Source organism: Hydra vulgaris, chromosome 01 (genome assembly GCF_038396675.1).
Source record: "Hydra vulgaris chromosome 01, alternate assembly HydraT2T_AEP".
Lineage (NCBI taxonomy): Eukaryota > Metazoa > Cnidaria > Hydrozoa > Anthoathecata > Hydridae > Hydra > Hydra vulgaris.
Window position 1 is genome coordinate 38,927,914 of NC_088920.1, and position 72,089 is coordinate 39,000,002.

At 28.3% G+C, this 72,089-nt stretch overlaps 3 protein-coding genes and 1 long non-coding RNA gene across 4 annotated transcripts in view; all 4 read left to right on the forward strand.

Moving 5' to 3' along the window:
• Positions 1-503, forward strand: part of LOC136075329 (ARL14 effector protein-like) — a 2,700-nt gene extending 2,197 nt beyond the window's left edge. The window contains exon 2 of the mRNA XM_065788128.1: positions 1-503. This exon is cut by the window's left edge and continues 1,719 nt beyond it. The gene's annotated coding sequence lies outside the window, so the exon portion shown is untranslated.
• Positions 504-3,112: 2,609 nt separating this feature from the next.
• Positions 3,113-4,090, forward strand: LOC136075330 (uncharacterized). Its single transcript, XR_010635841.1, has 2 exons — positions 3,113-3,240; positions 3,390-4,090. It is a non-coding gene; the product is annotated as an uncharacterized LOC136075330 (long non-coding RNA).
• An 8,952-nt stretch (positions 4,091-13,042) lies between these two features.
• On the forward strand, positions 13,043-57,652 carry LOC100197675 (ras-related protein Rab6). Its single transcript, XM_065788129.1, has 7 exons — positions 13,043-13,142; positions 19,744-19,802; positions 25,865-25,918; positions 37,092-37,197; positions 37,271-37,382; positions 50,192-50,285; positions 57,077-57,652. The coding sequence occupies exons 1-7, from the start codon at positions 13,076-13,078 to the stop codon at positions 57,209-57,211; spliced, it is 627 nt and encodes a 208-aa protein (XP_065644201.1). The 5' UTR covers positions 13,043-13,075; the 3' UTR covers positions 57,212-57,652.
• Positions 57,653-68,743: 11,091 nt separating this feature from the next.
• LOC136074391 (uncharacterized) lies at positions 68,744-69,619 on the forward strand. Its single transcript, XM_065786705.1, has one exon. It carries the CDS (start codon positions 68,744-68,746, stop codon positions 69,617-69,619), a length of 876 nt encoding a protein of 291 aa, XP_065642777.1.
• The last annotated feature ends 2,470 nt before the right edge of the window (positions 69,620-72,089 follow it).

The following is a 72,089-nucleotide window of genomic DNA, read 5'->3' on the forward strand; positions in this document are numbered from 1 at the left end:
TGTTTGATAGAAGCAAGATTATTACAATCTGAACGATTTAAAAATGTAAAAACAATACCAGGAACAAGAGACTTACATGAATTTATTCCTGTATGTCAAAATGAAGTTAAGATGAAATACTGCAGTGATGACACTATACCTACCTTGACTTACAAGTTTAAAAGTTGTGAGATGCAAAGTGATGTGCAAAGTTGATGTGGGATTTAAATTTATGCACCAATATGGCCCTTGAATCTTAAAAAACATTTGCTTGCTTCCTTTTATCAATTATTTCTTAGAATTGACAGTTTGTGTATGTCTATTATATGTATATAACAATATTTTTGCATTTGTTAAAAAATATTACCTACATTTGTTTTGTTTTACAATCTCGATATTCTTTCAATCAAAAATAAAAATTTTTTAGATTAATAAGTCGAAAAACAACTCAGTTTGTTTTTTTTTATAGGTATTTATATATACTTTAAGAATATGAAGTTTGGAAATATATAGATCATAACCTTTTCTGTAATTCCTCTTATAGTAAGCCTGTTTACTTTTAAATTTTATTTAAAATGCCAATTTACTATTTTTGATTTATTAATAAATATAAAAAATTATTATTTCTTAGTATAATTTTATGGTTTAGCATCTAATAATATGTGGAAAATTTCAAATTATGAAATAATATAGTTAAGGTAACAACGTATGTATTGACATTTACTTGTTACTAAGGACGTTGCTAGGGGAGCATGATAAGTAAAAATGTTACAAAGTTTTGAATTTTAAACGAGCATAATTTCTAAAATATTCCGATTTGTTTAAAACAACTTTATGGAATTCTTTTTAGCCTAGTTAAGTATCTTTGTTGCAAAAATTAAGTCATTTAGAGGTAGTGGGTTATTTTTTTGAAATTTTGTTGTTGTTTTGACACGGAATTACCCATAGTTGATGTTTTAGCAAATATTGGTTTACAAAATTTTATTAACGGATTTAAAACAGAAAGATTTGATATTTTGTCAGTTTTAGCTGCGTCTAATGAGGAGCTAGACTTATCAAGTGTAGAGTTATCACACTTGGTGATAAAATCAGACTTAGAGATTCTTGTAGAAACAAGCAGCAACAACAAGCAAGAAAATGTACCTTGTCATTGACAGACGATGTAAATCAAAATGAAAATTTCACTTTTTCACCAGCATTAAATCTCGGAAGATTTCAAGTAAGGGTATCTGAAAGAGATCGTTTGTTCAAGGAGGAAAGAATGAGAGGGAGTAAAGGTAATTTTTAAGAATATTAAGTTAAAGCTATGTAGAATTTGTAACTAGTTACATATAGTTACTTTAATTAACTATAAATAAACAACAACAAAAAATTAGTTTAATAAAAGTTATTATTTAACAAATTCATTGAATTTTTAAATTGGCTAACACTGACAGTGTCTATTGCAATAGACACTGTTTACAATATTGTTAATAATAACATTAATGTATTGTTAATAATAACATTAATGTATTGTTAATAATAACATTAATGTATTGTTAATAATTTGAATAATCAAAAACAAGTAACATGTGACTTGTTTTTGATTTATAAAATTGTCCATTTTTCAAATTCTTTTGGTAAATTTACTTTTAATATTTGAAAATTTTGCAATTAATATTTTTTAATGTTAAATTTCGAAAATCTACAATAAGAATAATCTCTTAAAAAAAAAAAAGAAGAAACTTCAACTATAAAGTTTTATTATTAGAATTTAATATAAAAGCTACAAATATTGTATTTGACAAATATTGTATTTGACAAATTATTATAGATTCTTAGTTTTTTAATTGACATCTAATTGTCAAATATTTATTTTACACTTGTGTAAATGATTTTGAGATTACATTTTATATTTTTGATTTTAGCATTATACACAGTTAGTAGTAGAAACCTAAAAAAATATGTCTAATATATTTAGATGCTAGTCACAAAGCAGAAGAAGAGAGAAGAAGAACATGGACTGTTAAATATATGTGTATGGCAAATATGTATGCTACAAAAATTCCTACTACTGACCAAAAAATAGTTTTACAAAAAGCAGGCCTTGGGTATAGAAAAATTAAGCTTGAAATAAATGAAAAAGCTGTTTACAGTAAAATTGTTGAAAATTTTCCACAAGTTAAAGAATCTGGTGGAATTGAGTTAATGGCTTGTTTAGCAAATTCTTGAGATTTAGTATTATTAAACTGTAGTCTTGCTGCAAAAGAAATTAAATTAAGTATGGGCGGAGGCCAAGGAAAGTGTATATTAGACCAATACAAAAATCTTTGTCAACTAAATCAATAAATTAAGAACTTATAGTTACTTTAAAGAACAAGTGTTTAATTTGTGGGAAGGAATTTCTCTTAAATGAGTTAAAAAGTCACATACAAATTTGTTTTCTCCATTCAAAGACAATTGAAATCACAGACCTTGCTGTTTGTCCAGATGGAGAGACATCTTTTATTCTTGTTGATCGTTCAAATATATTGACAACTGCGTTCGAAGAGTTGCTGGATATTAAAAATAAATTGATTACCCTGGAAGTACAATTTTATAATGAGGTAACTCTTATAACATTAATTATATTATTAAAAATGATTTCATTTGTATAATAAAATTTGTTTTTGATGATTTTGATATAATAACTAGAAGAAGAATTTTTTAAACATAAAATGTTTTTGTTCATAAAATAAGGATGCTAAAGATTTTGGAGGTCCCAGGAAAGAGTTCTTTGAAATTATTTTACGAAAGATTAGGGAAAAATATTTCGAAAATGGAATACGCGAATCATTCCCTGAAGGTTATTATGCAGTTGGTTTAGTATTTGGTACGACTTAAATTATTCTAGCATTGTTTATTTGTTTATGTAAAAATTTATGTATAAACTATGCATGTATAACATGCATTTAAATTTTTTATAAAACTAAAAATAATATATTCATAAAAATATTTTTCTACAACTTTAGAATTAATTGGATGCATATAGACATTTGAATGAGTTATATAACAGTTATATAGTTTGAATTATTTAGATATATAATATTTATATATTTTGAATTGTTAAAAAAAGATGTTGTATAACTTTTTTGTATTATTTTTTCATCACAGGTTTTTCTATATTGCAGAATGGTAAACTTCCAAAATTGCAAAGTCAGATTAGATGAGATTTTTTATGCCAGTGCGCTGAAACCCTATAATGAAATGCAATCTGCCTTTAAAGAGTTTGGAATATACCAAGTAAGAAACAGGCTACATTGATTTGTTTTGCTATAGCAAAACAATCAGTAACATAGCTGTTTAATATTATGATGTTTTACATTTTATAATAAGATCCCATTTGTTTTTATTGCACTTAAATTTTTTTTTTATATATACATTTATTGTAGTTGTTTAAGTTGTTAGATTGCTCATTCTCTACCAGTCATCTTGCAGCTTTTTAATTCATGTGATGTAGAAAAACTGACATTCAAGCGATTGTCAACACTTTTAAAGCCATCATTTGCAGAAAAAGGATCAAATGATTATGTGTTTCAATATAAAATATATATGCTAAGTTTAACAAGTACCTTCGAGAAGCTGCTTGTGAGTATTTTAGTATATGTTGGTTATTATATTAATATCGATTAGTTTATGCTGGTAAGTATATTAGTATACATTTTTAATATCAGTTTTAAATAGTTTCTTAATTATGTAATTCATTGTTATATATTCATTGTGCAAATTACACTTCATTTATTTAAAAAAATTTTTAAAGCTGTTAGAAGAAATGGTGTTACTTTAGAAAGGATGTTACAATTTGTGACTGGGGCAGAAGCAGAACCTGGTTGGATTCCGACTTCAAATACATGTTCCAGTTTATTAAATCTACCAAGGCCTTCCATCGAAAATAAGATACCTTTAGAAGAAAAACTATTTAGACTTTATGACTATGCATTCAATAATGCCTTTTTTGGCATGTTGTAAACTTCTTACCAAAAATGTTTTAAGTGTTAATGTTTTTCTTTGTTGAGCTTTATAACTTTAAATTGTTTTGAAAAAATTAAAATTGTTATGTAGTTTTTCTAGCGAAATTAAATTTGAAAAATAATTCAATTTTGTTATGTTAATTTTCAAATTGTTCGGCTATCAAAAAGTGGGGTTAATAGTTCTCCACTTTTGGTAAAAATATTCACAATAAAATTAAAAAGTATTTGATTAGGTTTAACACAATTAATTATAAAATAGTTTAACTATATCTCTAGCTCTTATATACATAGTTATACCAGAATCAACGTCAAATAAAGATTTAGGGACTTTATCAAGTTCCAAGTATAACAGTGCTTGGCCTATATCGGGTGCTTCAAATATCGGACGTTGATCAGAATTGAAATATTCATGAAAAACTCCTTCCGTGCCGTAGTTTTCAAACTCGTTATTGTTAAGCTCAAGACTCATTGGATTATTGAGTTGTCTGTTCACCCAAAGTTTTAAGGGTGATGTCTCAATCGTCTGCATACGATGGTTTGCCCAAGCGAGTCTCCATATATCAAGTTTATCATTAATTTTTTCAAGAAAAACGTAGTGTAATGCGAACAAATCTTCTGCATTGGAAGGATCGAGTATGTAACTATCTTCCATGTAATAAAATAGCTCATAATAATAGCTTAATACACCAGAAAAAACGTCTCCCCACAATCTTTCTATTCTTTGATTATGAGTACTCTTACCCGTTAACATACTTCCTCTATATTTTCCACGATTTACAATCATGTAATCTGCAATAAGTACATTTTCCATACCTTTGTCTGATCTTACTCTACTCGGCAAGCCAAATTCATTAACACCTTTTAAAAAACAATTAAATACGGTGTCAGCGTTGTTGTTGATTGAACACGCCAGGGCAACTTGCAAACGACTAAAACCATCTATAATCCTGTTATTATAAAATATCAACGTACTAATTTATGATTCGTATCAACGTGCCATAGATGATTTGGCCATTTTAGATTGTAGATTCTGCGATGAAGACTGTTTTTCTTTCGCTCTTGGTTTCCAAAATTGTCTACTCTTAATATTGATTTTCGTCATACTGATCTTCGGACACTTATGCCTTGACCTTTTAATATTTGGTTAAACATTCTTTCTCCACATTTTGGAAACTCATTTCTTAATAAAGCTACTCACAAATCAAGATCATCATTTGTAATATTAGAAAAATTATACTTTTTGAGATATATAATGTAGGGCGCACATTATATAATGCATTAGCACATCATATAATGTAGTGAGCACATCATATAATGTAGTGAGCACATCATATAATGTAGTGAGCACATCATATAAAGTAGTGCGCACATTATATAATGTAGAAGTACATCATATAATGCATTAGCACATCGTATAATGTCGTGAGCACATCATACAATGTCGTGAGCACATTGTATAATGTAGTTAGCGCAGCGTATAATGTAGTTAGCGCAACACATAATGTAGTCAGCGCAGCGTATAATGCGATCACCATATTGTATAAGGAGCACATTATATAATGTAGTCACCACACTGTATAATGCAATAAGCACAGCAAATAATTCAGTGAGCACATCACATAATGAACTGAACGCACTTAAGGCAGCTTTGGTGTTCCATATAATATCCAATACAAAATACAATTACATTTTCTGTAGCTATACTTTGGTACCGGAAATGTAAGACCATGTAAGATATATGAGTCATTTTCTCATTCCGTCAACTCCGTTACTGAAATTTTGTCCTACAGCTATAAAAACGCAATTCTTGTACAAGTAACATAAAAAACAGCACCGTGGGTAGTAATACTTATCGTTAATATTAACTAGCATTTTATCGGATATTTCCAACTAAAATTTAAAATTTTGTGTGCACAATTGTTAATCAAAAATGTCCACTCCGTAGATGTCCTGCATCTAGGACTATATTGTTAAACTCAATAATTTTTTTTCTTTTGTATTAAGGCTAATCGGGGACATAATTTGGTGCTTTAGACATGCTAATATATGGTATTTTAATACATGCATTAATTTACACCTTATCCTGTCGTAGCTCTTGTCGTTACGTTTTTTTATTCCGTAAAACTACAAATTTTTATATGGCGTGTTTTAGTACTCTTTAAATCTTTTGGACAATATAGCAATAAAAGATTTTAAATATGATTTCCAATAAATAATAATGAGATATTACTGATTATGTATAATTATGTCTACTCCGTTACTGTCAACTCCGTGATTTCCTCTTAATGACGGAGTTGACAACAACATAACGGAGCTGACATCACGAAGATAAAAAAAATCAAAAGCTTTAAACTAAGCTATTTTCTGCATTAAATAAACACGTCAACCATTAGGGACTTACTGCAGCGATAAAATATGATTACCCTGCAGCGTTAAATATATTACCATACGTTCGCTGCGTTCTTTTGCTTTCAAGTTGTTGTAAGAGTAATTTGTAAGTATTTTAGTAACAGGATTTCATTTATTGTTTGGTTTTTATTTACATTTGACTCTAATACGTTTGGCTTTTAAAATAAATGTAAATCTTGAAATATATTTTAATAATAATAAATAAATAATAAATAAACTTTTGGTGTATTAACAATTACAGTTATTATACTATTTTTCCAAAAGAAATACAGCTAGGCGTATAACGTGAAAACTTCAAAGAAATCTCGTGCTGAAATTCAGAAAGCGTTTCAGGACAGACAATTAGAAAAAAATGCAGACATATTTCGTGAGAAAGAACGCAAACGTTGGCATATGCGGCGTGAGCAGAAGAAGGTTAAAGTGATATCAGAATTATCATAAAGAAAAAAACGAATTGTTCGTCGTTGTTGGCGCGTCCAGAAAGCAAAATTTAGAGCTGCAAAAAGAAAGATTGAAACATCGTTATCAGAGTCACCGGAATGCGAGTTGAGTAGGAATAACGAACGCAAACAAAGAGGTAGAGCAAAGGTTGCTTACCGAAAAACAAAGGCTTATAGAAAAATACAAACATTAACGGACGAGTTGGAAACGGCTAATTGTTCAGCCCAAAAATACAAAAAACGTTGGTTAAGGCTTAAAAGTTTACAAGCAAATTCACCTACAACCACTGATTGATCATCTACTTCTTCTGTAGAAAACAATTTTCTTACAAATGAAACAAGCAGGATGTCAAATTTATTAGCAGGTAATAAAACCCCAAACTCTTCTTTTTCATCAAAAAGTACAACTCCAAACAGCGAATGCCATCGTGGTAATGCATCGCTTGATGCTGAAACACAGGATTTGATTTTGCACAGACATGTATCTCGGCTAAAGATCGAGATACATGTCTGTACAAAAAATACAAAAATGCATGTTCAGAGAATGTAACATTTGTTTTAAGTCTCGTGTTCAATTTCAAGCAAAAGGATTGCTAAAAGATGAAAGTATTATAGTTTGGTTCCACTGGGAAAAAGAAAAACAGGAATACGAAAAGATGGGAGAAAAGAAAACAACAAATGTTATCAGGAAAAGTGTGAAGCGTGGAACACTTAAAGATCTTAAATTAAAATTCTGTGAATCAATTCGAAACGAGCTATGCAAGCATGTTTTTAAAATAAAACACCAGTTCAGAATGTACAAACAATTAAAAGAAACAGTAAATGTGAACGAAGCTGTTATACATATAGATTTTTCTGAGAACTATGTGTGCAACAATTTTGCTGCAATTCAATCTTTACATTTTGGAGCAAGTAACAAACAAGCTACATTGCATACAGGAGTAATTTATAAAATGGATGGACATCAATCATTTACAACTATATCCGACTCTTTGAGGCACGATCCTCCTTCTATATGGGCACATCTGGAACCAGTGCTAATTGAACTCAAGATAGATAACCCATAAATTACAGATCTTTATTTTTTTTCTGATGGACCAACCTCACAATATATGAATAAGCAAACTTCTTCTTATTCTCTACATTGATATACGAATTAAAATTTAATTTAGCCAGTTGGAGTTTTTTTGAAAGTGGGCATGGCAAGGGAGCACCAGATGCGATAGGCGGATCTGTGAAACGTCAGGCAGACCAATTGCTTAATATGGGTTGTGACCTTCCAGATGCAGAAAGTTTATATAATTTTCTTAACAATGGACATTCATTAATAAAGTTTTACTATATTGAGGGATCCAAAATGACTTCTTTTGCCTCAAAATGTTCCAAAACATTAAAGGCTATTACAGGCACTATGAAATTGCATCAGCTGCACACAGACAGAAAATTTAATGTTTTGTATCGAGATTTAAGTTGCTTCTGTAAGAGGGCTACAGTTTGCACATGCTACAGTTTAAAGCGATATATGTTTTCCAAAAACACTAGCACGGTAAAAAAATATTTGTGTATTTTATTATTTTGCTAATTTATTTGTTTCTATAATAATTAAATTTATTTTAAGTACTTCCGTGAATTTCTTTTTAATATTGCAGAATTTTAACAGTGATGAAAGTATTTCTTCGGCCAATGCAATGGATGTCAATGGTTACCAATTTCAACATTTAAGCAACAAAATCATTGATCTGGTTAATTTCGATGAAAATTTGAATATCTTGTTGATTGAAGCAAATGATGCTGTGAGCGACCACGACTTTCTTCACATTAATGATATATGGTAATAATCCAGTAACGGAGCGGACAGTATTTGTACATTTTACATCCGAAATAGATTTTGTCGAGTCAGTTTCTTTTTTTAAAGACGCTTTACCTTTTTTAAAAAGACTATGTACTGAATTTATTTGTATACTAAGACTTTCCCTTTAATTTAAAATGTAACTTACACTGTTTTGCTTTTAAATAATAAATAGTTAGCAAATGTCAGTAAAAGAGCAGACATAGTCACATAAATTAAATTTTTTATGTCATTAAATTTGGCTAATATACTTAACATGTAGGCTGTAGTTATAGCACCAAGTATTTTTCATTACAAAAAAAGAATTTGTTACAAAAATAATAACACAGGTCAACAAAAAAAAAAAAATTACTGGTGTCCAAAATATTTTAATGAATTTGGGGTATTTTTGGGGTGCTGATTCTGAATATGCTATCAGTTTTGCCAGATTGGCTCAAGTTTTTGATATTTTTGGTATCTTATTTATAGCACTTGTTGGTAAATGTGACGCATCATCTCATTAATTTCTTGGGATTAGTACTTGAACTGAGCAGTTCTCAATATAGTTTTTTGTTGATTAGTGTTCTAAAAGTTTGTTCATAGATTTTTGCACTAACTTTATGTTGTTGTCTGTTTTCCAGTGAAAAGCATGAACTCATCAAGAAGAAGTTGTCTTAACGATCCAGACTCATTCTGTTACATTTGTGGTGAATATACACTGCAAAAACATAGAAGAAACATAACAGACTTCATAAAAAAAGTGTATTTGGCCTATTTTGGGGTTATGCTTGGGGACCAAGACAATTCTTGGGCACCACACATAGTGTGCAAAGCATGTATCGAATTATTTCGAAAATGGAGCAAAGGACAAAGAAAAAGCTTCAAATTTGGTGTTCCAATGGTGTGGAGAGAGCAAAAAAATCATCATGATGACTGTTATTTCTGTGCAGTGCAAGTGCAAGGATTCAATAAGCATAAGAAACAAAAATGGGAGTATCCTAACATGGAATCTGCAAGAAGGCCTGTCCCTCATTGTGAAGATGTGCCTGTACTTGTGTTTGCCATGTTACCTGACCTTTCCCCACCTGATGATGATGAAATGCAGGGTATGGAGCTAAGCATTAGTTCTGGAAGTGAACCAGAATATGAAGGAAGTTTCAGAACACCTACACAGTTTACCCAAGGAGAGCTCAACGATCTAATAAGAGACCTCAACCTCTCAAAAAGTGCATCTGAACTTTTAGCTTCAAGGCTAAGTGAAAAAAATTGTCTGACGCCTGGAACTAAAATTACATCTTACAGGACCAGAGAAGAAGCACTTCTTCAATTTTTCTGCGAAGATGACCTACTTGTATATTGTAAGGATATTCCTGGCCTGATGCTGTAAATGGGTTTACAAGTATATCGTCCTGAAGACTGGAGGCTTTTCATAGATAGTTCTAAAAGGAGTTTGAAATGTGTTTTGTTGAACGATGGCAATCAGTGTGCATCTCTTCCAGTAGCTCACTCAACTAAACTTGCAGAACAAAACAAAAATGTCAAAATGGTCTTGGAGAAACTGTGCTACCATGAACATTCGTGGCTGATATGTGTTGATTTAAAAATGATCAATTTTTTACTTGGACAGCAAAGTGGATACACAAAGTATCCTTGCTTCATCTGCATGTGGGATAGTAGAGCAAAACATCAGCACTGGGAGAAACTGAATTGGCCTCCAAGGGACACCTTGACAGTAGGAGCATCAAACATAGTGAACGAACCTTTGGTGGACAGGGAAAAAATCATTCTACCACCACTTCACACAAAGTTAGGATTAATGAGGCAGTTCGTAAAGACATTAGACAAAGATGGTAATTGCTTCATGTACATCTGCAGATCTTTTCCTGGTCTTAGTAGCGAAAAATTGAAGGCAGGAATCTTTGATGGTCCTCAAACTCGGAAACTCATTAAAGATTCAAATTTTCCTAAGGAAATGAATGACATTGAAGCTGCTGCATGGTGTAGTTTTGTGTTGGTAGTGAAGAACTTCTTGGGAAATAAAAAGGCAGACAATTATGAAGAACTGGTACAAAACATGCTGTTGAGATTTAGAAATCTGGGTGTACACATGAGCATTAAATTACATTATCTTCACAGTCAATTGGACAGATTTCCAAAAAACCTTGGAGATTTTAGCGAAAAACAAGGGGAGAGATTTCATCAGGATATTATGGTGATGGAGGAAAGGTACCAAGGCAGATGGGACAGACATATGATGGCTGATTACTGCTGGAATCTACAGCGTGACTGCCCGAATAGCTCACATAGAAGAAAATCATATAAAAAGCACTTTTCCAGCGATTAAATGTCTCCTATCTTTCATGTCTTGTTCATTTTTGAAGATTACTTTCTAAAACTAGTTAAAATAAACTAAAATCAACATTTACTTTGTTAAATTTATTGTATTCATGACAATATCAATAAAGTTAATGCGCGTGTAGCAAATTACGTCTTTTTTTTACACATTTCACAAAAAATCTCAACAACTTGAGCCAATCTGGCAAAACTGATGACATATTCAGAATCAGCACCCCAAAGTTACCCTAAATTCGTTGAAATATCTTTGGCCCCAAAAATGCTGTTGACCTGTGTAATAATTCACAGATGTAGCTACATTTATGTTAATGTAACGGAGTGGAAAAAATTATTGGGCCTCATTACTTGATGATATCCAAAAACATTTAAAAAGCAGATTCGTGCAAAACCAAATCTATTTTGTACATCCCTAATAATGAAAATTAACATACTTGTTAAAATTTTATAGATAGTCAAAACTTAATTTTCATGCAACATTAGTTTCGACAAAACCGTCTTATAAGAAATTGACTATATATCACGGTTATAGTTTCTTGGTATCCTCTGTTTCCTGATCGCTGGACTTAATTATATTATTATCACTACTATAAAAAATTAATTTTAAAGCTCCGGCATAGAAAATATAAAGAAAACTTTGTAAAAAGTTTTCGTATAAAAAATTATCAGATCTGACTTATTTTTAATTAGTTTATACAGATTTTTTAATTATTAATGTTTCGATTTCATTTACGGACGTGGCATGTCGATAAAAATCACTAATAATAGTACGGGGAAATATCAAAATGCTCTAGAATTTGGAGTAGTGGATTTATGATAATATATATATATATATATATATATATATATATATATATATATATATAAATGTATATATATATATATATATATATATATTTATATATCTATAATATAATATAAAAATATATATATAAAATATATATATAAATGTATATATATATAATATATATTAATATATTAATATATATTACATATATAATATATATAATATATTTGTAATATATATATATATACATATATATATATATATATATATATATATATATATATATATATATATATATATATATATATATATATATATATATATAAAAATATAAAATGTTAGGCTAAATTGTTTCATCTTTTCGAACTCATCTAACTTCAATCTAACTTTATGGGACCAAATCTTAGCAATAAAACAAGAAAACTGATTTAAACCAATTTAAGAAAATTTTTGTATCAGATTTAAACCAATTTAAGAAGATTTTTGTATCATGTTTAAGTGCTCAAGCTACAAAGTTGTGGGCCATTATTACAAGATGCAGTTATCATATTGCAAACAAACATTTAAAAGAAAAGACGATATTTTGAATTTTACAATTTTTAAAGATTTTACATGTAAAACTTCTCTAAACTTAAATAGTAGTTGTGTTGTTTGTTATTAATAACAACAAATAAAATTATAATCATTTTAGCTTTAAAACTAGTTTTACTATTATTTTGTTTTTTACAATTATATAGTTGCCAATTTCTTAAATTCATTCAAATTTTACAATTATATAGTTGCCATTTCTTAAATTCATTTCTTAATTTGCATATCGCTGCAAATTCGATATCATGCAAATTGAACATCATGCAAATTTCTTAAATTCCACTCTTGCTATATAAATAAAATGGTAAAAAATAAATAGTAAAAAATAAAATAATTATAAAACTAGTAAAATAATTGTAAAGCTAAAAATATTTTTTGTTGTAACAACATATAATTTATGTTATATTATTTTATGTATACTTGACTTATTTAGTATAATTCTTATTAGTATATAATTTTTATATGATTTTATTGTCTTTATTTTTTATTTAAAATTTAAACTATATGTTTTTTTTTAAATTTAAACAAAAACAGCAGGATCAGGAATATTGAAGAAAGTCTAAAGAAAACAAAAAATCCCTATATTTTGCAAACATAAATGTGAAAGCTTATATAAAGTCGATTTTTTATATATAATATTTTTTTTTCAATAAACACTAAAGATTTTATGTTAATATCTTTTAGATTAAAAGAACATTTTATTATGACAACTTCAGACTTTGGAAACCCCCTTAGAAAATTTAAACTGGTATTTCTTGGAGAACAAAGTGGTAGGTATATTTTAAATTTATTTACTTTTTACCAAAAAGTCTTACACATGTCTTGGTTTGTTGTATGATCTGAGTGAAGTCAATCTGAACCTTTGTATCATTTGAACATTTGTATATGTTGTTAATAATTTGGTTTTACTAATTTTGTTTACAGGACTTTTTTTATTGCAAAACATTTATACAGACTTATAGGATCTAGACTTTATACAGACTTATAGGATCTAGATCTTTTTGAGTCGGTTGAAATTTTAATAAGTTATTAGATTCGTTTTGATAAAAGAAAAGTTGATTAAACTTTGGAACAATAATAATCTAATTTAGTTCAATACTTGCTGTCTGAACCTGTTAAACAGGGTAGGTCTATATAGATCTACCATGTTTTTATATATAAATGGTAAGTGTGCATAGCTATGTACACACTTACCATTTTTATATTTTTTCCTAATATAATCTATTTATTCCAATTTTAAAGAAATGGCTTTAAGTTTAATTTTAACTCTGAGCCCAGTTTTATTTATTTCAGTAAATTCCTTAATGTTATAAAAAATTTAACAAAATAGATTTGGTTTTGCACGAATCTGCTTTTTAAATGTTTTTGGATATCATCAAGTAATGAGGCCCAATAATTTTTTCCACTCCGTTACATTAACATAAATGTAGCTACATCTGTGAATTATTACACAGGTCAACAGCATTTTTGGGGCCAAAGATATTTCAACGAATTTAGGGTAACTTTGGGGTGCTGATTCTGAATATGTCATCAGTTTTGCCAGATTGGCTCAAGTTGTTGAGATTTTTTGTGAAATGTGTAAAAAAAAGACGTAATTTGCTACACGCGCATTAACTAAAATTCCAAGAGCTAGGTAAGAATGCTTGAATTATGAAATATTTTGACAGAATCCTGCCTCCATGATCTTTCTAAAAAAAGGTTTTTTAACAGATTAAATCTGTTAAAAAAGCTTTTTTTTAATGACAGAGTTTCATTGGAGGAATTACATCAAGAATAAGCTCAAGTTGCTTGTAGGGGTCAATTAATATAAAATGGACAATGTTTGAATCAGTCTTAGCCGCTTGAAGTTTTGCACCTGAAGAGACAAATCCAGCATAGCTGTTGCATAAAGAGTTAAATGTTCTTGATTGGCCAGAGTTTGTAAGTTGTCAGACTCGACATCACACCAGCAACATGGGTGTTTGCTAGAGTGAGACTGGATACCACATGGAATGTTGCTTACTTTTGTGTCACATGAAATTATATAAGACACATCTTCAATTTGTATGAGGCTTAATATTGTCCTACGATTTTCATATGTTTCAGAAGTACCTTCTGCTGCAGCAACAATCAGCTGTTTTTTTACACCACCATCAGACATGATAATCCTTGAATATAACATTGCTTGTAATATGTGTCAATTACGCTGAGGGTAATTTTCAAGAGTGAACCACCTCCATCAATTCCAAGTTTAACTAAATGATGTGATGTAAGTCCTCTTACTGAGAGAATATCAGGCCTTGTTACGAGATTTTGCTGCATATTGAAAACGCATAACGCATTTCTAAGTAACTCAACTCAGCAAATATATTTTGTATTATTAAAAGTTATATTGTGTCACTAGCGTCTTTTCAAGTACCGCATTGTAATTAAAGTTATTTTAATGCGTTAAAAATCATACAAACAGTTTTTTTTTCTCACTATAACAAAAGTTACAAATAAAACCTAAGTTTCTATTTGAAAAATCATTTTTATTATTTTTTTCAAATATGAACTAAATTTTATTTTGAAAAAAATATTTTTTCATAAAACGTAAAATAATATTTGTTTATTTTCTAATAATTTTACAGTTGGTTTTTGGTTATTTTATTAACTGTTATTAAATTTTTTCTTATTTATTTTGTGAACTCTTTTTAATAATGTTTTTTACAATAAACAGTTTTTTTTTACTATTTATTACCGGTTTTTTTTATTATTAGTTAGCGATAACATATTCGTGGTCATAATTTATTTTCATAAATTAAATGAACGTCAAAACTTTACGTTATTGAATTGACAATAATCAAAATATCTTATTAATAAAATATTTACATCAAAATAAATTGTGTATTTTTTAAACTATTATGACAAAAAATAATTTATATATTTAAAAGGAATTTATATATTTAATTCCTTAAGATAAAACTTAAAATACTTTATTTTCTTTAACTAATTTTTAACAACAACAAAAGAATTATTAAACAAACTGTTTCTTTAACAAAAAATCTATTAGTTTACAATTGTGGTTAAATGCTTTTACTCACGACTTTATTTCTTCTGAATAAACGTCATTCAAGTTCTTGCAGTGAACAACTTTTCAAACATGGTTTTTTATTTCTCTGTCAAGAATGACATTTGACATCATGAAAATATCTGCTAATTTTTTCCAGAGGCTGTCAAGTTTTTGCTTTGTGTTTGCCTCTAAAGCTTTTTTTTCCATTGAGTTGTTTAGAGCTGATGCAAGCCTTTTCACACCAACATTAGAAAGATTTGTACTGTTTTGAACTTAGACCAATATTTCAGCAATAAATAGCTGCTGCTTGTACTTTGCTAAATGTCCTGGCAGAACTTTTAAAGACTTACCTCCACTTGCTCAACTAAATTTGAAAGTACCTTCTGGAGAGGTATCTTTTTTAAATATTAAATCAGCTGGCAAGCACCAGAATATCTTGCAGATGGCTTAATGATAGTCAACTTGAGGTTGTGTAAGTCTGGTATCTGTCCAATAATACTAACAGTATCAAGTTGTTGTAGTTTGCTTCTACATGAATTGCCAAATCAAATGCCAGTTAGAATTAGTTAATTGCCAGTTAGGATGTTATTAAAATAAGGCTTTCCATAATAGATAAAAGTTTGTGAAACTAACTTTTTTGTGTGTTTTAAGAAATTTTTGGAAATTAAAAATCCTGTTAGATTAGATTTTTTAAATATTTTCTGACCCTCATTTCTCTTATTCTACTAGTGAGAGTAGATATTTTAACTTAAAATATTTGATTTCGAGGAGGAGCTATTAATACAGTAATAATAAATAGCAAAATAAAAGTTGGAGCATATGTTAGGTGATTTAAATATATTAAAACGCATAGCATTACAAAATATCTAATGGATAAAAATAGGAAATTAGAATAGTAACACAATGCTCAACAAAAGTTGTTGGGTGGTAATCAAGTAAGATGCACAGGCACTTTTTTATTATAAATACAAGCATCACCAGCCTGTTAAATATATTTAACAAGCTGATGATGCTGGTATTTATAACCCAGCAAAAAGTTTTGAGGTTTTGTTAATGTGCGAAGAAATAGACTACATCAATAAAAAATATTTATAACATGGAATGACAGATACAGTAAAAGGATGAGACTTGGTTGAATGACAAGCTAAACAAGAATGAGTTTTAGTTGATCAAACTAGAGACAGCTCGTTTGAGCAGCAACCATGATAGTGTAGAAAAAAGAAAGATGTGCCTTACAACAATGGGAAAATGGCTCAATCTTTGCAGGTCTAGCTACATTTATGAATTAAGTCTAGTTACACTTTATAAATGTAGCTATGCTATTGGACTTTGTCTGAGAGTGAGAGGGTTGTTATTTGTCTATATAGAAATGTCAAGAATATTGCAATAGTTGTTTGCAGTAAACAACTGAGTTTTGTTGGAGTTAAAATCCACAAGCTACTGCATGCCCCATGCTGTTCAGATCAAATCAGCTGCTTGTTCTAAGCAATCAAAAAGTGAAGACTTTTTGTCAAGACAAGAGTATAAAGTTGAGTTGTCAGCAAGTAGAGCCACATTAAATGTAAAATTGTCTGAAAGATTGTTATTGTACAATATAGTTATATTTTGCTCCTGTATTAATAAGTACAATACAGGAGCAAAGATAGAACCTTGGGGTGCTCCTAAAGTTACTTAAAAAGGAGAAGAGTGTAGGCCTTAAAAAATGAATTTACTGTCAGACAATCAATACGATTTTCGATTCTCTTGCTTTATTGCTGATTCGCTAACTGCTGTGACTGAATCATTTTATCCTGCATTAGATGAAAGTGGAGAAACTAGGGTTATTGCTCTTGGCATATCTAAAGCTTTTGACAGAGTTTGGCATGCTGATCTTCTCCATTAGCTTGCTTCAGATTGTTTCTTTCTAACCACTTTATTAAAGTCATCCTCAAAGGCCAGCACTCTTCTTCATTTCCAGTAACTTCTGGTGTACCTGAAGGTTCTATTCTTGGTCCTGTTTTGTTTCTTATCTACATTAATGATCTTCCTGACAACCTTATATCGAAAGTAGCTCTTTTTGCTGATGAATCAACTTTATACTCCTATCTTGACAAAAAGTCTTCTCTTTTTGATTGTTTAGAGCAGGCAGCTGATCTTGAATCTGATCTGGCTTTTGTACAGATTGGTGCTTGCAGTGGCTTATAAATGTTATCTCCAACAAAACTCAGTTATTTACTGCAAACAACTAATGCAATACATCCGACATTCCTATTATTATGAATGGCAACCCACTCACTGAGTCCTCTTCTTTATGTCTTCTTGGATTATCGTTTACTAGTGACTTTTCATGAAAACCATATAAACAATCAATTGCTAAATTAGCATCCGCTAAGGTTGCTTCTCTTTATTGTTTTCACCATTTTGATACCCTTGATTCCATTGTCTACCTAGACAAATCTCTTATTCGTCCCTGTAGGGAATACTGTTGACATATTGGGCTGGTTTTTCTAATGATGCTTTTTCTCTTTGTTAGACACTTTCAACTGGTTTAATCAATTTGATTTGTTGTGGCAGCCAAAATGGAAAACAATATTCTAAAATTGGTCTTATATAGGTAGTAAAAGCTCTAACTAGGATTTAAAGGTTGTGAGTTTCAAAACATTTCCATATTAAGTATGCTTAAGAGTTAGCTTAATGGGTGGGATTAGAATATATGTTTTTTATAGTTAAGGTTACAGTCCATTGTTACTCCTAGATCTTTTGGGTTGGAAAACCAAGCCAAAGTACACTCACCTAATTTATAGTTATCCTTTATACTTTTACATAATTAGAGCAGCACTATTTTAAGTGCATAACACTATAAAACAAGGAAGCCTTCCCAGGAAACGCATGCGGTTTTTCATCTTGTATGTCCATGCGTGAGTTTTTTATTTTAGACAACTTGGTTATGACCGTTAGCAAGTTTTATTATATTAAGCGTTGCAAAAAAAACTAAGTTTCAAAAACAAAGAAAGCAAAACTAACAAAATAGGAAATTTAAATAAATTTAAGTCGAAAAATAAATTTAAATAATTTGTGTACTGTTTTAATTTTTGTTTCTTTAGGGTGGTTGTTATTTTCAGCAACAAAGTTGGATAAGGCAAAGCAAAAAAAAACCATTTAATAACAATTAAAAAGAATGATTTTCCACTATTTTATTTGTTTTTTTTAAAGAAGAAAGCGAAAATATAAATTGATATCTGTTTATAAAATATATTTGATAATTTTAATGTAGCAAATATATATTGTTCCTATATGTCTATGTAATGCATTCGTATATTTTTATGTATAACTTTTTTTATTTTACAATTATATTTATTTGTTCATTAGTATAATGTATCATTTTTTTTTTAATACTAATGTATTGCATTTTGAATCAGGTGAATGGTCACGTGAATCATTAATAATGTAAAATCTTTAAGTTTGTCATAGTTCAAATAAATTTTTAAACTTTTTCATACAAATGGTTAAACATTTTTAATGATGCATTTAGAAATTTTCTGGTATTTTAATTTTTATCCTTTCAGTTTATCCAAAGTAATTAGTAAAATAGGTAAAAATAAGTAGTAAAAAAACTAAGCTTCATATTATGGAAGATGTTTATTTAATTTTCCTCACAAAATTATTTTAGGGCTTTAGACATGATTTGACTTGAACTTTAAGGCTTTGTCTTTGACATCCAAGTTGAAGTTTAGTTCCAAGTCTTATTTTGTCAAATCAAGTCTAAAAACTTTAAATTTATGACTTATCACAAATTTAAAACTTAAGTCTGAGTCTCAAGTCTTAAGTCCACAGCTCTGAGTCTCAAGTTTGGTTGTATTTATTAATAAGTTTTAATATTATTTTACAAATTAAATAAAAATTTTGTTTTGTGTTTAATTAACTAAAAAATGCAGCAAGATGGATATTTTACAGATGTGTTTTTTCAGGGCAGAATAGCAACAATCTTTTATGTACTCCCAAATATTTTCAATTATTAAATTCTAAACTTGGATTAATTTATAAAAATCAAAGTTACATCTTTTTACTGCTATTATATTATTGTCTAGTTTTTGTGAACTTATTAATTGGTTGGGAATTCTCTTTCTGTCTTCATGTTTTTTTTATTTACTACTTTTTAAGTTTTTCAAACAATTTCTCTTTAATAATCTTAACTTTATACTTCTTAACTTCGAAATTAAATAACTTTTCCTTAAAATTTATATTTGATATTTAGTGGTATTTTAATGAAAAAAGTTTTCTATGTGGAAACTAATTATTTCTATTATAATTTGCTTAAATATTGCATAAATATTTAATAAAATTTTTTTTTTTAATCATAGTTGGAAAAACTTCTTTGATCACAAGATTTATGTACGATAGTTTTGATAATACCTATCAAGTGAGTTTTTTATTTTATTTTATTTTTTTTTATTTCTTATTCCATGCATAGCACAACTAATGTGAGACTTTAGATCAAAATCAGAAGGCTTTGATAATCTTTGTTTAGCTGGACTTACCCGATATTTGGCTATTGATAAATGTTTTAAAACTTTTGAAAAAATTGCAATAAAAATTTAAGGTAAAATTAAATATAATAATTATGAATGAAACAATAAACAATTTAGAATACCAATAATAAATAATTCTCTTCTAAAATGGTATCTAATTATTTATGCTTAGTGTATTTCTATATCAAAATGTAAAACATAAGCAAGTTTCTTTCAATGATAATTTAAAGGAAGTTCATAAAAATAAGGGTTTTATTAAAAAGTTCACAGAACCAAAACTTTATAATTTCATAATTTTTTTCTATGTAAGATATATTTTTAAGAATTATACAGTAAGCAAAGAAATAAATGGCACAAACTTTTAAAAATTTTTTTTTTATATAAATTGATTAAAATACGGTGGTTGATTTTTGTTTTCAAGGGAAAAAACTATGAATTATTTGAAAATAGTATTATATTGAAGCATGCTATTCAAAAATTGTCAAATATAAGTTCATATGACATTTAAAAATCAACTGTTCTTATATTGATCAAATATTTTCTTGCAGAAAAATTCTAAAATTAGACGAAAAAATTAGTATTTAGACAAAAAATTTAGTACATCAATATTTAGTAGGGCCACTTTTTTCCAGAATAACTGTTTGCAGACGTTGAGGCTTGCAATTAAGCGTTGGATTCCACAAGTGATTTGGTTTCTTCTGGAGTGATTTTCTCCCATGCTTCGACTATTGCTGCTTTTAGATAATTTTTTACAACAAAGGAATTTTTAACGAAAAAATTCCTTTATTGCTATGGCATTATGTTTTGGGTTATTACCCTGTTGAAAGACGAAGTTGTTTCCAAATCTAAATTTACGAGCAGAGGGTATATACGAGCAGAGGGTATATGGTTGATTCAATGAAAGCTCCTCGCAAAGCCATTGATCCCCACACCATGACATTTCCACCGCCGTATTTTACTGTTCCTCTCATGCAACTCAATTTGTATGCTTCACCTTGTTTTCGCCAGGCTTTTTGCTGTCCATCCGAAGAGATCAGGTTAAATTTGGATTCATCACTCCAAATTACTTTCTTCCAGTACTCGATAGTCTTGTCTGCATACTTTTTTGCAAGTAATAATCTTTGTTTCATATGTCTTAGAGTCAAATAGGGTTTTTTGCGACATACTCTACCTTTTGAGCAGCTTCAAATCTATTTTTCTTCACTTGTAAAATAATGTTTCTATCAAAAGCAGCAGATGTTTTTCTTTTATGGCTTCTTCCTGATATATCAGTTGTAGTCCCATTCAAATTATGCTTTTTTATAATGTTGCGGACAGTTCGAAAAGGGATTCCAGTCTGTTTATTAACTTCTCTGTAGGTCTTGCCACTATTTACCAAATCCACAACTAAGTTTCTTTGAGAAATTGTCTAATGTTGTTTTACAATGCGAATGTTGCTATATATTAATCAATTTTATTCAATTAATCAAAACTTGTGTGTTACAAATATATTTTATATGTTACATATGAATGCATCTTTCGAAACCATCTGACACTTTTTCTGACCTTGTTGATGAGTTCTGTGACATCCTCCCTGATCATTAGAAGAGCTGAGGCACCCGCTTCTGCTGAAACTTCTAATCCTCCTTCCTCATCGCTGTCATCATCTTCTTGGCCCTCTTCTAGAATAGTGACTTGCACATGTGTGTCATTTTCTTCTTTCCTAGATTGCCTATATAGAACATCACAGACAGCCAAGTGGATACCATGTGCGAGACAGCGAATGGTCTGGTAAAATTGAGCTACCAAATTATTTACAGCAGCTCCGTCTTTAGTTACTGCAGCAATATCACAGGCAAAATGTAGCCCAAATTCTTTCAGTTTCTCGTCAACAATTACACAACATTTCTCTGCTGACATAGACCCATTTACCCTTATCATTCCAAGGTTCCAATAATTACCTTCCATATGAACATTTATGTTCATATATCTTCTGTTTCTGGATGAAGTATACTCATCAAGGGTAAAGCTAAATTTGTAACTAACCAGCTTCTTTTCTGCAAATTGCTGATGATATGTTTTCTTGATATCTTCATAATGTTTCATCAGCAGAGCCTTAATCGATTTAGCATCTTTGGGCAATTTATATCCTTTTGTCTCTAGAGCTGTTCTCAAACATTGACTAGTTGAGAAAACACAAAAGGGCAGCTCATTACATGAAATAAGCTCAGCCAAAACAACATCAACAGGATCCTTTGTTTTTTAAAATGAATCAATGGGTTTGATGACTTTGAGTTTCCTCTCAGGAGTAACAACATCAGCAAATATGATGTTGTGCTTTGTCCTCAGGTGGTTCCTCCTTTACACTTAATTCCTTGGTCGCAGAGCTTGCACTTGGCCAATTCAAGTTCTTTTGAGTGTAAAAATTGCTTCCAAACTGGTGTGTTATCCTTGTGGACTTCAGAAAACGACATTTTCATTTTTGTGAAAATTTGTTTTACTTTTTTACATCACAAATTGCAGTAACTTACTGTTAAAGTTCAAGTGGAAGCAAATTGAATGTTTTCATTTATTTTCTCGAGCAACTACACATCAAGAAAAGTGTTTTAAAATTGCCAAATAACCAAGTAAATTTTGTGCAAAAGATATATATTTAAAAACCGGTTTTGAAAATAACATTTTTGGTTCTTGATTTCCAAAAATTTTACCGTTTGCGGAAACCGGTTTTCCTTTCCCTAGTTGAAATGATTAATTTTAGGATTTTTTGAGGAATAACCTTAATAATTGTGTTCTTCATAATTTTATGATTTTCTAATGGAGGTAACCACAAATTAACCATGCTTGATAGGTGACAATTAAGGTAATACATTGTGGTATTTAATAGTGTTGCTTCATAAAATAAGGTAATACATTGTATTATTAATCGTATTGCTTCATAAATTTTGTATAGTTGTTGTTGTTGTACATTCTGGCATGAATTGAGGCATCATTTCTGTGTGTGTTTTTTAAATATAAACTTTACCAATAAGTTCTTCTAATATTTAACGGTTTGGATAATAAAATTATCACGTTTTGTTGTAACAATATTAAAGTTAAATTTTTAATCTAAAGTTAGGCTGGTTTGCATGTAGTTGTTATATTATAATATATCTCCCAAAAAGAATTTGTTTTGTTTAGAGTTGTAGAAATAGTGCTTAAGTATGAGCTTCAGACTTGTAACTCATTGTAGATGAGTTTAATATTGTTTGAAAAGAGATAGAAAGGATAAAAACCAATTTTTATCTCAGTATCTCACACCTCTTACAAAAGTTGTTTTTTTATTCCAATGAAATGCTGTGGGGAAAGTTTTCAAGTTGTTTGAACTCCTGAATGCCTATGTTTTTATCTTTTACCTAAACATTACTTTTCTTTGCAACTGAAATATGTCTTTGATTTTCTAGAACTTCATAAAACTCTTCAAAGTAATTTTTTAAAATGTAGAATTTACTCTTGTGTTTTTACAAATTATATGAAGCAAAGTAAGTTGAAAAAATCTCTTGTTGCGAGTTGAATAAGCTGCTGTCAAAGTGTTGCTGAAATACAGCCTGATACAACAACTTTCAGTAACAGCCATCAAAAACTTTTTGATAGCTGTTATTGAAAATTTCTAATTCATTACAAAATTGTTTTTTATCAAAAACAATTTTGTAATGAATTAGAAATGAAAAGCAGTTAGGTAAACTAAACCACAAATAACAGCTCATTATGAAATTGAATAAAACCACTTAACAAAGCCCACTACAGTCAAGGAGGCTACTTTAGTTGTGGTTAGAACCCTCTCTCAACTCTATAACTCCGAAACATGAACCTTGACAAACAAGGCCGCTGCGCAGAGAAACAAGTTAGTTATAATAAAAATGATTTTATTATCAACAAAAAATATACATATATATATTTGCTGAGGTTATAATAATTCAATACTTTAATAATTTCTTTTTGTATCTTTGTTCACATTGAAGGCTTTAAAGTCATTTTGCCAATACTTAAACATTTTATTTATGGTGAAGAAACTACCTTCAGTTACCAGTTGTGATCCAATGGCAAATGAGAGTTATAGTGGTTGTGTAACAATTGTGATCTGATGGCGAATGAGAGTAATAGTGATTGTGTAACAATTATTTCAAGATATAGTTTTTAACCGTTTGTTAAACAATAAAATATTTGATTTTATTTATGTAAAATAAATGAGTTCTCAATAATCTATAATAAAATATTTGATTTTATGTAAAATAAATGACTTCTCAATACCCTATAATAAAATATTTGATTTTATTTATGTAAAATAAATGACTTCTCAATAATCTATAATAAAATATTTTATTTATGTAAAATAAATGACTTCTCAATAATCTATAAAAAAATATTTGATTTTATGTAAAATAAATGACTTCACAATACCCTATAATAAAATATTTGATTTTATTTATGTAAAATAAATGACTTCTCAATAATCTATAATAAAATATTTTATTTATGTAAAATAAATGACTTCAATAATAAGTTCAATGAACAATAAAATAATAAAAATAACAACTTTCTCTCAACTCTATAACTTTAAAACACGAACCTTGATATACTAAAGGACATCTTAAAGTCCTAATAAATAAAAGTAGGGAAAGTTAAACAACCAAGTTAAACAACCAATTCAAACAATTCAAAGATGCTGCACAACAGAATGTAAAAAAATTTTTTAACATAAATAAGAACAATGAAATTCCGAAAAATAAATTGACCAAACCAAGAAATAGGGAAAGGCGCAATCGTACAAAAAAATGAAATGCATAAACAAAAATATTTATGTTCTTTGGCTGTTTGGGAATAATTTTATATTCGATAGCTCCTATTTTCAGAAAGTATTGCATGCAGAGTAATTTTTCAGGATTTTTTCTAATTCAGGAAACACATACTAATATTAAAAGTATAATTTAAAAAAATATTAATAAAGTATAATATAAAAAGTATTGTTCATTGAATTTATTATTCAATCAATAATAAGTTCAATGAACAATAGTTCCATAATTCGTTGGTTTCAAATTTCTATTTTGTGCGTAATTGCCACAGATAATTTTTGTAAAGCATAAATTAAGCTAAATCTCTTTAATTCCTCTTTTTGATGGGCCCTAGTCTATGAAACTCAAGAAGACACAATCTTGTTATTGGTTGTAAAAACTTTTCAGATTTTAGTTTTTATAACTCTAATAAGCTGTAATCATAACGTTCGTGGTTCAAGGCTACCATACACCTCTAGGAGGACCAGGCTTAACTTATTTTCTCCACACAGCAACTTTGTTTAACAAGGATAATGTTTCAGATTATGTTTCTTTTTTTTCTTTTTTACTTTATGCTTTTTAAAGTATTTGATTTACTTCACATTTTACAACCTTGACCACAATTCTAAATATATAACATAAGGTTCTAATGGAGCATTGGAGTGCCACTTGATTCCTTTATCAGCTGTAAAGTTCGTAATTTTATTCTTATTTAAGTTGTTATGTTGTTCTTTCAGTTTATGATTTAGATTATGACAATAAAATTTGTTTAACTGTTTGTCATAACATCAAAGGGTAATCCTCATCTGTTTACTATTAGATAAAAAGCATTGAGAATTGAGTTTGTGTTCTAATTAATAATCTTTTACACAGTAAGAAATGCCAAAATGAGTTATTTGTATAAAAACACTTTTTACAACATCTTAGATCATATAAAAATATTGCCACAAATAGTTCAAATTTATTGTAGTTTATATGCATTTTTTAATTAAATTTGTAGTCCCTTTTTGTAGTCCTCTCTCTCTTCACATTGAAAAAAATACTTTATTATAGATTATTGAGAAGTCATTTATTTTACATAAATAAAATCAGATATTTAAAAAAAAAAATTTAAAAACTCAGTTTTTGCAATACTTAAAATATATATTGTTAAATATTTTTTTAAGGCTACTATTGGAATAGACTTCTTGTCAAAAACTATGTATTTAGAAGATAGAACAGTAAGTATTTTAAGAGGAATAAATTGTAAACATTTGTTTAATTATTTTATGACATTTTCTTTTTTTGTTCTTTCTGTTTTGTGACATTTCTTTTGTTTCTTGAAAAAAATAAAGTGTTTCACTTGTTAATTATAATATAGAATATTTTTTGTTTTATATACTTTTTAATAATAGTATTTGTAAAACGATAACGGTAGGTCTTTGTCCTTTGCCCTACTATCTTTTTTTTAATTGATCATTATCAGAGTTGGGGTCAAATCGTATTTGTATTTGGTAGTAATGGGTTAAATTGGCTTATATGCATTGCATTTAAAAGCTTCTAAAATATTTGTATTTGTTATTGATTGAAATGTATTTGTAATTCCATAAACTAGGTTGATCAGTATTTTTTTAGGAAAAACCAAGAGATTTTTTTATTTTTATTTTTAACACTAAAATAAGTTAAAAATTTGTTTTTAAGGCATATTTGCTAAAAGACATGTTTTTATGCTGCTATTTAGTATACCATCATAGTATAACATTTAGTATACCGTTGAAAAATTATTTAATTGAAGTATTGAAAAAACTTCTAAACTTAAACATGTACATGTATTTGTATTTGGAAAATGCAGATTACATATATTTGTATTTGAATTTGTATTAAATCTGAAATAAGCATATTTGTATTTGATAAAACATGTTTGTATTTGTATTTGACCCTAATGATCATTATTATAACATCAATAACATTGATAATTGTTAAAAACAAGTTAAAAAAACTTTGAATGTTTTAAAAAATTAGTTAAACTATTGCCGTAAAATTGCCTAAGTTCAGTCGCCATGTATCTTCAATCATTTATAAAAATATATAAAAAAAGCATGCCATACCCAAATTAGACAAACTTTTATTCTTGAATAATATTTGTTATTACTTTGTAAATATAAATCTATTTTAAAAAATGTTTGTGTGCAACCTGCTGAAATAATTCTTTAGCAAAACAACAATTCAAAAAAAGGCATACTATTAAAATCTAAAATAAACAAAGTATTAAAATAAATGATCAAGTTTAACTTGAGTATTATTAGGAATCACCAAATTAATTAAGTTTACAAAAAAAAGAATTAATAATTTTTGAATATTAACTACTTTTTTTTTTTGAAAACTTTTGAAATTTTAAAATACTCTAACTTCAGTCATTCATGAATAAACAACGAAGGACACAATTAGCAGGAATGTTATAAAATGTTGATATGTTAAAAATGTGACTTTGTGATTATGAACTTGTGTTGCGATTGCATAAATTTACAGGTAGCTTTACCTGTAAATTTTGACATTTTTATAATGGATACTCACCATGGTATTTTATTTAAATAAAGAATTTGTTTATAATTTTAAAATTAACCAGTTTTAAGGTCAAATTTACTGGTCAATTTGCTGATAAATTTTGATTTTAAAATTTACTGGTAAATTTAAATCACTAAATATGAACTAATTACAAAACAATATATATTGCAACACACTGAAATAGTTCCTTTTCGAGTTAATACATTTATGTCATCTATGGATATACGTGAGAAAGCTTGGATAGTTCATGGTTTGAAAGCTGTGGATAAAGGTATGAGTAAAAGGAAAGCAGCTATAACATGGCTTCAAAAGATCAACTTTCATTGACAAAAGTAACAGCAAGCATGCTAAAATAAATGGCAAACCAATGTTGAGCAACAACATTGAGGATAATTTAGTAAAAAATTTAATATTTATGAGTGATATTGTTTTCAGTTTGACTAGACTGGAAATACTATTAATAACTACTTGGTTAATTCAAATCAAATGTGTTTTGATGGCAGCGAAGTTACACTTGCCTGGTATTACTCATATAATATATATATATATATATATATATATATATATATATATATATATATATATATATATATATATATATATATATATATATATATATATATATATATATGTAGATATATAATTTATAATAGATTGTTTTTTAATATAACAAAAAGGCTCAATTTTTAAAAGGTAAAATTCAATTTGTTTGTAATGTTTACAAATTGTCCCTTTTTATAAACTGCTTAATTTATAGCATTTTAATAACCTATTTTATAATTAAAAAGAAATTTTAAATCAAGGTTTGCACAAGTTTTTGATATGTACAATATACATGGATTCACAACTAAGCCATTCCACATATTTAATTGCAATGAGTCTGGTCTTTAATGTGATCAAGACAAATTTAATGCAGTGTGTTGAAAAAGTTCAAAAGGGCCTAAGAAATTTTGCAGTAGCAAAAGCTTTAATCACAATACTTGTTTGCTGTGATGCTTTTGGGACATTTTTGCCTGTTCATGTTTTTTTTAAAATAAATACCCAAATTCATCATAAATATCTTTGGCCCAAGGCCAAAGATATTTATGATGAATTTGGGTATTTATTTTAAAAAGCATTTAAAACAGATGTAGGAAGAATCCAGAAAACTCCGCATTTTAAAAACTACTATTTAATTATTTGAATTTTTAGATTGATATCTAAATAGCTTCTAACTCAGGAGAAGTTAAATGGTGCTACCTATGGGGTCACACAATCTAACTGGATGGAAGGACCTGCTTTTGCTGGATGGTTTGACATTTGTCCCACATTGTTGCAAGCTTAAAGGATCTAAAGTCTTTTTTCTAGATATCCATGCCTCACATGTAATGCTGGAACTAATTCACTTAGCAAAAGAGGAGAATATAATTATTTTTAAGCTATCAGCTCATACATCTCACATGCTACAGCCACTTGATGTAGGCGTATTCAAGGTGGTGAAAAGTAAATGGTGCAGTATTCTAAACAAACATTTCATTCAAAATGGTTTTAAAGATCTCACAAAAGCTAGTTACCCTGGGTTGCTCAAACAGCAATTCCAGAAATTCCTTCAAGTATACAAAAGCATAGAACTTCAAGCATACAAACTACTTTGAGCTCATTAAAACAAAGACCTCTTTTAACATGCTGCACAACTGCTTGTGAACATTTAAAGACATCAATTTTAAATGGTTTACATGTTGGTCTGCCCAAAGCTTCCGTATCAGAGGCAAAGCTAAATGTTTCTAATAATAACATGTGCCTCATGAAAAGTTACATTATGACCTCTGAAGAAGCTTTGATAGAACTTACAAATAAGGAAATAATGGCACAAAATAAGAAGAACGAAATAAAAGCTAGAAAGGTTTTGCATGAAAACACAAAAAAGGAGACTAATTCAATTAAGACTCAAAAATGTTTGGCAAAGGAAGCTGAAAACTTAAATTGCAATTAAACAACGGAAACAACAACTAGTGGAGATTCCAACTATATCTGAATTCAAAGTGACTTCCATATATCAACACTGTAAATCTGATGGTTCTTTGAATTCAAAAAAATGTCAAGTTTGTGACATTTTTTTTGGAGATAAAATTACAGCTCAACAGCAATTATGGATGCGTTGCAAATCCTGTGACAATTGGTAGTGTGGATCTTGCTGTTCTACTTTGGTCGATGATATGTGCAAGAATTGCCAATAAACATACAAAGCAAACTAATATATATTTTTGTTAAAAAATTATTTTTAACTTCATGGAAAAATATCTTTTTAATTTTATTAACCAGCGGCATAGCCAATGTAGCATGTAGATGCCCCAAGATGTCCTTATGATCTTTTCTGTGATCAGACCATAAGGACTTGTTGGGGTACCTGGAAAAAAAAAAAAAAGTGATTAAGACCAAAGTAATAAAATAGTTGACTAATTATAATAAAAACAAAAAATAATACTATTTATACTTAAAAAGGCCCTTTTTTATGTGCTCCATGTTGTTTTCTTTGGCACTCATATATATATATATATATACATATACATATACATTAGTTTGTCTATGTACTTTTTGTTGCTAGTGTCGCATGTTGGTTCTTTAATAAAAATCAGAATTATTGTTGACCATTTAAAAAAATACATTCAGAGAAACTTTCAATCCATATCAAATTATTTGTATTGATGAAAGTCTTATGTAGTTCAAAGGAATCTTGTTATTCAAACAATACATACCGTCAAAGCATCATTGTTTTGGTCTAAAATTCTTTGTCACGTGTAATTGCAAAACGGATTACATTTTAGACTTCATCATTTACACAGGAGATACTACAGAAATTTTGACATCACAAATCTTGGTAAATCAGGCAATATAGTAATAACCCTTATATTTGAGTAAAGGTCACACGTTATATGTCGATAATTAGTATACACTATTTTCCCATTTATTTGAAAATAAAACAAATGCATGTGGCACTGTAAAAGCAAATCAAAAGCCCATTCTGAACAACAAATTGAAGGCAGGTGATATTGAAAGCAAAGTATGCAAGAGCCTATTGGCTATCAAATGGCACAACAAGCGAGACGTTATCTGCAATGTTGTCTTAGAATTATCGAAAATTTTATCTGGAATGCACACCAATGAGTTAAGAAAATATTCTCAAGCCAGTCTCCATTTTTTAATTATAATAAAAACATGGGCTCCGTTGATAAAAGCGATATGATTCTAAGTTCCACCGAAACCATGAGAAAGTCAATGAAATGGTGCAAGAAAACATTTTTTCATTTATTTGATTTAGCAGTTTTAAATATTTTAATACTCTATAATAAATTAACTGCAAACAAACATCTAGTAGGAAAATTTCAAATGAATTTGATGGAGCAATTATTGGGTGCATATACGCCTCAACAACACAATCAAATTTGACAGGCATTCAGAAGATGCCAATTCTATATTATGCTTATCACCTAGACATTTTTCAATATGCCTGCACCAGAATCAAAACTGACCCCAAACAAATGTTGTATAGTATGCATAAAACAACAAAAGCGACAGGAATCTTGTTACATATGTGAATCCTGTTATATTTCTTTATGCGTTGTACCATGCTTTAAGGTTTATCATAGAAAAAAATTATTAATTATTTTGTTTGTAAACAGTTCAATTAAAAATGTAAAACATTATATGTAAATTGCATGTATTAAAACTTTTGAAGTAAAATATATTTGTATTTGTGTAATTAATGCATTTTTAATTTTCACTGTGATAATTGAGTTAATAAAATTGGTTGTTAAATGCTCTATACAAACTCGCCACATTTAAATGTGAAATATAATGAAAAATATTCACACAGCTAGCACATCTCAAAGTGAGTTGCGCAGCGAAAAGGTTAAGAAGTACAAGTTTTTTTTTTTTGTCATAAAATGATCATTAGAAAACTGAAGACTTTGCACACTTTAATGTCATTTATTAAACATTTTATAAAACTGTTAATGTTAGGGCTATTGTTATCAATCAAATGTATTGGTTTTAAAAATGTATTAGTACATTGCAGAACTAAAAAATGTGTTAGTACATTACAGAACATTAGTACATAACAGTGCTAAAATTAGTAAACGATAGAATTGAAATTAGGAAATAAATTATTTAAATTTTAATTGTAAGTATTAATTGATGCTCATTCATTTAATTGTAAGTATTAATTGATGCCACTTAAAACTCATTAAAAATTCATCTAAAATTGACCAATTATTAACTTCAATGGGTTATTTCTGATATAACTGGGTCCAAAAAGTTTTAGTTTATTATATATCATCAATGTCATATAACATTATCATAAAATTTATAATCAATCATCAAATAAGCATAATCATTAAATTTATAGTTGTGTGCATTTAATTTATGGTTTTTTTTTTTGTTTTTTTTTTTTTGTTTTTGCAATAAAATTGGAAATAACGAAGGTGTTTTTTAACAGTGAAAGGCAAAAAAATAAAATAAAATAAAGATTAATGAAATGAAAAGAAAATCAAAAGGTTATTTTTAAAATAGATGAATAAAATAACAACAAAGTAAAAACAAGACCAAACAGTTTAAATAAATAAAATGACTGAAGGGAAGAAAAAAAACTACTAGAAACAAAAAGGTTTAAAAAAAAAGTTTGAAAATGGAACAATAAAAAATAATTAAAAAAGAACTAACTTTACTATTAAGAAAAGTTTTTACTGTAAACTTTAAAAAAAGAAAAAAGAATGAAAGAGAACGATTATTTTAATTATTTAATTTTTTTTATTTTTTTTGTATTACAAATGAGACTTTGCTGAATGACAAGTCAAGCGAGAATGAGTCTTAGTTAATGGAACTAGAGATGATAGCTCCTTTGAGCAGCGGCCATGATAGTATTTGTAGAAAAGAGAAAAAGATGCAACTTATGATGATAGGAAAGAGGCTCAAGCTTAGCAGATAAAGCGGATCCAATTACATTTACAATGTGTTTTTGGACCTTGTCTAGAAGAGAAAGAGCATCATTAAAAGAAAAAGCACCGGAAAAACCCTTTGGTGGGAACAATATACACACCTTCCTGATAAGAAAAATCCAAAAATTGAAATCTTTTATGACTGTCCGAGAAAAAAAATTCAATTTGAAGTTTTCGGCATTGTCCAAAAAGTTTGCAAAATGGTACAATATGTATCTTTGGAATAAAAATCATAAAAATAAGTCAGAAATTGTATTAAAAACATTTTGTTATTATTACAAAGCCCTAGTGAATAATATTTAATTCTAAACAAGTTTTTGTAATTCCAGGAAAAAGCAGTTTTTGTCAAGTGTTAAATTCTGCATGAAAACTTTTTAACTTCAAAGCAAAAATGCCAAATTCTGTTAAAAAATATGATGACTGTAGGAAAACTGTTTGTTTCCTATGTTTGAACAAATGTACTTGAGAATTGACAAGTTTTTTGACACTTGACTTTTCTGACTCATGAGTTCCAAGTGGAATATGCAATACCTGCAGGGTTCTTTTAGGAAAAAAGTGCAAAGGTGAAAATGTGGCTCTCCCAAAACTTTATGATTTCACAGAAGACCTGGTTATACCAGAGACACGTGGTCAGCCTTGTGATCGCATTATTTGACGAATTGGTCAATTGAAAGGACTTTAAAAGCACCCTTTGGAAAAATCAGAATCTTCAGGAGCTTGACAAAATCAAAGAAGATATTCAAGCTGTTTCAATACACCTTCAGAGAAAATCATAAGCGAGAGATTCCGAGTTCAAACTCCACCAGGTCCCTGGTAGTACCGCGCTCAACTTGTTTCTCCGCGCAGCGGCCTTGTTCGTCAAGGTTCGTGTTTCGGAGTTATCGAGTTGAGAGAGGGTTATAACCACTATTAAGTAGCCTCCTCATCTGTAGTGTCTTTATCGACCTTGAGGAGGTGAATAACAAAAAAACAAAAAAAACGAAAAAAAGAACTTGCTTCAAAGGATCTTAAAGCTAGTGAATAGATTGCATCGACTGTTATCTATGCAAAACAGTCCTCACCTCATGGAACTGTCAGAATTGTGCAAAAGTGGTGGAGGCCGTCCCATGCCAATTACTCCAGGTAAAAGGAATCTTGCTTAATACTTCAACAGTAAAAGTACTACATAAAATGTTTTGCATTTTAATAAGGCCACTGCTTTTTAAGTGTCTCAAATTGGTGTTTTTCAAATTTCTTTCCTAAAGATTCTTCAAACCCCAAGAGACTGTTAGGTGATGTGCCACTTCTACAAGCTCAAGATCTTGTCTGCATACAAAACAACACTGGACTATCAAACAACAACATCAAAAAACTTGCATCTACATTAAACCAAGTCACAAATACAAAAGTTGTAGAGCCAAGATTTAAAGAAAAGTTTCTTGACATTAGAAAGCAATTGGCAGACCACTTCTCACACACATACATATTCATTTCAAATGACAAGCAGCAGTCTAGAAAACAACTTGTGGTTCACTGCAAAAATCTGTCTGAGCTACTGAATGATGTCTTGTTGCAACGTCATGTTCAAGGTGACTACATGGTGAAGTTGGGCATCGATGGTAGAGGTGGTTTCCTTAAAGTCAGTCTTGGCATTCAAGAAGAAGAAACAAGACTTCTATCCATTTCACCACCAGGCAAAAAGGCTGTGTTATTTCAAACACCCAGAGACAGTGGAGTTAAGCGCTAACTTCTCGTTGCAGTTGCTGAGGATGTTCCTGAAAATTATGATAACCTGGAAAGCATCTTGTCTTTAATTTGTCCAAGTGGAGTAGATTTTTCTTTGTCCTGTGACATAAAGTTAGCAAACCTTGTTTGCGGGCTTCAATCCCATGCCAGCTCTCATCCATGTACTTGGTGTGATGCGGATCACCTTAACTTGTCACAATGTGGAAAACTTTGCACTTTTGGCTCAATAAGAAAGTGCTTTGCTTCATTTCAAAATTCAGGTCTGGACCACAAGAAGGCCAAGCAGTTTCAAAATGTTGTTCATGATCCACTCTTAGATGTGCATGGCTCTACTTTTGTTCTTGACAAGATCCCACCCATGGAACTTCATCTTTTACTTGGTGTGGTGAACCATTTGTTTAAAACACTGAAAGAAACCTGGGATAAAGCTGATGAATGGCCAAAAGCACTTCACATCAAGCTTCAGTCATTTCATGAAGGCCAGTTTGCTGGCAATGAGTGCCGAAAACTTTTGAAACATGTTGATGTTCTTCAAATGCTGAAGAAAACTCAGCATTCCAAGTTTTTCCATGGATTGATACACTCAGAAAGTTTGATGCAGTTGTGTCCTCTTGTTTAGGAAATCAGTTGCAGAGTAACTATGCTGAAAAAATCACATAGTTCAAAAATTCCTTCCTTTATTTGCCAAAGGCAAGTGTGACCCCTAAAGTCCACACCGTTTTTTTCATGTCAAGGAATTCATTGATCACAGGAAGGAATCAGCAGGTCACAGAGGCATTGCATCTCAACTTCAGGACACATTGGGAAAGATACAAGAGGCCAATAGACCATCCAGAATATTTGTAAAAACCTACAATATTGTCTTGTTGATTTCAACAGCAAGAATTTATGAAAGCATTGGCTCCTCTTGAAAACCTGTTGAAATTTTTAAAGAAAATCATCATTTTGAATTTAAAATTCTGATCAAAATTAAAGGAATGCACTGTTTGTTTTTTGAATTTAATATGTGGAAAGTGCTGTGAAAAAATTTTTGATTACATAAGAAAAATAACCTTGTATTTATTAAGAATAAAATGTTCAGAAAAGCAAAAATTATTTTATTATGATTCTCAAAACAGTCAACATACAATTTCTGACTTATTTTTATGTTTTTTATTACAAAGATAAAAAATGTTACATTTCCAGCATTTTTCAACTTTTTTGACAATGCTGAAAACTTCAAAGTGAATTTTTTCTCTCGGACAGTCATAAAAGATTTCAATTTTTGGATTTTTCATATAAGGAAGGTGTGTATATTGTTCCCACCAAAGGGTTTTTCCAGTGCTTTTTGGAGTAATTATTCTCATTTTCAAACAAGTGTGAAGAGATATATATATATTTTTTTAATATTAATTCACCTTTCCAAAGCCCAGAAGGCCACTAAATATAAGGAGGCTACTTAATTGTGTTTATAACCTTCTCTCAACTCTGTAACATCGAAACACGAACCTTGACGAACAAGGCTGCTCGGAACCTCTTGAAGCGAGTGCTCTACCACTACACTACTACCGCTTCAGATTTGTAGAATTAGAAAATGGAATCAGGGGTAAGAAAATGGTGGGCACAATAAAAAGAAGTAACCTTAACAGATGCTAATTTAAGAATCATTTATATATGGTTTCCATAAAAAGTCACTAGTAAACAAAATCTAAGAAGACATAAAGAAGAGGATTCAGTTGAAGGGTTGGCATTCATAATAATAGGAATGTTGGCAGTATTGCAATAGTTGTTTGTAGTAAATAACTGAGTTTTGTTGGAGATAATATTCACAAGCCGCTGCAAGCCACAATCTGTTACAAAAGTGAGATCAGATTCGAGATCGGCTGCCTGTTCTAAGCTATCGAAAAAGAAGATATTTTGTCAAAATAGGAGTATAAAGTTGAGTCATCAGCAAAAAGAGCTACTTTCGATATAAGGTTGTCAAGAAGATTAATGTAAATAAGAAACAAAACAGAACCAAGAATAGAACCTTCAGGTACACCAGAAGTTACTGGAAATGAAGAGTGTTGGTCTTTGAGGATGACTTTAATAAAGTGGTTAGAAAGAAACGATTTAATAATCTCAAAAACTTCAAATACATTATCTGAAGCAAGCTTATGGAGAAGATCAACATGCCAAACTTTGTCGAAAGCTTTAGATATGTAAAGAGCAATAGCCCTAACTTCTCCACTTCATCTAATGCAGAATAAAATTATTCAGTCACAGCAGTTTGCAGGTCATCCATAGTGCAAAAGAATCAAAAATCGCATTAATTGCCTGACAGTAAGTTATTTGACTCAAGTTGAGATCTGAAAAATCTGTTGATCAAAGACTCAAAGACCTTGCTTATAGCAGAAAGAAGGTTGATTGGACAATAGTTGGAGGTGTCAGATTGTTCTCTGGAGTTTTTGAAAATTGGAACAACAGATGCCATCATTCCTTCTTTTAGTGTTAAATATATTTTTTCTTATTTTTATTCTTTTAGTTTATTTTAATTGTATTACTTTTTAATGTTAAATATATTTTTTTCTTATTTTTTTTTTAAATAGTATTATATCTCCTAATGTTAAATATATTTTTTCTTATTTTTAAATTTTATATTATTGTTGTTTCTATTATAATTATCAATGTCATTAGAATTATTGTTTTTAATTTTATCATTATTATTTCTATTTCCTTGTTTACAATTTAAATAATTTTTTTATGTCATTGTTAGTTGTTACATTTGATCAGTTTTTAACTGTTTGTAACTGTCTAACTTTGTATATATAGCTATTATGTTTATAAAAATAAGTGATTTATTTTTTTTTTTTTATTATTATCATTGTTATGAGTAGTAATGTTTTTTTACTGGTAATGTTGTGATTCTTATATTTATCATTCTTATATTTATTATTAATATTATTTATATTATTATAACAAATATTATTTTTATTATTATAACTATCATTATTTTAATCATTAGGCGTTTCCTTAATTTTAGTAATTTTACTATTAAACAACCACTGACTATTTCAGAAATTTTAGTTTTTTATAATATTTATTTTATAATATTTATAATATTTATTGATTAACTGTGTACCCAAAAATTAATACATTATTTTTTTTATATATTTTTCTTTGATTTTAATAGGTTCGATTACAATTGTGGGATACTGCTGGTCAAGAAAGGTTTCGCAGTTTGATACCAAGCTATATTCGTGATTCGTCAGTTGCAGTTGTTGTTTATGATATAACAAGTAAATTCTAGTTATGGTTTCACAGCATTTAAAAGCTTTACATTCATTTTATGAAATTTATTTTAACTTTTAGATGTAAATTCATTTCAACAAACAAGTAAATGGATAGATGATGTTAGAGTTGAAAGAGGCAGTGATGTCATTATTATGTTAGTTGGCAACAAGACAGATTTAGCTGAGAAAAGGTAACATTTTTTTAATAAATTATTTTCATTAATAACGTGTGTTTGTATCTAAAGCTAATTATGCTATTATATAATGTTTAACATTAGTTATGCTATTATAATTTGATTAGTCTGTAATACATACATACATACATACATACATATATATATATATATATATATATATATATATATATATATATATATATATATATATATATATATATATATATATATATATATATATGTATATATATATGTATATATATTCAGTGCTCTGACCTTGCCTCATTAGCTTTAACTAAAATTAAATTGTAAATAAGCTGCCATGATGGTTTACAAACAAATATTCCATATTTATTTGTGATGTATACTTATTGTAATTTTGTATTGATATGATAATTATATCAACAGTTATTGATTATATAATTTTGATATCGTTTAGACCATAGTTTGTAGCTGCCTTTTTTTACTTCCTTATATACACCTTTTATATTCGAGCATTTGATTTTTGTATTCACTTTAAGGAAAAGATTAAATTACTCTTACACAATTTTGCTTGAAATGTAATTTTAAGTATAGTTGTACATTTTTAATTGTAAAAAGACTTTCCTAATCTTTAAAATTGAAAAACTCTACATTTTTGATTTAGGATGCTTGGTAGCTCGGGGCCTGTTACTGTTATCCCAATTTTGAAGGCTATCTTTATATATATCTTTATCTCCTTGCTAGATATCTTTAGCACATATATAGAGGTTTGAGTAGTAAACAAGGCAAGAGCTTAAATGGCACAAAATGTTTATTTATAAAAATCCCATTGCGTAATAAAACTTAAGTATTATTATAAAAGAAATAATATTGGAAATTGTTAACACATCTTTTAATGTTTTAGATATAACACTTTCACATATATGAGGTTTTTTACAAATCTCCAAATTGAAGTATGTTTCTGGTAATGTCAAATGAAAAAGTTTTGCAAAAAGTTTTAGGTGAATCTGGGAACAAAATATCCTTAAAGATATTCATTATCCTACCCCAAACATGAGGCAATAAGTTGAGATAATATTTTAATTTACTATTTTACACTAAATTTAGTTTTATCCACAGTTTAAATTTTAATTTATTAATCTTTTAGTGTTCTAAAGTTATATAAAGACCATATAAAACTTACAAACCTCCTTTATTTAGTAATGTTGGAACCCTTAAATAGTTAATACTTATTTTGTGTTATTATGTAAGTTTTGTGTTATTATGTAAGTTTTGTGTTATTATGTAAGTTTTGTTTTATTATGTAAGTTTTGTGTTATTATTAAATAAAGTAAATAAAGTATTAACTCGATGCCATCACATTTAACAATTTAACATTTAACGTGGGTGTGAATAACTTTACGAGTATTTTTATTCCCATGCTCTAAACACTAAATTTTTTGCAAAATATTTGACATAAGCAAGAACATATTTGAAGTTTTCACAATGCCTGAAAGTGCATGAAATGTCAAAAAATCCTGCAGGCTTTTTTTGAATAAAATCAAAGTGCAACAGTGTATAACAGTGTTTAACAATACTACTCAACTCAATATTTTGTTTATGACAATCTGAACACAAACAATTCTTTCTTGGTTTATTATTTAACTTTATGCATACCAAGTGAAAAAGTTTTTCGAAACTTCATCAAACTTTTGTTTTAAAGTATTTGGGGAGGTAAAATCTATATCAATGCATTATTAATATGGAATATCTTTGCATGAAGATGGAAGCATCCAGTATGCTTTTTTTTCTGTAACTGTTTTAGAATCATGAGTTCTGACTGCAGCATAAATATAAAATAAAGTTGCTTCAATGTGAGAATATGCCTCTCTAAGACCAGCCATGCAGTTACAATGAGCATATATTATTATTCCATCCATTCAACAAGTCGCTGTTTTGTTATGCTTTTAAGATTGATAAACCTGCCATATGAGAAAATAGAATTATTTTATTCACTAATAATTTAATGTTAAACTATTTTTAATAAAATACAGATATTGAAATTTGTTACTTTTTCTAATAACCAAACATTTTTCATCAAATAGCTTTAAACCAATTTCCTTTACTCAGCCAAAAAGAAAAAAGTTATAAGACTCCAAACTTTAATAACACTTTAGTTCTTTAGTGATATTATAGGAGATTATGAGAATATGAGCTAACATAAGATAATTTACAATAAGGATAGCTTGTTTTCAAATAATCCTGAAAGTCAGATATCACTAAACAATAAGAATATATTTTATTTATTTGAGAAATTTTATGAATGTATCTTTGTTTGCTTTCAACAGAAAGACAAGTAAATTATTTGCATTTGATTAAAGACGTGAATTAGTTTTGTTTATTTGTTTGTGAACCAATATGACAGCTGTAAATAGTTTTGCATATTTATCATAGTTTACTGATATAACTCGTGACAGTGAATATATATATATATATATATATATATATATATATATATATATATATATATATATATATACATTATATATAAATTATATATATATGCATATATATATATAAATTATGTCAGTGTATTCTACAAATAGAGTGCTCAATGTTCTTAAAGAACAGAGCAATATATTAGTAAAAACACTTATCTAATTTTTATTTTCTTTGACTGCTTGTTTCTCAATCAGTAGGGTAATCAGGAAGATTGCCTAAACATCAAAAAGTTCAAATTATAAAAAAATTATTTCACAGGAAGTTGGGAATTGTTATAATTAATTATGTAATAAATGTTGTGTTTTGCAACCAGGAAGTTGCATCAACTACATTTGATAATTAAAAAATCATAAAAAGAATTTTTTAAAATTAGGATAATTTTAGACTTGTCATTTGTTTTCATAATTTTTCAAAAGAAACTTATTTTCATGTCTGCATTTAGAAATTAATTCAGATTTTTTATTCAGTTAATTTTCTTGATCTAAATGAGTAATAATTTCAAGTTTTTCTTGTAAACATAGTATACATTTTTTGGAAATGTTATTATAGGAAAGCGCAGTTTTTAGAATCGACCAGTTTAATTTAAAATTAATTTTTTTTTTCTTTTTTTTTTCTTTCTTTTTTTTTTCTTTTAGTATTGGCTACTGAAAGAAAAATATATTAGTTTTAAATTAAACTGGTCTATTCTAAAAATAATTCATTAAAAAGATTACATTAATTATACTTTGCGATTTCACTTACTTTTAAATTTTATGTTTTATATTATGATTTAATATTTAATTTATGTCAGACTTTTTATTAGAACAATCTAAAGAGTTGATTATCTTTTATGAATACTTTTGCTTAATATATATATATATATATATATATATATATATATATATATATATATATATATATATATATATATATATATATATATATATATTATATATATATATAACGGGTGATGTGGAAGTTATCGGATAAATCCTAATTTCATTATTTGAGCATAATAATTAGTTTTTGTGGTTTTATGCGTAGGCATAAACGTTCTATAAAATATAAACTTTATTATTTGAAACACAATTATTTAAAATGAGGTTAAATGCAGCTGAACGAGAATCTCTTCGAAAGCGACTAAAAATGTTTTTTGTAAATAAACCTAATATAAAAAAAAAAAATCGTAAATCATTTCGAAAAGGAAGGGTTTGCTCTAAGTACAATATATGATAACCTAAGAAGACTTGAAACTGTTCAATTGTTTTCTGATAGAAAGCTCCCTGGTTGTCCGACATCCTGGACTAGAGAAAAGAAAGCCGAATTAACGAGACTTGTCAACAATCGAAAAGGGGTCAGTCAGAGAAAAATAGGTATTAAATTCGGTGTAAATGAATCGACAATTGGTCGTCAGTTAAAAAAAATGAATATTAAATATAGAAAACGTGAAAAGACTCCAAAATACACTGTAGAACAACAAATGAAGGCAAAGAAAAGAAGCAGGAAACTAGTTAACCAACTCTGTAACACAAAATCGCTTCTAGTCATCAATGACGAAAAATACTTTTGTTTTGCAGGGGACAACATGTCTGGAAATTCTGGATACTACACAAACAACAAAAAGACCAGAAAGTGTTCGTTTTATAGGAAAAGAGAAATTTCCAAAAAAAATTTTAATGTGGATAGCCATATCTAACCGTGGTATGTCCGAGCCATTGTTTTGCACTTTCAAGGCTGTAGCAATCAATTCATCAATCTATATTACTGAATGTTTAGAAAAACGACTTCTTCCATTTATTCACAAGTATCATGGAGACTTTAACTATTTATTTTGGCCAGATTTAGCAAGTTCTCATTATTCTAAAGATTCTCTAAATTGGATGGACCAATATGTCTATTATGTTGATAAAGAATCCAATCCCCCAAATGTGCCTCAAGCGCGACCAATTGAAAATTTTTTGGGACATTTGGCACAGAAGGTTTATGAGGGAGATTGGCAAGCTTCAACAGAGCAAGTTTTGATTGATTGCATTAAACTAAAACTACAAGAAATTGATTTAAACTTTTTACAGTCGCATATGAAAGGCGTCAGAGCAAAATTGAGATCAATTGCAGATGGTGGTGTTTTTTCATATAAAAAATAATATATTTTTATTAAAAGATAAATGCTTTATTTTGAAAAAATATAATAGTAGTTTGTTTTTTTATTTATAAATAAGTTAATGACATTTTTATTTTGTCCGATAACTTCTGCATCACCCGTTATATATATATATATATCTGTGTGTGCTTTAAAATGCTTCTTATTGGTTAGGTAAGTATAAAAAATATGACGTCTAAGGCTTGGCCAGGAATAGCATGCAATTGCATGCTGTAACTAAGCTCACATACTTTTTTCTTTACTTTTTTTTTATTCTTTAATTTGACCACGGCAGTTTTGATGTTTTAACAATTTATATGCAATTTTTATACGTTATAAATAACTTTTATTCGTTGATCTTTTCTAAGTTTTTATTTTACACAAAGGCTTTCAATTAAATATAAAATTAATTTTAACGATTGTTTAAAATAAACACATTTTTTAAAAATAAACGCTCTGAGATAGATTGTGATGTGTGTTACACATCACAATCTATCTCAGAGCGTTAAGTTTTTTTTGCTCATTATGTCTTAACTAATCCCTGGTGGATCAATAAAAAAGGCATTCATATAAATATCATTCCCATTAAAGTTAAACCATGCTTTAAGTTCAGGTTGTAGTGAAGATATCATTTTTAATGAGCTTCAAGTTTTTTGTCTTATATCTATCAACAGCAAATGAAATTACCTCAGAAATGTGAGATATAACTGAGCTGGTTATTTTTGTCATTTTTTTGAACAGTTTGAATTTATACATAGCTATATTACAATTTGGTGTAACAGTCAACAAATATTGTGAGCTGTGACACTACCAAGTCAAAAAAAAAAAAACGAAACAAAAATGCCCACAGCAAATATTTGGTGTTTGGCAAAATCACTATTATTGAAATCACATATATATATATACATGTGATTTCAATAATATATATCACATATATATATATATATATATATATATATATATATATATATATATATATATATATATATATATATATAAATCACATATATATATATATCACATATATATATATATATACATATATATATATATATATATATATATATATATATATATATATATATATATATATATATATATATATATATACACACACACAGTATTAGACAAAACATTTGCAACCAACATCGAACAATGCTAAAAAGTGTTCCTAATTTTACATGTCTTAAAAACGAAACGAACTATACTACCGCAGCAAACAGTTCTGGAGTCTGGAGTCATAGCATGCCATGACATGAGCAATCAGCTGACAGGTGACACCACACAGGCAGAATTTCGTTGACAAGTGCCATTTTGCAGCGGACAAAACAAGTGCAACTTTTTTGGTTTGTTTCATTTTCTTAAGTCTGGTCCGTGTCAACGTCACGGAAGTTTTTTAATAATTAAAGGAAGTCCAGAAGTTTCTAGAAGCATGCAAAAGCTTCCAGAAGTTTCCAGAAGAAGCATGCAGAAGCATCCAGTAGCATCCCGAAATATCCAGAAACATTCAGAAGCATCTAGACGCATCCAGAAACTTCCAGAAGCATCGAAAAGAAGCATCTAGAATCTTCCAGAACAGGTTCACACAGGTTCATTTTACTATATAAGAGACATGTAAATCGACATGTAATTCAGTCAGTATATGGAAGTCAATCAGTCAGTATTATCAAGACAGTTTATCGAAGTGAGTTTTATCAAAGTGTTTTATCAAAGAACATCAATACAAGAAGTGAAATACAACAAGTGTTTCATTACATCAATACAGTCCACATCGAACCAAAGACGTTTTGTTCCATAGAGCATTATTGTATCACAAGGTAAATGTAACACGGTAAGCCTTGAGAAGCATGATTATTTATTTTTATTATTTTTATAACTTCAAGTGCAAAAATAGCTCCCGACAGTCTTGGATTGGAACTAAGAAAGAAAATTATTATCGATGACGTAAGTGGAATGTCACAAAAAAGTATTTGTGATAAATATCGCCTGAAAAATACCAAATATCATGCTACGGGGAAGTTGGCAGCAGGATAACAAAGGTGGAAGACCGCGTTCCACCACTTCTAGAGAGGATTCTATGATTGTTAGATCCGTCAAGAAGGATCCTTGGATATCATCAGTCGAGATACAAAAGCAATTAGAGCTGCCTGTATCGGACCGAACAATCAGACGATGTGCTGTTGAAGCCGGATTGTTTTCTCGATGCCCTGCAAAGAAACCGCTGATTTTACTAAATAACCAGAAGAAAAGACTCCTGTTTGCTACATCTCATATTGACTGGAATGTGCAGAAATGGCGAACTGTCCTGTTCAGTGATGAATCGAAGTTCAACATCATTGGGAGCGATGGCATTTGCCGTGTACGTCGACCGGCCGGAAAAGGCCTCGATTTACGTTACTACCATAAGACCGTGAAGCATGGTGGAGGCCATGTAATGGTTTGGGGGTGTTTTTCTGCTAACGGTCTAGGTCCAATACATCGAAATGATGGAATAATGGACCATTTCATGTATAAAATATCCTTAAAGATGTTATGTTACCTCATGCTGAATGGAATATGCCAATAAAATGGGTTTTTCAGCAAGACAACAATTCGAAACACACTGCAAAAGTAGTCAAGCAGTGGTTTCAAGACAACCACCTATCGGTGATGGATTGGCCGCCTCAATCTCCAGATCTCAACCCTATCGAGAACCTGTGGGAGATCGTCAACCGCAGAATTAATCGTGAAGGTGTTCGTAATAAGGATCAACTGTTTGAACAAATCCAAAAGGCCTGGGCAGCGATTCCACAAAGTTTCATTGATCACCTGATCGATTCTATGCCTCGAAGATGCAAGGCTGTGATTGACAACAATGGATTCGCCACGAAATATTGATAGCGAAATACAGCTTGGTCAACATTTTGTCAAGTTGCACTTGTTTGGTCCAGAAGGAAATCAACTTTTTGTAAGACTTTCGATTAATTTATTAATTTTCGCGTACAAATAATGAACTTTGTGATGAATAAAACTTGAAGAACTTTGTCTCTAAACAGTTACAGTTACAGCTGGTCAACGACTGACCGAAATAACTAAAATTCCTATTTTGACCTCCCAAAATGAATTCTTGTCAGTCATGGTTGACCGGTTAAAAAAAATTAGTGATGAAAAATGTATGACAAATAATAAGGATGTTATTTGGAAAAAAACTATAAATTAAAATTTCATTAAACAATCAAAATTGTGAAGTGTTTAAAATAGTTTTATTGTTTACGATATGTTTTATTGTTTACGATATGTTTTATTGTTTACGATATGTTTTGTTGTTTACAATATGTTTTGTTGTTTATAATATGTTTTGTTGTTTACGATATGTTTTGTTGACGAATATTCACTTATTTTCATTATTTTTATTTTACTAGTAGTGAAAATTTTTTTTTTATTAACATTTTAAAAATATTTAATACATTATTTTAATAGTAATATATAATTGCTGTTATTTTTTCATAATAATATGTAATAGTTGCTGTTATTTTTTCATAATAATATGTAATAGTTGCTGTTATTTTTTCAGAATAATTTTGCTGTTATTCTAATAATATTTATATTAATTTCTGTTATTTTAATAATATTTGTAATAATTGCTGTTATTTTAATAATAGTATATCAAGGATGGCCAAATAGCGGCTCCTAAGCTGCATGCGGCTCTTAGAATGTCATTGCAACTCTTTTTTAAAGTTTTGCAAGAAGTAAACATCCTTACAACGGTGGAGGATTTGTAAAACAAAATCAAAATAGATGTGATCTCTGTTTTAGATCCTAATAATAACAAAATTCAAAGGTTAATTTCAAATATTTTTGTTTCTTGACATACAACTAAAATCTGAGATTAGTGTCAAAGTTAAACAGCATTTGTTAAATTACTTAAAAAATTGTAAAGCGTTCAGTTTAGCATTGGATGAATCAATTGATATTCAAGATAAACCTCAAATGGCAGTATTTGTTAGATATGTAACATTAGATGTACTTGTGAAAGAAGAGTTGCTAGATTTGGCAGACCTAAAAGACACAACTCATGGAATTGATTTAAAGAAAGCCCTTGACACTGTTCTCATGAAAGCCAATGCTCCTAAGAACAAGTTTGTTAGTGTTGCTACAGATAGTGCAACAGCAATAGTTGGAAAACATATTGGGCTTATTTCTTTACTAAAATGTGATCCTACGTATCCAGAGTTTATCCCAGTTCATTGTGTGATAAATCGAGCAAAACATATTAATTTTCCAATTGTTTTTAAATCAGTGCTGGAGATTGTAAATTATATTCAATCTAATACAAAAAATCACAGTTTAAAAATTTCATTTGTGAATCGAATCTTGCTGACAAACCAAGTGACTTGTTGTTTTACTGTGCTGTGAGGTGGCTTTCAAGTAGTGACGTTTTTTACAGGTTTGTAGAACTATTAGAACCAGTTAAATCTTTTATGCTTGGAAGCAAAAGATATTTGAAATCTTTGATGATGTGAATTTTTTACAAGATTTGTTATTTTGAACTGATGTGAATGGAACATTTACAAAAACTGAATTTGTCACTTCAGGGAAAAGAAAAAAATCTGATCTTGCTCAGACTATATTTAGTTTTCAAAAAAAATTGCTCAATTTTAGAACCATCTTAACTTAAAAATTTTTAATCATTTTCCTCAAATGAAGAAGATGATTTATATTCCTAATCTTACGATTCAGTATGATGATCATAAGATTAAACCGAGAAAAACTACAGAATTTATTTAAAGACTTTCGAAACAAGTTTAAAGATTTGTATGCTCTTAAAATCATCATTAAATCATCGTTAGCATTTTTAGTAAATCCTTTTTTAATTGATATTAGTGATGGTTGTCCAATTCCAGGAAATATGCTTGAAGAAATATCTCAATTTGAAATGTATTATTAGATCTCCAAGGATTTTTGAAAAATAGTTCTTGAAGTTAAGCATCCTCAACTATAACTATAAAACTCATTTCAATTTTTGGTTCAACATGTACATGTGAATCTTTATTTTCAACTATGAAATTTGTTAAATCAAAGTATTGTGCCAATTTAACTAGTGAACATTTGTTAGAGTTGCTTAGAATATCAAGTACAAGCTTGAAACCAGATTTTTAAAAACTTATCAGTAGTGTTCAAAATCTTGTTGCCTGATAAATGTAAATTATACAAATAGTTATGCAAGAAGAATTTTCTAATGGTCTTTTACAAAACAATTTATATTATAAAAAGAATTCTTCCTGTTATGTCTAATTTTTTGCTGAATAATGAAAAAGTTATTTTTTCATTAAAAATAAAAGTTATTTGAACTTAATTTACGTTCATTGAAAAAATTTTATTTTTTAATAATTTATTTGGTATTTTGTAGTTTTTAGTGACTTATGCTATTAATTGGTTATAAGCAAGTTCAAGGGGAGGTAAGACCACTGTGGGGGTATAAAAATGTACAAGGTGCAACAGGGGGTGTCTAAATCTGGAAATTTTTGTGTACATAATATATGGATGGCCCCCTACATTTTTTTTACATATGGTTTTCTAGTGTGAATAAAAAGGAATCAGATTTTATATAGCCAAGTTTACATTTAAAGAAAAGTTTTTACTTTCTTTTTTGTAACAAAAACTAAATACTAAACATAAATTGTCTACATACTAAGTTTATTTATAAAAGTCCAATTTTCATTTTAAAAAATATTGCTGTATAAAAAATCTAAATTTACATTTATTTACATTGCCAATTATTTTCTTTAAAGATGAAGTTGACATAGCAACATATTTAATGCGGCTCTTTGGTACACATCAGTGTTTATATGCGGCTCTCACATCAAAAGTTCTGGCCAGCGCTGTAATATATAATAATTGCTTTATAATATATAATTACTTTTTACTTTCAACTGTACTTAGTTATCTTTTTTTTTCCTTTGAATATTTTTATTAATTTTCTCGTTAGTTTTTGCCATTAATTATAATGAATAAATAAATGATTTATAGAGAAATTTTTTATTACTAATTGCCTGTTAGTACTTTTTTTCTGTAATAGAAATCTTAAAAGTATATATATATATACTTAGGAAAAATCTCTTTTTATGTAACAATAATTTTTATGGTAATTTTTCATAAAATGATGACTTCTTAGTATTAAGTAATCATTTTTAATAATAGCATTAATATCAACTAATTAATATTAGCAGTTTTTAAAATGGTTTCAATAAGCAAAGATGTAAAATGTGCAATAATTTAATTTTCTTTAACATTATAAACTTTAAAGAAGCTCTTATTTTTTATTATTTTTTGAAATTGCTGTATGTATAACTAAGAACATTTCAAATTTACTTTTTTCTCTATTCCAAATTCTTCTAAATGTACTTTTTTTTTCATTTAATGTTTTCATTAAATGCATTTCATAAAATGATTTCTTTTAGTATTAAGCGTTCAGTTTTCATTTTTCAATATTTTTAAAAAAATGTTTTGGTAAAAAAAAAATTTAGCAATGACTTTTTTGGATGTTATCAAACTTCCTTTTTTAATTGAGTGAAAATCTATGGGTGCGAGAATTTTTGAAACTTTTAACATCAGCAGGTAGTTAAAGCATTTGTTATTTGCAAGTTTCTATTTTAAAAATACATTGGTTTTATTTAAAATAGTTATTTTAAAAGGAATACCAAGTCGTTAATTTTAAGCATTAAAATTAACAGTGTGGTATTCCTATTATTGTATTTACAAAGTTCTGTTATGAAGAACTAATACTATAATTAAAATTTAAACTAATAAAAAAATTAAAATTTTGACCGTCCAAAAATAACAATTGACCGTCAAGTCAATGCGTTAGGCGGTTGAATTGACCACTTGCCTTTAATTTCTTAGCATGGAAAATAAGAAATTGAAGAAATTTTTTTTTTTTTTTTTTTTTTAGATTATTCACCTCCCCAAGGCCCGAGGGGGGCCACTACAGTCGAGGAGGCTACTCATTTTTTTGTGTTTTTATTATTTTTATTTTTTAGTTGTTATTCGTGGTGCAACCCTCTCTCAACTCTTTAACTCCGAAACACGAACCTTGCAACCGAGCAAGGCCGCTGCGCGGAGAAACTAAGTTGTATAAGTCATATATATATATATATATATATAGATCTATAGATCTATAGTTTGTTGTCTTTGGGAAGAGCGGAAGGAAAAAAGTGATTCTTACGCCAACACATACGTCACTTTTAATTACTTTTGACTTTCGTCCAACATTTGCGTGTTGGACGAAAGTAAAAACCATTAATTTAATTACAAATAAATCGTTTTTTAAAAAAACCACAAAAACGCAAATTTAATTGACCAGAATGTTTTTAAAAACATTCTGAATGTTTTTAACAATATAAACAATGTTTTTATTTTTGTTTTTTTTAATAAAATGTTTTTACATTTTATTAAAAAAAACAAAATGTTAATGTTTGTCTTGCTACATCGACTATCTTATAGCCTGACTCGCAAGGGAGTGCTGCTACATCGACTGACAAATAGCCTGACTCGCAAGGGAGTGCTGCTACATTGACTGACAAATAGCCTGACCCGCAAGGGAGTGCTGCTACATCTACTATCTTTTAGCCTGACCCGCAAGGGAGTGTTGCTACATCGACTGAGGGTTTGGTTGGGGCAGGCAGTCTATCAATTAATAAAAAAAAATAATTCCGGTCTTGCATTTTAATTTTTACTTTTTGTCAACAAAATATGGAAAAAACTTTCAGACAACATCTACGGGTTGTATATATATATATATATATATATATATATATATATATATATATATATATATATATATATATATATATATATATATATATATATATATATATATATATAGTATATACACCCTGTAATATACTTATATACTTTTAATGATATACTCTTTATTTTAATTTTTACTTTTTGTCAACGAAGTATGGAAAAAACTTTCAGACAACATCTACGGGTTGTGTATATATATATATATATATATATATATATATATATATAGTATATACACCCTGTAATATACTTATATACTTTTAATGATATACTCTTTATTTATATATATATATATATATATATATATATATATATATATATATATATATATATATATATATATATACAGAGAAAGAGAGAGTGAGATAAGAAGGGAGGGAGAGAGATTAGTAGATATTGAGACATGTGTGTATATTTTAATTAAATTTATTTTATTTAACAATTTGTTTTTCAGGCAAGTTGCCACTGAAAGCGGGGAAGCAAAAGCCAAAGAGTTAAATGTTATGTTTATTGAAACAAGTGCAAAAGCAGGTCACAATGTAAAACAGGTACTAAAAGCCTATTTGTTGTTAATTTCCAAAAATTATTTCCACAGAAAATTTTGGAAACAAGCGGCTATTATGAACCATGTGACGCAATGTTTTTCTCGGGAGAGCAAAAATAAACAAAACTTTTATAAAATGTAAACAAACCTTTTATAAACATAAAAACAAACAAGTAAATAATAAATCAAATTTGGTATATAATTTCGAAAATTATATGCACTTGCATAAATACAATTAAAATATAATTTAAAAAAAAATTAGCATAGAAAATCTCTTTGAACATCCTTTAGTCAATAAAATAGAAAGTATGTGAACATATTTAGTTAACCCTTTCCTGAAAAATCTGTTTCTAAATGACGAGTGAACCGCCTGACAGTCCATCAGTAATTTTAAACTTCAAATTGTTTGTCATTTACATTTATAGATCGGTCAAAGATTAATTTTGAAAAATGGCCAAAAAGCGAACAAGTTTTACTGATATGAATGAGATCCTTGATATTTTGTTTGATGATAGTAATATGTAAATAGCGATATTGATCTTGGTAACTCTAGTGATTCTAAAAGTATTTTAGGTTATGTAAATGAAGAACTACTATCCTTGTCTGAGGATTTACCAGCTCAAAATTTAGTTTTACCATCCATCAAAAATACCCCTAAATATCAAAATTTCTGCAAAGATATTTCTGCATCTGAGGAGAAAGCCTGATCATAGAATCTGAAACTGAAGAAGAAATTTATGAGGAATCATCTAGTGATATAAGTATAGAATCTGATAGTGAGAAGGAATGTTATGAAACTCAACAACTATCTTATAATGTTTCACAGCCCAAGAAAAGTGTGAGAGCCAGATGTGGAAGTAGAAATGTAAGTGGTTTACATTCTTTTGATCATGTTGCTCTAGATAGAGGTGTTTGTTATAACATACAACCTAATCGAGGCCAAATTAGGACTAGGTTTTCTTGTGTTCATGGTGGTTGATCTCATCAACAGTTCATTGATCGTGTTGTTCCTGATCAAACAGAATTACAGTTAGAATGGGAGCATGTTGGTGCTGATAATAAGGAAAAATCTACTGACACTTTTCCATTCTTTTCTACTGAATGTGTAAATGTTAGAATAGGAGGAGATAGTACTCTTGACTTTTTTAAAGCTTACTTAACCAATACTATTTTAGAACATATTGTTTCTAAAAGTAACAAATACTGCAAAGATTTCTTGAGCAATTACCCAGAAAAGGCCAAAAATTCTTACTTTTTACTTTTTACTAATTGGAAACCTGTTACAGTAGTTAAAATGAAAACATTTTTTGGTCTAAATATATTAATGGGTATTGTACATAAACCAAATTTGAATATGTATTGGTCCATCGATGATCTTTATTGAAAACCAATATTTCGAAAACCATATCTCGAGACCGTTTCAAGGTTATCCTCAAATTTATGTATTTCATTAACAATAATGATCCTAATCATTATCTTAATGATCCTAATAGAGATCAATTGCATAGGGTCAGACCATTCCTCAACATGATCAGAGAGCGTTGTTGAAAAGTTTACAGTCCAGGACACCACTTGAGTATTGATGAATTCCTTGTTCTTTTTAAGGGCAGATTGCATTTTTGGCAATATATGAAGAAGAAAAAAAGAGCACAATTTGGCATAAAATGAGTTGACTACAGCTGATGGTTTTACACTTGATTTCCTAGTGTACTGACGACAGTACACTAGGAAACATCCCAGTACCAACTGGGATGTGTGATGATGACAAATTCTACAATGCCTTTAAGCCAACATATACCAATAGAGCTGAAGGGACCATTTCTAAATAAAGGTCATATAGTCTTTAATGATAATTACTATACAAGCCCTTCTCTTGTCAGCTTCCTCTTGTCCAAGAAGTCTTATATTTGTGGAACTATTCACGCTAACCAAAACACTACAGCAAAGAGATATTAAATGAGCAACTTGCAAAAGGGACTGCTATTTTTTACAAAACTTGCAGCAAAGAAAATAAAATGTTAGCCTGCAAATTGACAAATCGGGTAATAAACTTTTTGTTTCTTACCCAATTTGTCATGCAACTAAAGCTGTCAACATATCACAATCCAGTGATGGTGGAAACAGGAAAATCTGATAAAGATGAAACATTATACTTCAATGGTCAATGGTCAAGTCATACAATATGCATATGGGTGGTGTTGACCGGGTAAACCAGCATTTACATGGAATTCAGGCTCTTCAAAAATCCTATAAATGGTACAAGAAGTTAGCTTTTCATCTAATTCTTCAATGTGCTTTAAATTCACAAAAGATTTAAACGCATAGTACTGGCAGGCTAATTTCATACTTTTTTGCTGAGTAACATTTAAAACTATATGTTTATGAATTAATCTAATAATATTTTAAGATTAAATTAAGAGGGTGATTACATGAGTGAAAGTCAGCCTGGGTTAAAACTACAGCCCGGTGTCGTGTTGAAGAAATCTTCTTATTATATAGCCGTTTTCATCTTGGCTTCAATTTTTTTAACCAAGTCAGTATAAAAAAAGTTACTGCAACATGTCTACTCATTTAATAATTTACAATTAGTGTTGTTCATAATTCGACAGTGCAGTCTATTTAAAGCTCTTATATTGCAATTTAATGGTTTAGTAATTGCATACAAATTATTAGAAACCAAACAAAGTTTAGCACTTACTGTGTATCTATACTGGTTCCCTATGGATGACAGCAAATATTTTTGGCATTCATCAATGTACTGTTTCAAAAACTGTAAAGGCTGTGTGCAATGCCATTAATAATATTGTTGGACCTAAATACTTACATCTACCTAAAAATAAGGAGGATATGACAAAATTATTTTCTCAGTTTGAAGTAAAGTTTGGTATGATACAAGCTTTTGGATGCATTGATGTTATTCATATCCAACTAAAATGCTCTATAAAAAATGCTCAAGACTATTTTTGTTACAAGCAATATTTTTCATTAAATGTACAAGCAGTATGTGATAGTAAAAGATACTTTATCTATGTTGAATGGAAATGGCTGGGATTTGTATATGATGCAGATATGTTTACAAATTCTACTATTAATATAAAATTAATTGAAGGGATATTACCACAAATATTGTACAGTTTACATGGCTATCATTCAATTCCTAACTACTTGATTGGAGATCCAGCATACCCATTAACAAGATTTTGCTTAAAGGAATTTCAAAGTTGTTCAAATAATGAGGAAATTATATTTAACAACATGTTACGCTCTGCAAGAAATCAGGTGGAATGTGCATATGGTAGATTAAAAGTAAGATAAGGATTTTTAAGGAAGATAGTCGATATAAAAATAGAAACAGTTCCTATTGTTATTTATACTTATTTTGTTCTATATAACTTTTGCTAAAATATCTTTTGACTTAAATGTAGAGCATCAAATTGAAAGAGATCGCAGTGATGCATTGGAGAGACCATACCACCCAGACAGTATTTACTCTGTTAATAACTCTGAAGGTAAACATATACGGAAAACAGTTACAAAGAATATAGTAGAAAACAATTACAAAGTATATAGTAGAAAACAATTACAAAGTATATAGTAGAAAACAATTACAAAGTATATAGTAGAAAAATTATTGATTAACTAATAACACAAAAACTTATCTTTAAAAAATTTTTAGGTAACTTACTAATAACAAAAAAAAACTAAATTTTACAACAAAGTTGTTTTTGTTTTTTTTAACTTAAGTTTAAAAAACAATTGTTGACAAATGTTTACTAAAAAGTAAAACAAAAATATATTTAAAAAATAGATAAAACAAGCTAGAGTGTATCAGTTATATCACAAAAATCATTTTTAACAGATACATTATCTGGGGTAATTATAAAGAGAAATCAACAACATTATTGTCTTCAACACTACATAAACATATATTTACATCATCTGTATTATCAACTGCTAACTGAAGCAATTGATACATTTTCTATATTTTTGTTATTATCAAAAATTTCTTTATTAACATTATAAGTTGATTTCCCAAAAGATAATGGTTCAATAGAAGAAGATCTACCCCATATTTGAACAAGATGATCATAAAATTCAAGTACTATTTTACCACTTCCGCTCTTTTGACCTGATGTAACAACTAATGAAAAGTTCTGATGAATTTCTTTGATTTTTTCTTAAACTCTGGTATAACCTCTTTTAATTAGAGATATATTTTATTTTGTTCAGACAACACATTTTCATTTGGGCTAACAGGCCCAACCCAAACCAGGTGAATGTAAATGTTAGCTTAAACTTTCCCAATACTTTCATACTGGTTTGGTTTTTCAGCATTGAAATCCTTGTTATTATATTCCATTTGAGATTCAAAATTTGACAAATTAAGTTTGAAATTTTGTCATCTTTATCTCAATGAAATCAAACTTTTGTGCATTTTTTTTATTTGTTTCACTAATAAATTTTGAAGAAGAGTTTTTAATTTTACAATAAATGAAATTTGCCAGAGCTAAAAATCCTGGATCGGTTTCATAAAACGGGCTAGGATATTTATCCAGGGGGAAATTTAACCTGTCCATCATATAATTGTAAATTTTAATTCGTAAGAATTAAAATAACCAGGTAGGGCAAAAATTCAGCCCATGTGAGCAGACTGAATCTTAGCCTGGGCTGACTTTTACTCATGTAATAAGCCCCTAAGAAATTATATATTTTTGTTTATTCAATATGGTATTTTTATTACATGACTAAAGAAATTTTTTTTATTTTTAAATTATATTTAAGTCTATTCTCTAACAAAAAAAAACTCATTTGTTATTTTCTGACAAGTAGTTTTTTATTTTATATCCTCTCAATTGTTCTTGATTCAAATTTGTTATTTTACACGCAGTCATATAGATGTTTTTAACTCAGTCGCAAAAGGGTTAAATTATATTATTGATTAGGTGGGTGTTTTTGCAATAAATTTATTTGTTGATTATTTATTTTCTTATTGTTTAAAAAACAATTTTGTATAATTTATTTTTAGTTACTTTAACTCTAAAGTAAGTTTCATTTTTTTTTTCAATAATTGTTATTGTTATTATGTTATCAGTCTAATGTACCCATTTATGCAGATTAGGCAATAAAAAGGGTAAAACACGTATTTTAAAAACAACACAGTCATTATACCTACCGATCATGAATACTGCATGCATGTGCTGCTATATCAAATTTAAGAAGTGCACTAGTTTCTAAATAGTCTTTTAAAAAATTCTTTTTTTTAACATTTTAAATATTTATAAATAATTAAAAAGCTTTTCTTTTGTTATATATAACGTTTTTACAATATAATAAAACGTTCCACTACGCTTTTAAGAAATTTACATTGTTTTCTATTTTAACTAATATTTACTTACTGTTTAAACTTTACATAATTAAAAATGAATTTATATCAATTAGGGACTGGAAGATTAGGTAACTTAGGTAAAGAAATAGTTTTTTTTTTCCAAATATGATTGTAAAATCTTTTAAAGATACAGAAAAGATGACAAATGGTTTTAAGAAATACAACTTTTTGTCAACAAAAAAAAGATTTAAATAATATTTTAAATAAATGTTTTAAAAAAAGGAATTGAATGTAATAACTGATAGGAAAAAATTAAACGTCGTAATTGATTGCTTATAAAAAATCTAACACATAAAGACATCTTAATGAAGATTAAAACACAAAGTAGTCTTGGAGCACATGTAACAAATCTCAATCTGCTAATAATTATAATCCTCTTTTTTTAAAATTTTGACACATTGGAAGCATTTTAGAACAGTGGAAGCATTTTTCACACTAAACACTGCTACATGGGTTAAATTCATTAGCGCTGATTTCTGGCTCTTTAAGTATTAATTTATCACATTTTTTGCAGAATCTTATAGGTTCTAATAATAATAATGCTAGAGAAATACGTTTTGGAAAAAATATCTAAATTTGTTTTCACCTTATCCCAGAACTCAAATTTCACTACTTCAACATATAAGTGTCCAAACATTAATGGTGAATTAGAATTAGTGAAAACCAAGCAGAAAGTCGTTCTTACTAAAGGCAATCCAAAGTTTTATTTTTCTATTGATTTTTTGCAAACCCTTAATTTCAGAATGTACAAAAAAAAGTCTTTTTAAAAACTATAATGCAAATGCATATATACAAAACCACTATCAAAAAATTAAAATTTTTTTTAGTTCTTGTACTCGCCAATATATCCCAAAGTAAAGTTTTTTTTTTAAAATATACGAAAAAAATTTTCCTATAATAGGCTCGGCCACTCAGCTACTAAGTCTTTCCTGTTTTCCATAAGTACATAGTTGGTTCAATCAGTTCTAAAGCTTTTAGTTACTCCGTATATGATTATTTAAGTTTTTTTTCCTGTTCTTCTGCTGTCTCAATAACATATGTAAATCCATTGCAGTAAATGCTCCAGCAACAAGTTTGACTCTACATCCAGTTGTACTCAGCCCACGAACAGCTAAAAACCTAACAAGCTGCTTGACAAGTAAATTTTTAAATTCTTTTTAATTTTAATTGACATTAAAAACACGACGTATTTTCTAATTAACATAAACAATAAAAAATCAGATAAGTATTCTCAAAATATATTGTTTACAACTTTGCCCTCCCGAAAAAAACATTACACCACGTGATTTACAATTGCCGTCTAATTACGAAAAATTACTCAGATTAAAATAATTAAAATTTTCATTGGTTTTTATAAAAATGATTTTTTTCTAAAAATAATTTTTAATCAAAATCAATTTTCTATTAAGCTGTTTCGAAAAGTCGCATCAGCTTTGCCAGGCATGGAGAACACACCAGATAAAAAAGAAGATTTAATAGAGGTTACATTAAAAGATAATCCTCAAGATCAGAACAACCAAGAAGGACGTGGTTGTCCTTGCTAGTATAAACATGTATTTTGAATTCTAAAGGGCTTTGAGTTTCAAACGACATTCTATATATGACATGTGCAATAATATCGTTCAAGAAAAAGTATCAATACTTAAGTTCTTTTCCGGTCTAAGTATGGGTTTCTTTCTTGAATTGTGCATGAGAAGTTTTTTATTGAATTGCGCATGCGTAGTTCTGTTTTCTGATTTTCTCCTTTATTATTTGAAATGTTTTTCAGTTGTTTTGTAATTGTTTTTAAAAATTATTTATTGTGGTTTATTTAAAGTTATTATTCTTTTTATTGTCTTTTTCTCAATGGATTTTTTTTGTAGTTTTTTTCATGGTTTTTTAATTCTTTTTGAATTGCCATGTTAACATGTTTAAAATTTTTGTTACATGAACCTTTCTGTAACATATTTATATGAAATATAAAACAAAGATTTTGTGATTAAAAATACCATAAAAGTTATTTTTATAGATTGAACCAAGACCGCTCCGAAAGGAGTAACGGAACAATTTTGCCACAGGTCCCGATGTTATAGGAGCCCCAAAAATTCTTGATAAAAAAATCTATACAATAAACTCATATTGATAGGATTTAAAGAGTCATTTTGCGTTGTCACATTGCGTTGTTACATTTTGACAGAGATATATTTGTAATATTAAAAGACGTATAATAACATTTTTATATAATATTTTTAATGATTTAAATATACTATATCCAATATTTCTTTCATCAAAATTTCCAAAAGCATCGCAACATGTTAAAATTGTAGTCATTTGTTGGGGCGAGTTGTTTTGGATTTTTTTGACAAACAATCGACTTCAAGCAAAGCCGCGTAGCTGCAATAGTGACAGCATTAAGTATTTTATAATGGTAGATACAATCGTACATAAACTTTAGTACCGTAGATTTCCCTAATTCCGAACAGCTTTAGTTCTCTTGTTAGAAAGCTTTTAATTAATTGCAAGAAAGACCAATAAGAATATAACATTTTAAAAATATTGATGCTATGAAATTTCTTTAATTGCAAGTAAAACACTTTTTAAAACCCTAAAGTAACCAACAAATTTAAAAGCGACTTTAAAAAAAAGCAAATTAAATAGCATACTGTTTGATGCCGAATTTAACGGTGATTGTTCGATGCCGAATTTAACGGTGATCTGAAGGAAAAAAATCAAAAATTAGCATTACTTTGTAAGATATTTAAAAACAGTACTTTTTCTGCATAGTTTACGTTTTCCAAATTCCGAATAGATTTTGGGATGAAGGATTTTTTTTGTGTGTGTGCAAAAGTTGGCGTTTTTACATGTAAGTAATTAACAGCAAATTGAACAAGCGCGAATTTCATAAGTGCAAACTTGCGTAAGTGCAAACCGTCACAAGTGCGAATCAGTTGCAAAAACTTGAACAGGCATTAGTGCGCCAAAAGAATTTGCAAACACTGGCATATGTGCGCCGAGAGAATTTGCAAACATTGGCATAAGTGCAAAGCAGTTGCAAAAACTTGCTTTAGTGCGAATCGGCATAATTGCAAACTGGCATAAGTGCGCCAAAATTTGTTAACATTGGCATAAGTGCGAAATGCCAATTCGCGCTTATGTTAATATTTACAGCTTTATTTGTCGCACTTATGCTGATTTGCACTTATTCCAGTTTTTGTAACTGCTTTGCACTTATATATTTGCGAAATCCTTTGGCGCACTTATACCAGTTTGTACTTGTGCCAATTTTTGCGACTGCTTTGTACTTATGCCAATTCGCACCTATAAAATTCGCATTTATACAGCCTCCAGTTAACAATAACATTTTAACGACACGAACTTGAAAACTAATTAACGTTTTTAAACTTTTTTATGAATTTTTTAACGTCTTGTTTATCTTAACGATAGTTAATTATAAAAATGTATAAAGTTAACAATAATTAAGATCGAAAAAGAAAAATTAAACTATGTATTGATGTTATGAATAACAAGAAAATGTCATATTCAGAAACCGCATTATATTATAACCGATGAAGTGTTTTATAAACTAGATGTCTAACCTTGATCCGAAAAGTGATCTTTTTACAAATGGCGGATTAAGTTTGTGAATAAATATTATTTAATTTTTCTTTTTTTAAATGAAGTATATATATTTTAAATATTACGTGTGGAGCACGGAATATATATATTCCTCCTCAGGGTTCAATCCTAGGTGCATTATTGTTTTTAATATAATGACAATATGTATAAAGCCAAAAAATATTGACAATTATGTATGCAGACAATACAAATTTATTTTTTAATCATCCTGGTGCTTGACTTTGTTCGAAACTATAAATATTAAACTCGAAAATTTCAACCTCTGGTTCATAGGAAATAATTTATCCCTAAATTGTGAAGTAGCTTTATTCTTTTTCATACAAATAATAACAATCAAATAATCTCCAGCTGCCCAAACTGCTTATTAATAAAAATAAAGTTAAACGTGAAAAATATACAAAATTTTTGGGAGTACTTTTTGATGAAAAATTGTCATGGAGAAACCATATTGGTCTTCTTGAAAAAAAGGTGTCCTCTGTAATAGGTGCTTTGTATAAGTCGAGATCTTTTCTCGATAGTAAATTACATATGTTTCACTTTAGTCTTGTACATAGTCAGCTTTTATACGCAAATATTATATGGGCCAGCACCCATAAAACAAAATTGTTAAAAGTGCGAAGTCTGCAAAATCATGCATGCAAAGCAATTAATTATTTAAATAGGTTAGAAACCCAGCCCCAGAGATATTGAGAAACTTAACACATTACAAATATTAATTTTTATGTATAAGTATAAGAACAATCTACTATATATTTGAAAAAATATATAGTAGAACAATTTAATATATATATATATATATATATATATATATATATATATATATATATATATATATATATATATATATATATATATATATATATATATATATATATATATATATATGTTATTATTTGTTTTAATTTTTTTTTGTTTTCAATTTTTTACACTAGAAAAAAAAAAGAGCTTTGTTTTATTGAAATTCTATTTTATTTTAAAAATTAAAGTGTTTTTTTAATGAGTGACTATAGGGGCTCTATGAATAGTTGTGATGATAAACGCTTCATCTTTACCTTCCCAGCCGGGAAGGTGAGGATGAAGCGTCTTCAGACGTCTTTTTTAGACGTCTTTTACACGTGTTTTAGACGTCTTTTTAGCAAAAATGTTAACACCTTTAGAAGTCTAAATTCAGATAAATATAAGACATCTAATTGTAGTCATCTCTTAGACGGCTGAAGACGGCTATTATTTGTTGTCTCAAAGATAAATATAATTAGATGTCTTATATTTATCTAAATTTTGACGTCTAAAAGGTGTTAAAATTTTTAGGTGTTGGTGCTGGATGGGGTCTTTGAGTCCCTGACTGATTATAACAGTATATATATATATATATATATATATATATATATATATATATATATATATATATATATATATATATATATATATATATATATATATATATATATATATATAAAATAAAAAATTAAAAACGTTTTTATCAAAGTTTTTATGTTTACGATTATGTTTTATGTTTAATCAGCAAAATAAAAGTTATAATAATAATATAAATAATATTTATCTAAAAGTTTTAAGAGGAAATTAGAATACTTGTAAAATAATAATTTATGTTTCCTAAATTCATTTCCGATTAGGTTCCGATTAGATTCCGATTAAAGTTTTGAATTAGAAAATCGAAACGACAGACGTTTTTGAAGCGATTTTAAAAGTTATAATAAAGAAACTTTCATAAGTACTTTATAATTATTAAAACGTTTTTTGAATTATATCAAACTTGTTGTCAACTTTTGATGCTCTAAATTTGCATTTTTAACTTTTATTCCACAAACCGGTTTCAGCTTTTGCTCTATCTACAAATAGCGGACTATATTTATAAACAAAAAAGCGGCTACATTTTTCGTCCAATAAAATCCCGCAAGTTAGACATCTAGTTTATATAATATATCACTGGCTATAATCTATCTTATAATAAAATATCTATATAATAAAATATCTTAAAATAACTATATTTTGCAGAATAAAAGGAATAAATAAAGTGTTGGTGTTGGTAGCTGGTGTTGGTAGGCCAAGAGTAATTAGCCAAGTAACGTAGAGATTTATTGTTGAACTTGTACAGTTTATAAATGACATTGGCTTGAGCTTAAAAAGTAAATGATGTTTTACTTGTGGTCGAAAACTATTTGAAAGAATCTAAATTTTTTATTCAAGGTTGGTAAACAAACTCGAAAGTGGAACTATGGTTCCATGAAAAAATATGCGAAAAACATTTGTGAAAGAAAGGCTACAAGCTATAAGAGCGGTATCCTCGCAACCGGCAACTATCGATGAATGGTTTACCCAAGTAGACGCTGTTTATCGAGAGCATAATTTAAATGAAAAACTGTTTCCTTTGTTCAGCTGTGATAAAAGTGGATTTAAATTCGATCAAGGTCAAGTCAATTTTGTTTGTCGAAAAATATCAAAAAAATCCATAACAACTCATAGAATGGTTTCGTTCGATTCTTTTAAATCACGCAAACAAACTTCAAGAATATAAACTTGTATGTTACATTTTAAAGGCCGATTCTAAAAGGCCTGTTTGTGCAACAAAGCAAAAGTGCAATATTAAAAAAACTTTAATTACATATAATATATATATATATATATATATATATATATATATATATATATATATATATATATATATATATATATATATATATATATATAAAATGCTATTTTAGACAATTTATTACATTGACAAAATTGAATATCATGGTTGGCAAGTGTGTTTCATATGGCTGTAAAAATAGATACAACAGATCTTTGGAATATATAAAAGTTGCTTCTTTTCATTCTCCGTTTCAAAAATTAACAGTTGCCAAATTATTGGGTTTGTGTTGTAAACCGTAGTGATTGGGTGCCTTCACCAAAATCAATCTTATGTGAAAAGCATTTTAACAAAGAGGACATTATTCGAGGTATAAAATGTCAGTTAAATTGGAATTTAAACCCTATTTTAAATTTTCTCAAGCGAATACTTAACACGGCCTTCCACGCCACTTATTGTTTTAAGAAGACCACCTAAAACTAGTATTTATCAAAAAGATGAAGTTTTTTTTCTAAAAATGATAAAATAACTGAATTGAACAAGTTAAACAGTAAACATTAAGCAGAAGGTTTTCAATTTAAAAAACATCTCAATTGTGTTATTTATTAGAATTTAAAATTTGATCCTTTAACACATTTTCCGTCGGTTCTTGAATCAGTAAAAATTGATCATTGTTTATGTGTAGCTTTGCAATACAAAGGAAATAATGTTTCACTTCCTCCATGGTTAGCTAAAGGTCATAATGGTTAACTAGTTTGAATATGCTAGAAAATCTTGCATCGTACATAAAAAACATAGCTTCTTCTAATAGAAAAATACTTCTTGAAGAAATAGATAGCAGAATATACTATAAAGCAAAGGGTCAACCACAATACTCTACAGATATGATCAGACATGCTTTATTATCAAGACATACATCTAAACAAGCATATGAAATTTTACTTGAATCGTTTGCATTACCTTTTATTTCTTTATTAGATAAATATTAAAACACTTTGTGAGAAAGGTTCAATACATGAACATTTAATAGTAATTGTAGATGAGTAGTATAAAAAGGGCATTCTCATCATATTTCAACTATTATACTAACCATAATTTCTTAACTCATTTCAACCATATTCTCAACCATAATTTCTTAACTTATTTCAACCATAAACCTATCCATAATTTCTAAGCCAAAATAAAAAAATATAAAAATAAAATAATGGTAGTATAACAACCATAATATATTTAATATATTATGGTTACACCATAACTATAAACTCTGAGCTAAAAAAATTATTATTTTATAAAAAAGTAAATTAAATTTTTTTATAAAAATCATTTTTTGTAATTTTAAATTAGTTTTTTAAGTTAAGCTATAAGTTCACAAGTTAAATCTAAGCTATAGCTAATTGATTTCACAAGTAAAATCTACGCGTAAAAGAAAGCATGTCCTATTAAATAACTAATTTTTCAGACTTATCAATTCTTTATTGTCAACCCAAAAGTTGAACGACTCAGGATACCCATACCACTTTACTAATGATTTATTTTTGAGTTTACGAATAACTTTTTCAATCCTGAATATGTTTTGGTCAGTTTTTTGCAGTTCTTGTTCATAAAAAGTACCTTGTATTTCTTCCCCATTATCGTCGGTTATTTTATACGTTGGTGGATCTGTGAACTGAATCTGTGACACTGTAAAAACTTCTTTAGTCCATCTCTGTGTTTATCCTTTTTCAAACGTTCCTTTCTTTTTAACTAACCTAACTCTATCACCAATTGAAAACTTAGGTTTTACAGACTCTGATCGTGCATTTCCATTTAGATTTAACCAAACAATATTTTCATTATTTTTATTGCTAGCTTCAACTGGTGTCATTTTAATTGAAGAATGCTTTGTATTGTTGTATTTATTTACCATTTCATCTAAAACGTCAATATATTTTCTAGTAGAATTAGCTGAAAAGTACTTAAACATTTTATCTTTCATTGTTCTATTTTAACGTTCAGCTACACAACTTTTTTCTTCATTTTCAGTTGAATATTACTCAACACCTAACGCTTTAACATGCTTATTATAAAATTCTTAGCCTTTATCTACCCACATTTTTTGACACCTTCTTTCTTCAAATATTTTACTTAATGCATTAGCAACATCAACTCAAGTTTTACTCTTCAATGGAACAATTCATCCATACTTTGAAAAAACATCTATCACCATTAATAAGTGTTTTATACCGTCATTGAATTTGGAAAATGATTGCTTGTCAAATAAATCAGTAGCCCATATTTCATCGATTCCATTTACAATAACTTTTTTTGTCTGAAATGATTTATAACTGGTCTATGAAGTTTGTTTGCAAGTTTGTCAGTCCATTTCAATTCTTTATCTTTGTCTTTTTTACTGATTGTTGGTAGTTTTTTTCAACACCTAATTCATATGGGTTCAAAGAACCTAACCCAAACTTTGCTTTAGATGATATAATAGGTTTTATAATCCTCGTTCAATTCTTTCACGTATTGTTGGATTTTTTATAGCATCCATTTCTTTGATAATAATTTTATCAGCTAAATTTCTTTTTGCTGTATCATTGAAGTATTTATAAGCAAGATTGTGGTGGTAAGCTACATTACATTATCATAAGCTACTTTATCAACTCTATCTACAGGTTTACTCCATTCTTTATATGCGTCAGTAGAAGTTAATCGTTCATCTAAATTAGTACTAAGACCTGCAAAGTTCATACCAGGTAAATGCATTTCACCTGGGAACTTTAACCATGGTAGTTTTATTTTACTTGTTACTGAATTAATTGAGCTTACTAAATCATCTCCTTCTTTTGCTGATACGAATTTAGTTTTTATTTTTCCGCAAATAGCACAAGTTCCACGTTGCATATTTCTATTTTTTTTTGCTAACAACATTTTGTAAGTTTAGTGTATGTGTTTTGTTTCTACATTTGAGACAGTACATTTTTATATATATAGAAAAAAAATGATATGTAGCATTTTTATATATAAAAATGAAAAATCTTAAATATATAAAAATGGATATTATAGATTTGTCATGGAAAGCGAATAACAATAAGAGAAATAATAATACTTTATTATTGAATTTACTTCTGAGACCTGGTTTGTTAGACTATAATAATTTACAAGTTTTTGAAAAATCTCTTTTTCAACCAGAATAAAAAGTATTACAACAATCTTTTGAAAAAAAGTTACCAAAAGAAATTATTCTTAAACTATTTAAGTTAAAAGACAAAATAGAAAAATTAAATGTAAACCCTGAGCTTATAATTAAAGACATTTCAACAAATTTAAATGAGAAAACAGATATGGAGTGCAAATTTTTTGAAGCAGCTGAAGATGTACCTGATTCTGAAGATCTCATTATTCATAAGAATAATTTGATGATATTTAATGATTTACAATTAACAAAGCAAAATAAGTGTGAAAAATATTATATAAGAGGAAGACATAGTTATGTAGATTGTTTCTATCTTGCACAAAATTATTTTATGTTACTTAGGCAAACTATACGAGAAAGTACAAACTTTATTTGTATATTTCCACAAGATTTATAGAATTTAAACCACATTTATAATGATCAGGTTTCAAATGATATGTCAAAAGATGAGTTTAAATAAAGAGTTTGTAAGAAAGCTTGGTCAGAGCCTCATGGATTTGTTATTATAGATCTATCTTCTAAAAGAGATTATGGAAAATATATAAGTGGATTAAATTGTTTTTATATACCAACTTGTTAATTTTAAAAAAATTATAAAAAACAAAATATCATCTTATATATAAAAAAAACAAAAAAATGGCATATTATTTATCAGTGAGCGGAAATAGAAATATTATAAAAAATACGTTTGCTCCTATTATTCGACTTAGAGAAGGCAGAGAATATGAAATGGCTCTAGTTAGTTTAGATACATATTACAGTTTTCCTAATATTAATTCTTCAAATAACAATTTTAGATATAATGTAAATAATGGATCAACTTGGAAGGATGTAAGCATTCCAGATGGATGTTATGAAATTAATGATATAAATAAATATATTCAATTGATTATGACAGGAAACGGTGATGCAAGTTCAGGAGTTGCAAATATTATAATTGAAGGAAATAATAATACATCAAGATCAGTTTTAACTATTGCAACTAGTTTTAAAGTTGATTTTACAACTTCAAACTCAATTAGAACTGTTTTTGGTTTTGACAGAAGAATATATTCAGCAGGCTACAATATATCAACTAATATAGTAAACATATTAAATGTTTATAGTATACGAGTAACAAGTGATATAATAGGATCATGGTATATAAATGGAGGAACTGATAACGTTTTATATTCATTTTTTCCAACTGTAGGTCCTGGTTATAAAATTGCTCTAGAGCCGTATAACTTAATTTATTTACAAGTAACACTAAAAACAATATCAAAATTGAAAAATAAATTGCTTGATCAAAATGAAAATCTTTTGAATTTACGAGGAGAAGAAGTAAGTATTACATTTCATATAAAAGAAATAAAGATATAAATCATAAAATAATTTTTTTGTAATTTTTTTAAAATTATTTTTTATATTATATATAAAAATGAGTAAATATACTAATATTAAAATAAATGTATAGCAAGGGCAATTATAAAAACTTTAAAAAGCAATTGAAGATGGTTATGGAGCTAATATTAAATGATCACATATTAAGTTATCACATTCAGATCTTAATGGTGAGCATGTATTAGCTGTAACAGATTATCAATTGAATAGAATTAAAAGAGCATATGAAAAAGGTAAAGGCTTAATAACTACTTTAAGTAAAACACAACTAGCACACAACTCTCAAATAGTGGGAGGATTTATTGGTGCACTTTTTCCTTTACTTGGTACAGCTGGAAAATTTTTATTATCAAGCGTTGCTCCAGCACTTGCAACAGGTTTATTAACAGGAGTAGGTTCAGCAACTGGATCAGCTATGGTTGATAAAATTGCTGGAAAGGGTATTGTGTACTTCAAAAAGAATGGAAAAGGAGTTGAAATGACAGCTGAAGGAAATGGTTTATATTTGAGACCATGGAGTAAAGGAGTTTCTTTAGGTGATGGATTGTACTTACGTAATGAAAATGGATATACATCAACAGGACCAGGTTTATGATTAGGACCAAGTTCACCATTTGCTAATATTCCGTTTTTGAATATGATTCTGTAATTTCTTGGAATATTTTATATGTATAATAAAATGCCAAGAAATATTCCGCCATTACATAAAGTTATAAACAAATATATACCAGATGAACTTATAAAAATACTTCTTCATTCTAAGGTGCACACAGATTTAGAGCAACCTTCAGTATTAATAAATGAGAATAAATATGAAATATTTGCACAACACGACATTACAATAAAAGCTCTATCACATCAATATATATACTTTTAAAGTTTGGTGTAGTAGTTAATGAAGGTGTTGCGTTAGTTTCATTAAAACAAGAACTTTGATAATAGGAGAGCAAGTTAATAAAAATTTAAATTTAAAAGCAGAAAAGCATGAAAAGATTAAAGTACTTGCTGATTCAAAACTAAATGCAATAAGTGACTATATTTCTAAAGCTTTAGTAGATGGGCATATCGACGACAAAGAATTTGAATTAATAGTTAGTGAACTTGAAAAATTTAAAGTCATGCTTGAACAAATTAGAACAAAAACAAAAGAATTAATTAATGAGCAAACTAAAGAAGCATTAATTAAACAAGGAATAGATGAGAAAATTAATGTACTCCACAGTAGGTTTAGTAAAAATGTAGATGTAAAAACACCAAATAGTTTATTAAAATAATTTATTAAAACAATTTATTAAAATAATTTATTAAAATAATTTATTAAAACAAAACATAGCTATTTATGTTGTGTTTTTTTATCTTTTTTATAAAAAAACAAAATGTCATTTCTAAAAATTGAAGATCCTGAAAAAAGAGATAAAATTGTTAAATAATTCTTAAATCTTAAAAAAAGAATACAGAATAATAGTTTATTTGAAAAAAAGGGTAAAACTAATTTACAGTTAGACTTAGAAAAATTGTACAGCCATTAATTGATAGTCAAGATGGAATTAAAGAAAACATAAATAAATTGCAAGATCAAGCTAATAAATAATAAAGAAAATAGGAAGCGTGAATCAAAAGGAAATGGAATCGGAGGAAGAACAAAAATACAAACTACAACTCTTCCTAGCGATCCTAATGCATTAATTGAATTGTTCATAATAAGAGATATATAAAGAAACATGTTATTGGAGGAAGTGGTATATTCGAAAGTATAAGAGATTTATTCAAACGAATAAAAACTTTAAATGTAACAAAAGTATCATCAGCTATGTTGAAGAAGTTGGCTACTACTAATTAAGGAAAAACTGCAATAACTGCAGCTAAATCAGCAGGAAAAGAACTTTTAACATCAGCGATAGAAGCTGCTAGAAATGCTGCAGTTGAAAAAGGAAAACAAATAATTAATAAAGCATCTTCAAAAATAGTTTCACAACCTGCTACTAATAAAAAAATTGATGAAATAATTTCAAAATTGGTTGGATCTACAGATCTGATTAATAATGGATCTGAAAGATCTAAAGAAAATAATGCAGATGAGGTAGCAACAAATATTAATAAAATGATGATTGGCTCTGCAATAAGATCAGCAAAAAAAGTATCAAGTGAAAGTGCTATAAGAATAGAAGTTCTAGTTAAAAAAGGACGCGGTCTTAGACTTGCGTAGATTTCAATCAATGAGCTACGCTTAGACTTGCAAAATTTTTTATACAATTAGTTTTTAAGAATTGCCAATTAAAAAAATTTTTTTATATTGTATATAAAAAAAACAAAATGACAACTTCTGAAATATTAAATTTTACAGAAATGCCAATTGAGAATAATGGAATTAAAAAACTTGAATTCCATGAATATGAGCCAGCTGCTCGTACAAATCTAAATAGTCCTGGAGAAATAAGAATCAACGCTGTGACACAAGATATTTACACACTTCCATCTGGAGCTTATCTCTTATTTGAAGGACAACTTGTTAAATTTGCTGATAGAACAGCTTATGCTAATACAGATGCAGTAACGCTGACAAATAATGGTATTATGCATTTATTTAGTCAAATATCATATCAATTATCAAACCAAAATTTAAAAACTATAAATCACCCAGGTATAGCAGCTACAATGTTAGGAATGCTTAAATACCCAAACGACTTTCAATTAGCGCAAGGATTACATGAATTGTGGTATAAAGATACTGCAACAACAGCAGTACTTGCCGATAACTTAGGGTTTGCATTAAGACAAGCATACATAACTCAGAAACCAACTACAAAAGGAATATTTTTAATTTGCATACCTTTAAGGCACATTTTTGGATTCTGTGATGATTACGACAAAGTTATTTTTGGATTTAAACATACAATAACTCTTGTAAGAAAAACTAATAATGACGCAATTTTTAAGCTTGCTACTGTAGCTGATGCAAGAGTTAATCCTAATAAAATATCATTGTTTATACCACATGTGTTACCAGCAGATGCAGAAAGGTTTAAACTTTTCAATCAAATCGCATCAAAAACGAACATTCCAGTATGTTATCGTCAGCGTCAGTGTGATACTATATCTGTTCAACAATCTACTGGATTTTCTTGGGACGTGTGCACAAGGATGGTTACTGAAAGACCAAGATACGTTATTGTTGCATTTCAAACATAACAATTCATAAAAGTGGAGAACAAAATGCTAATCCTTCAATATTTGAATGAATTGATCACACACAGCAGTATAACTCCTTCTGACTATAAAGATTTATACCCAATTTTTGTTTTTGATGTTAGTAGACAATCAGAAAAATTTTATCAGGTTTGGTACAAATAAAAGTTACAGCAACATTTAATACAACTGTTCCAGTAGGTACTGAAGTATTTGCAGTTACAATATCTGATAAAATGTTACAACTGCAATCAGACGGAAGAAATTTTTATTCTGTTTATTAAATTTTTTTGAAAATTAACTAAAAATTTTTTTCTTTATATATTAAAAGAATGAAATACACAAAGAAAAGTTTAAAAAATCTATTTGAAGAAAATTACATTTCAAAAGCAGCTGACAATATCGCTTCATTCCTAATGACTGCTATAGATAATGGGTTGTTAGATAAAGAATCAGAAGTGAAAGAAGTAAATGATATAAGATCAGTTGGCAGACCTAGAATACATCCAGTGAAAAAAGCAAATGAGAAAAAAATAATCATGCTTAGAACACATCGTGAAAAACAAGAAAAAAAAGAAACAGATTCAAAATATGAAAGATTAAGAACAATTAAGAAAAAATCAGTCACTGTTAAATTAACAAACATGGAAACTGAAGAAATTACAATATATAAATCATTATATAGGGCTATGCTTGAGACTAAGCATGGATGGAGATATCTTGAATTACGTGATGGAAAAGTTGATAATGGATTTAAGATTGAAATAATAAAATCTGAAAATTCTGAAAAAGATTAATACAAAAATGAATAAATTAAATAAAACCTTGTCATATAAAAAATGGAAAACAAAAATGTAAGAAAATGCGATATAACTATGGAATTATCTAACGATTATTTACTTTTTTTTAATAAAACAGTTAAAATTAAAAAAGATGGTGAGTTTAAAATAGAGAGAGTTATAAAACCTTCTTATAGAATTAGAGGGTGGAAACGTATAGAATATTTATAATAAGTACATGCTTACAAAATATTTACATGTGCTTTGTAAATATTTTTAATAAATAAAATCTTGTCATATAAAAAAATGGAAAATATACTAGATGAACCATATTCCAGATATGACATCTTCTGAAATTTTAACTCCTACACCTTTTGTATATAGAACATTGACAATTACAAAAGAGCAGGAGATTTCAAAATAAAAATATATTAATTATTATTGTAGAATACGAGGATTTGGATATATTTAAAATCAAAAAAAAATATGACAGGATTTTTTTTCAAAAAATTATTTAAAGAAAATGAAAATTAAAAAAATTTCTTGTTATATAAAAATGGAAAATAAAAATGTCACAGAATTAGAACAAATCGCAAAAGAGCGAAAAGTTAAATATTATTATAGAATGAGAAAAAGTGATCTCATAAGAGCATTACAATCTACATCAGTCGAACAGAGAAATATATTAGACGAACATATTCCGGATATATCATCTTTAACAATTTTAACTCCTACACCTTTTATTGCAACTAATACATCAATATCTCAAAAAGAATCGAATAATAATTCTTTTGCAAATTGGATTATGTCTTATGTTCCTAATATAATTAAAAAAACAGCTAATGAAAAGAATGAAGCATTAAAATCTAAAGTTGTAGAGTTGTATAATAAGTTTTACAAATACCCAATAGAATTTAAATTAAAGAAATCATCTGTTAAAATGTTACAAAACAATTTACAGCTAAAGGGATAGTAGGTTACGATGCTTTACCCTTCATAAATACTGCTAAAAATAGTGCTATTAAAGTACTAAAAGAAAAGAAAAATTTAAAAGTTTATATAGTTCTACATTGTGAAATGGAACGTACTGATATTAAAACAGGACACACCCTGTAAATATCCATGGCTAACATCACCCGAAAGGACCGAACAAATCCTTTTAGATGGGCATTATATAGACCTAGTGTGAACATTTAGAGCTGTTTTTGAAATCTTTTAACTACGTCCGAGCCATTTTTTTCATTTTTAAGTTATATAGTGAAAATAACCAAAATCCAAGATTTTCCAAAAAAATAAACAGCTCAAAATCATAAATTACAGTGATTTTTTTAAGTTGTAGGTATATAGAGATCATAATAAAATAATTTTAAGTCATTTCAAACATCCCAGAAGGTCAAATGATTATTGGAAATTAAAAAAAATGAATTTCATTTGAATTTAGTTACTTTGTAATGACTAAGCATCAGCAATGATTTTATGTACATGTACGCATGCACGCACTAACTTTTCAAAGTAAAAAGGGTTAAATCCTTCCCTGTCATCCCCCTTCCATTAGCATGAAGTACACAATAAGATTATGTACACAAAAAAATTGTGTACACATAAAGATTATCATGAAATTTATGAAATAAAAAAGATTCATAATTATTTTTTCTTGTTAAATGAAGATCATTTTTTAAAATGAAGACATAAAG

Bases quoted from the DNA above. Each gene is read 5' to 3' on its own strand.
- LOC100197675 (XM_065788129.1), top strand. From the start codon at position 13,076: ATGACAACTTCAGACTTTGGAAACCCCCTTAGAAAATTTAAACTGGTA. The intron at 19,803-25,864 runs GTGAGTTTTTTA...TATTTTTTTAAG, and splicing joins GTTTTGATAATACCTATCAA to GCTACTATTGGAATAGACTT. The intron at 25,919-37,091 runs GTAAGTATTTTA...TGATTTTAATAG, and splicing joins TGTATTTAGAAGATAGAACA to GTTCGATTACAATTGTGGGA.
- LOC136074391 (XM_065786705.1), top strand. From the start codon at position 68,744: ATGACAACTTCTGAAATATTAAATTTTACAGAAATGCCAATTGAGAAT.